Source organism: Schistocerca nitens, chromosome 3 (genome assembly GCF_023898315.1).
Source record: "Schistocerca nitens isolate TAMUIC-IGC-003100 chromosome 3, iqSchNite1.1, whole genome shotgun sequence".
Classification (NCBI taxonomy): domain Eukaryota; kingdom Metazoa; phylum Arthropoda; class Insecta; order Orthoptera; family Acrididae; genus Schistocerca; species Schistocerca nitens.
In genome coordinates this window covers 722,915,644-722,987,732 of record NC_064616.1, presented here as the reverse complement: position 1 = coordinate 722,987,732, position 72,089 = coordinate 722,915,644, and positions in this window count along the sequence as shown.

Genomic DNA, 72,089 nt, shown 5'->3' with positions numbered 1-72,089 from the left:
TATAATAGTCTCCACGGACTTGATCCATTATAATGTGCATTTGATGTTGGCCTATGATATGGCATTAGGTTTTTTTTTCATATTTCTTCTAAATGGTTTCCAGCGCATCCCTATTACAATTTTGCGGTTACAGCTATTGCTGCTGCAGTATGATCCACTTGTAGGGTAATACAGTAGTTTCGCCTTGAGAATGTACCGCCCTTCTGCTAGTAAAACACGTATATGTGGTGTCATCTCTCGCCTATATCTATCCATTAGTTACATTAAAACTCCTGCCACACATTCGGATTACCCCTGTGTCTAAAGCCTTTTTCTAAATATATGTGGGGTGTTATTCGTCTCTTACATGTACAGTGCTTATGGTGCAAAAATATATTATAAATACAGAATATCCTGTATTCCCTTTTTGGGTCCATATTTTTACCACTTTTTCCATATTTTCCAATACTTTTAGGATATATTTCACATTTTCGACATTTTTCCATATTTTCCATGTGTTAGAATTTTTTCATATGTTTCCCACGTTTTCCTTTTTTTCAATATTTTGATCCATAATCCATGGGTAAATGTACATAAGTATATTACGCTCTTCTTGTGTACCCCAACCAAGTTTCGTTAGCACAGAATAGTGATTCTGATTCTGATCCCTCCACCAAGCGAGAGAGATTCCACAAAGTGGCTACAAAATAACTTGTTTCTCTTCTTCCTCCAAATGACAACCCAGAAAGAAAACCTCCGTCAACACGCCCGACGCTAACTAGCAATTTTAACTCTACATTTGCTAAAACACTTCAGTTGTGCGACTGGAATCGTGATTTGTTGTAAGAAATGTCACAGTACGTAGTAAATGGTTCAAATGGCTGTGAGCACTATGGGACTTAACTTCTGATGTCATCAGTCAGTATGTAGTAACCAACGGAAAATGATCGGGTAAAACAGAAGCTCCTCAAGGAAGTGTTGCACCCCGCTGCTGTTCCTAATCTATGTAAACGATTTAGGAGACAATCTCGGCAGCCCACTTCAATTGTTTGAAGATTATAGTGTGATTTACTGTCTACTAAAATCACCAGAGGAGCAAAAACAATTGCAAAAATAATTAAGCAAACTATTTTCATGGTGCGAAAAGTGGCAGTGGACCATAAATAATGAAAATTGAGATCATCCAACTAAGTAACTAGGAATTACTATTACGACGACTTAAACTGGAACGATCATGTAGATAATGTTGTGGGGAAGACGAAGAAAGCCCGCGTTTGTTAGCATAACACTTAGAAAATTTAAATAGGTCTATTAAAGACACTGATTGCACTACGCTAGTCCGTCATTTGCTAGGCTATTGTTGTGCAGTGTGGGATCATTACCAGACAGGACTGTTGGAGGAGATCGAAAAGTTCAAAACAGAGCAGCTCGTTCTGTATTATCGCGAAATAGGTGAGAGAGTGTCAGGGATATGACAGTAGAGTTGGGTTGACAATCATTAAAGCACGGGTGTTTTTCATTGCGGCGAGATCTTTTCCCGAAATTTCCATCTTCAAAGTGCTCTTCCAAACACGAAAACATTTTGTCGACATCCACCTACATAGGGAGATACGATCATTGTAATAAAATAAGAGAAATCAGAGACTGCACGGAAAGAGTTAAGTGTTCGTTTCTCCCGCGCGCTCTTACAGAGTAGAGCGGCAGAGAAATAGTGAAAAATTGGTTCAGTGAACCCTCTGCAAAGCACTTAAGTGTGAATTGTAGAGTAGTCGTGTAGATGTAGATGCATAATGTACGAAAAAGTACAAATACATGTCATCGTTGTTAAGCGGTCATGGCGAGATATTTTTGTGACAATCAGTGAGCATTTTATTTTGAAAGTCAGCAATCCATATGCGAGCGCGCGCGCGCGCGTGTGTGTGTGTATGTGTGTGTGTGTGTGTGTGTGTGAGAGAGAGAGAGAGAGAGAGAGAGAGAGAGAGAGAGAGAGAGAGAGAGGGGGGGGGGGGAGAGAGTGAGAGAGAGAGAGAGAGAGAGGGGGGGGGGGGAGAGAGTGTTAGCATTGAGTGTGTTGACAGAGACTTTTTTTTTGGATTGTTATTTGGTGGAAGAAGTGCTCGCGCAGACGCTTTGCAGAATCTCTCTGGCTTGTTAGAGGGATGCAAATCACTACAGGATGCTAAAGAAACCTGGTACGGTACGCAATAAGAGCATAATATATTCTTCATATTTACTCGTAAAAATCGATAAACACATGTAAAAATGGGAAGTATGAGAAAAATTTGAAAAAATCTGGGAAATATTGCAACATTTGTAAAATATGGAAAAGAGGGGAAAAAATGGTTCAAATAGCTCTGAGCACTATAGGACTCAACATCTTAGGTCATAAGTCCCCTAGAACTTAGAACTACTTAAACCTAACTAACCTAAGGACATCACACACACCCATGCCCGAGGCAGGATTCGAACCTGCGACCGTAGCAGTCCCGCGGTTCCGGACTGCAGCGCCAGAACCGCACGGCCACCGCGGCCGGCGAAAAGAGGAAAAACAATTGAATTGCGCCTGAACGGTCTAATTGGCTGACTTCAAAGCTAAGTAATTCGGAAATGGCGCAACGTATAGAATTTTTTTATTAACAATTATTTCTTAGCACTACCTAGCTGCAACACCCTTACAAACTTTTCAGACTGTTTCTGATCACCCTATATGGGACTGTGAGTTCACGAGCATTGCGCTCTCATTTAAATATATGGCCGAAAGAATCAGGCTACAGGAATTGTGAAACGATCCCTGTCGTCCGGGCCGTGTGCCACAAAGGGCGCAGATTCACCACGAGATGGGGAAACTCACAGGCGTCTATTGTCTATTGAGGCCTAAGCGCTGTAGTGTGCGGGTGAGACAGACGAGAACCTACATCATAGGGAAACCCTGTAGAAGCTGTTTGTGGCCAAGGAGACGTAGCAGTGCTAAATATGGCGGACCTAAGATCGGCCTTAAAGGGAAACATTTATGGAAACTACATAATTCTGTAGCAATTCAGGGAATGAAGCCACAGTAATTTTAATCTACAATCCTTCATAAAATTTCATGGTAATCCCAATAAAACTTCAATATTGCTCATATCTAAAATAATTTAGGATTTACTGTTAAAGTGAAGTTAACAAGTTTTGTAACAAAGACCCGAATGCTGAACTCTGAACGCTTTGGTCGATCTTGACGATCGATATGTCATATATAAGCACATTATTAAAATGACAAAAGTTGTGAATATCAACTCTGTAACTTTGTTTGTTTAAATTATCAGTAATTTCAGTTAAGCATCAGATCATTAATTCCTCCACACAAAACACACTGAACAATGACAGCAGGACACCTTATTGAATCATTAGGTAATAGAATATTTGTTGTAAAGTATAGTGCATAATAGTTACTTTTGTTCTTTATTTCTTTATCAAAAAGCACATGGGTGCAAGGCTACTGGCCGTGGCATTCAAAGCTAAGAAGGAAACTGTATTGGTTATATGTAATAGAATTTAACGTTTATTATGTAATGGATATTATTATTTTAGTTAGATCGTGAAAGTGGTCAAGTTTTGATTATTTGAGTATGTTAAGATGTAAAATAATGTAGAATAAGCTGTACCCAAGGAGATGGACGGCTTCAGGAAAGGGAACTGCCCAGTCAGTTGAGCGATATTCGGCGCACGGGAAACGTGGACGGGGACGGGCAGAGGGACAGTTCGGCTGGAGACACCAAAGGGTACAGTTCGGATTGAGACGCGAAAGCAGACAGTCGGTCTTTAGGCGGTTAGGAAGTGAAACGACTTAGAAAATGTCGCGTTGTGTGGTATCGCGGGACTTAGTCTCTGAGCGGTGTGAACTCTAACCTTTCGTGTAAATGACGAGATGGAGTATCGGACTTTTGTTTTGCGATGAGATTGTGAATGATCGAACTGTGTCAAATGGACATGCGCTCGAGTGTAACAGTAACTCTTAATACGACCACTTTCGCTATTAGTATGCTTTCTGAATAAACATGATTCTAACCAAATCGCAACTGTATGGCCTACATTATTTATGGGTCGTTAATTTAGTTCCCATTATTATTATTTCTGTTGTTATATGTTATATTAACTTTGTATTTCGCAAACTTGCCATCAGCCAGACAATTTAACCTAAAGGTCACAAGTGTCTCATTTAGGGCGTGTAATTCGACACGTGCGGTTCAACCCCTAGACGAGTATGAGCGAAGACATTTCGATGAAGGGGAACCGCATGTGAGCCCGAACATCTTAGGGATGTTAGCTCGCAGGACACGAATAACATCGCCCGTGCACTTAGAAAAAATCATTATACAGATAGGGTAATCCGAATTTATGGTACTGCTTTTAACGTAACTACTATATAGATATAAGCTAGAGGTGACACATCAGACGGACGGTATATACCAGAAAGACATGGTCTCAAGACGAAACTAGCCAACATTAATGAGATACGATTTTTGCACTAAAGTGTAGAATTTGCAGGATCATACTGCAGCAACAGTAGATACGACGGAAAAATTTTAATAGGGAAGCGCTGGAAACCATTTCGAAAAAACATATTTAAAAAAAACTATGGCAGTATCATACACCACCGTTAAGTGAACGTTATAATGGATTCAGTGCATGCAGAAGATTATCACCTTATGGGTATGTATACAGGGTGTTCGGAAAGTCCCTCCCGCGTCCGGCCATCCTGATTTAGGTTTTCCGTGATTTCCCTAAATCGCTCCAGGCAAATGCCGGGATGGTTCCCTTGAAAGGCCGTCCTTCCCTAATCCGATTAGACCGATGACCTCGCTGTTCGTCTCTTCCCCCAAAAACAACCAACCAACCGGAAAGTCCCATTACAAACTTCTAGGACCCATTACAAACTTCTAGTATGCAGTATGGTTTTTACATTGTATTAGACATGGTATTGTGCGGTTAGCAAATAATATGCATAATTACACAAGAAGAAGAAAACATGCTGCACTTGGAAGTCGGCATACGATTCCTCATCCCAATTGGAGACAAAAATGTATGTAGCAAAACCTAGTCCTGACAACAGGTTTAATAGAAATACGATTTTAAAAAAACGAGGCTCCAGCAACTACGTAAATGCGTGCAGCGTGGACAAGAACAGGTAGCATGAACTCTGTGATCTGCAGGAGCTGTCCAATTAGCTCAGTGAAGCGAGGAAATTCTTCGGGGAATGGATATGCAGACCCCCCGATGTTCGAGTCGCATTCACGCCAAGCATTTCATTTTAGTTAAAGCATCAAATTTAATCCAATTTACACCTCCAGAACGCAATATCTTGAGTATATCTTTCTCTTACTGTTACCTTATTTAAACACTAAGACGTAATATCAACTTCTTACAGACAAAAAACGACCACTTTGTTTCGTCCATGACATGAACAAAGCCAATAGAAAATAATATTGGATACAGTAAAATCGTCTGTATCTAGTGAGGTGAAAAACCACAACCGGAAGGCAGCACTAGACTGCACATTATGCTATGCACGATATTTCTATTCTGTACGTTTGACGGTGAGGCTTAAATTCTCATCGGTACATACATGTAGGGGCAAAGTTCATTTTAGAGAAGATGTTCAAAGCGACCATGCACGCGAGCTATTAGGTCGCATATATCCATGGATATATTCCCACAAATAAAAATCTAGTGAATAAACTTCCGGTGAACGTGGAGGCCAGAACATTGGACCTGCATGGCTGTTCCATTTCCCTGGAAACACTTCACCCGGCCGGTGTGGCCGTGCGGTTCTAGGCGCTTCAGTCTGGAACCGCGTGACCGCTACGGTCGCAGGTTCGAATCCTGCCTCGGGCATGGATGTGTGTGCTGGCCTTAGGTTAGTTAGGTTTAAGTAGTTCTAAGTTCTAGGGGACTGATGACCCCAGATGTTAAGTCCCATAGTGCTCAGAGCCATTTTTTGAAACACTTCATTTAAATAGTTATTTACGTTAACTGCAAAGTGTGGCGGTGCAACAACATGCTGAAACCATAGCTGTGGAACGTTTTCTGATGCGCCAGGCAAAGCACTGCGTAGAAAAGTACGATTCAGGGGCGCATTCAACTAGTCCGGCAATAAGTAAGAGCCCAAAAGCACGCCTCCTAAGATTTCAGTTCAGAGGATTACATCAAATCGTGCCTGAGAGCTACGTTTATGGCTGACATGTTGGTTGTGTTCCGACCAATAGTGGCTGTTGTTGTGGTTGAAAATACCTTGAAGAGTGAAGCTACATTCGTCAGTCCATATCACGTTATTTGTAAAATGTTCTTTATATTCCACTCGGTGATAAAGCCATTGGCAAAAGTGTACTTGTCGAATGCGGTCTTCTGGCAGTTTCTATTGAGTTAACGTGCTTCGTCGTACAACAATTCAACAACCAGTCTTTAAGACAGCTGAAACTGCCTTGCAGTATCACGGGTACGTCGCCAAGGTGATTGGTGAACAGTTTCAAGATTCGAGTCCTGTGCTTGTGGAGTACTTCTAGTCCTTGGACGATCTACGTCCTTTACGCGTGGACGAATATTACCAGTTTCCCGAAGCCGTTGTTCCAGGCTACGAAACACATTTTTATCGGGATGGCATCTTTGATGCTATCGTGCAGCATAAGCACGAGCAGAAGTAGCAGCTGTGATATCGGATGCATCCAGCACCAAAAGCATATCGACGCATTCATCGTTTGTGCCGACCTACATGAACTCGACAGCACTGCACAGTTAATAGACAGATGCATGCAGTTTAATGGACCCCACTGTCAGGTAATAAGGTATTGTCATGTGACAAAATACCCTGCTTATAAACTACGAGAACCAGGGAACGGACGTCTGAAAAATAAAAATGGAAACTGACGAGGATGCGATTGATAGCTCCTTAGAGGATGTGGATTTAGCATTCCTGCATTGTACTGAATGAGCTACGACGGCTGGTAGGTGAAGTTTGGGGTGACACGTTCCTCTGTTCATTCCGATGCTCTGCACGATGTGACAGAGTTGCCAGCTCCTCGTTTTCACACACGTGTTTTCAAAATGTAACCAATGTGATTTTTCTAGAGAAATTTTGGTCTTGAATTTGGTCGAGGAATCGCACGCCGATGTCCAAGTGCGTCATTTTTTCTTCATCCTGTATATGTCCTAAGTATGTGACTGTTTTTGTTAATGGAAGACACCATACACATCAACATTCTGTAAATAGATATATATATAATACGTAGATAGGTTAATTCTTATTGCACATACATAGTAATCTTAACATTCCCTTCAAAGAAACTGGTCTACATTAATGAGTTATGGTTTTAGAACTAAAGTGTAGAATGTGATGACAATACCAAAGCTTTTGGCCTTGGATGTTATTTTATGAGGTTTAAAAGACATCATATTATTCCTCATATTCTCTGTAGAAAAATACTTTCGAATTTCGTCGGAGACGTTTAAAGCTGTGGTCTACCATTCATATCGCATCGATATGTGGCAGGGTAGGGATCCATTTGTATGTCAGCATTATCCACTTGGCAGTCAGCAAGTACCTGTCTGCCTGCATCTTACGGTTTAATGTTTTGCATTTACCATAGAGCATTATTATTTTTTCAAAATAACCAAATAAACTCTTGCTATATTGTGTAACTGGTGAGGTAAAACTGAGTGTTCTGATGCAGTATTGTAACAACTTCATTTAAACGACACACATATCCATAAGCGTTGTAATATTGTATGATGCAAAAGTTATCTCAGGCTCCGTGTTTACCACACCGTGGTTCGTAAAGCAATTGCTACATAGGACTAAGTTGTGTTTGACCGGTGGGGATCTAATGTAAAATATTATTTTTCTGTCTATAACTTTAATTTCTTAATGTGAAAATCGATTACACAAACTCGTACTGTTGGTGTACTCATATAAAATGATGTATTATGGGATGCTTACCGCAGGGGATGCATAAGTGTGGTTTGGGCAACAATGTCCGGCCAAATTGTAAATTGTCCATATTATTTTATCTAAATCCTCGTCTTATTTCCCCTTGAAACGATATCAAGGTAGTGAATACATTATGGCGATCCTTCGAGCTAGGGTAATTTCCAACGTTAGCATTACTTCGTATTTTTACTTATGTATTTCTATAGTTGCCAAGGTGGGATGTTTTCAAGAAGGGGCGTCGAACAGATGTGCAGAACTATAGACCTATATCTGTAACGTCGATCAGTTGTAGAATTTTGGAACACGTATTATGTTCGAGTATAATGACTTTTCTGGAAACTAGAAATCTACTCTGTAGGAATCAGCATGGGTTTCGAAAAAGACGGTCGTGTGAAACCCAGCTCGCGCTATTCGTCCACGAGACTCAGAGGGGCCGGCCGACGTGGCCGTGCGGTTAAAGGCGCTGCAGTCTGGAACCGCAAGACCGCTACGGTCGCAGGTTCGAATCCTGCCTCGGGCATGGATGTTTGTGATGTCCTTAGGTTAGTTAGGTTTAACTAGTTCTAAGTTCTAGGGGACTAATGACCTCAGCAGTTGAGTCCCATAGTGCTCAGAGCCATTTGAACCATTTGACTCAGAGGGCCATAGACACCGGCTCCCAGGTAGATGGCGTGTTTCTTGACTTTCGCAAGGCGTTCGATACAGTTCCACACAGTTGTTTAATGAACAAAGTAAGAGCATATGGACTATCAGACCAATTGTGTGATTGGATTGAAGAGTTGCTAGATAACAGAACGCAGCATGTCCTTCTCAATGGAGAGAAGTCTTCTGAAGTAAGAGTGATTTCAGGTGTGCCGCAGGGGAGTGTCATAGGACCGTTGCTATTCACAATATACATAAATGACCTTGTGGATGACATCGGAAGTTCACTGGGGCTTTTTGCAGATGATTCTGTGGTGTATCGAGAGGTTGTAACAATGGAAAATTGTGAAACTTCCTGGCAGATTAAAACTGTGTGCCCGACCGAGACTCGAACTCGGGACCTTTGCCTTTCGCGGGCAAGTGCTCTACCATCTGAGCTACCGAAGCACGACTCACGCCCGGTACTCACAGCTTTACTTCTGCCAGTATCTCGTCTCCTACCTTCCAAACTTTACCGGGCGTGAGTCGTGCTTCGGTAGCTCAGATGGTAGAGCACTTGCCCGCGAAAGGCAAAGGTCCCGAGTTCGAGTCTCGGTCGGGCACACAGTTTTAATCTGCCAGGAAGTTTCATATCAGCGCACACTCCGCTGCAGAGTGAAAATCTCATTCTGGAATGGAAAATTGTACTGAAATTCAGGAGGATCTGCAGCGAATTGACGCATGATGCAGGGAATGGCAATTGAATCTCAATGTAGACAAGTGTAATGTGCTGCGAATACATAGAAAGATAGATCCTTTATCATTTAGCTACAAAATAGCAGGTCAGCAACTGGAAGCAGTTAATTCCATAAATTATCTGGGAGTACGCATTAGGAGTGATTTAAAATGAAATGATCATATAAAGTTGATCGTCGGTAAAGCAGATGCCAGACTGAGATTCATTGGAAGAATCCCAAGGAAATGCAATCCGAAAACAAAGGAAGTAGGTTACAGTACGCTTGTTCGCCCACTGCTTGAATACTGCTCAGCAGTGTGGGATCCGTACCAGATAGGGTTGATAGAAGAGATAGAGAAGATCCAACGGAAAGCAGCGCGCTTCATTACAGGATCATTTAGTAATCGCGAAAGCGTTACGGAGATGATAGATAAACTCCAGTGGAAGACTCTGCAGGAGAGACGCTCAGTAGCTCGGTACGGGCTTTTGTTAAAGTTTCTAAAACATACCTTCACCGAAGAGTCAAGCAGTATATTGCTCCCTGCTACGTATATCTCGCGAAGAGACCATGAGAATAAAATCAGAGAGATTAGAGCCCACACAGAAGCATACCGACAATCCTTCTTTCCACGAACAATACGAGACTGGAATAGAAGGGAGAACCGATAGAGGTACTCAGGGTACCCTCCGCCACACACCGTCAGATGGCTTGCGGAGTATGGATGTAGATGTAAATGTACTTTTGTTTTGGGTTCCATTTTACATTTTAAAGACATCAGGGAGCCGGCCGAAGTGGCCGTGCGGTTAAAGGCGCTGCAGTCTGGAACCGCAAGACCGCTACGGTCGCAGGTTCGAATCCTGCCTCGGGCATGGATGTTTGTGATGTCCTTAGGTTAGTTAGGTTTAACTAGTTCTAAGTTCTAGGGGACTAATGACCTCAGCAGTTGAGTCCCATAGTGCTCAGAGCCATTTTTTTGACATCAGGGCTGAATAATAAATATGTGCCACTCAGCTTTCTCCCGTAGTATGCATTTTGGTGTGTAGAATAACACTATGCATAATAGAAACACATCCAATTTTCTTGTCGTTGCTGTTGGAACCACTCCCGTATCCCACTCCTGGTCTTGGTGTATTCATGTTGCAGCACATACGAAATAGTGTGATTGAGAATGGAGTTTATAAATGAGTGCAAGTGCAACCAGACTTAAAAGGTGGGACTGGAAGATTACGCCTTTACCCAGGGGTTTTTGCTACCGGTAAAAATAATTGTCATCAACAAAACGCATTTCCTGGTGGTAGATATTCTGATCATATTATTATGCTAAAATGCATTCCATGAATCAGAAGACGAGTGACTGCATAAAATAACAAACAGCGGTACTGACAGTCATATTGTAGACTCTCTCTTGGTGGAATGCCATGTTGCGCATCGGATTGTCTTGCTCTGCTAGATGAGTGTGATAAGCAAATTACATTTCAAGATCAGTATGAAATGTATGGACTTTGAAAGACTAGTTTTAACGGAACATTTGTGAACGGTAGGAGGGAACAGATGACTGGCTATTCGTCTTAATGGAAGTCGATTCGTCAGCGAAGTTTCTGGGGTGGTATACTTGCAGGTGGTGACAGTGGGAAATTTGTTTATTATTTACTGTAGTGCGCTCGCAACTACGGCTTGAAAAAGCTCCACCTTGTGACATGACAGACTATTACTTGCTCTGGAGGTTTGTGTCTGGTCGCGAGCGGTCTTTGAGACGCACACATTTCGCGATGTGGGTGAGCGGGCTCTTGCCCAGGGTGAGGCATGGGAGCGTCTCGGCTGCTGGGTAACGACTGTGCGTTGGCGGTTTCAGTGCCGCTCAGCAGTCCGGAGTGGCTGACCACTGGTCAGCCGGGACGTGTACAACTTCAAAACTTTTCAAACGTCAGGACCGCCACTGACGCACATAATCGCTTCTCACGTAATGTTCATGTTTGCATTCATACAGCGTAAACTATTACTAGTAGAGTTTTTTTTCTTCTTTACAAAGGTGGAGCCCCTCCACGCCCACACCGGCATGATGGCCAACACAAAAGGTCTACTGCCATTTCTGCATAAATGGTTAGTTTTCACTAAAGTGAGGTGCCGCAGGATGTGGGTACTGCGATGTATGCGTACGTCTGGTTAAGGTTAACCATTAATACGCGCTCATCTGGAGGTAGATTGGGTAGAAGTCGAACGAAGAGTAGCGGTTTGAAAGGTAGAGGAAAAAAAGGCCCAAGGCAAGATCCAAGGGAAAAAAACCTCTGCGATAGTTAAGTCGGGTGGTAAGAGCAGTAGCGGATGTCTTGCTGCCTGCAATAGGTCGTGCAAGGGTAGGCTTTGTTAGTAGTGGGTATCATGCATGTCGATACATTTGACGTTGTGCGGTGCTGTTGTTCGGCGGCTGCCGCTGGGTACCGGTTTTGAACTCTCGGTCAGCGTCAGCAACTTGTAACAGTTAGGTTTATCATCGTTTTTGTGTCCGACAGATCATATATCGGATGCACAGTGAAGGGTGATGTTGGCGAATTGTTTGTGCGTCAGTGGGCGAGCTCGTCGGTTTCCCTGCTGTGGCCTGTTGGTCGGCTCTTATAGCAGCTGGTAATTTCCAGTCAGTGTTGCTGATATGCAGGGGCTTGCCGACGTTTGTCGCTTGTTGGTGTATGTTAGCTTACCATAGGTGGCTATGCCCTAGCTATTAGTGTCTTTGTCCGTTTGTGCTTCCACCTACGGTTGTGATCGTAGTTTCCTAGAGTGAGGATGAAAGAACTGTTCGAGTATCTCTAGTTCTTGTATAGTCGAGTGGCGTGTTTTTTGAATACCTCCTTGAGCGTTTCAAGGCAGTATTCTTGGTGAAGATCCACGGTGTGTGTGTAGCGTGGAGCGTTGCTAATGATTCGTAGCACTTTGTTCTCTATGATCTGCAGGCGGCGCAGTCGTGTAGGAGCTGCATATCTCCAGACGGGAGCTGCGTACGTCATCAGAGGTCTAATCAGTGTCATGTATATGGACCTCGACACCCTCCTAGTCAGTATGCTTTCCCTGTTGCGAATTGGTAGAGTGATACGCCATATTAAAGAGAGGAGCACCACGATTCTGTCGGCGTGGAGACATTAAAATTATAATTGGAGTATGTAATTAGATACAGTACCTAGAAGGTTTATGTGGCCGTCAATGAGCAAATTTTTAAAAACTTTTTTATTACTTGTTGTGCAATGGCGATCGAGCTCTAAAACTATAGCTCTCAGTGACGCGCTTTGATTGATACATTCATATGATTTGTAGCATGATTAATTAAACCACAGTTTAATCGGACTGGATTTGAAAATTAGTATAAATTGTGACAAGACAAGTACACATCCAGTAAGGCAGTATGCATTTGCGGAGTGCGTTACACACAATATTCAACTTTTAGGTCTTAAGATTTAATTTTTTATTGTACGTCTTGCCTCAGGACAGTGTTAGACACGACCTGGTTGAGGCAGGGCCTGTGCTGGCCAAGAGTGTGTTCGGAACGAGTTGGTGAGAGTCCGAGTGGTGTCCCAGCAGCGATCGTTTAGGAAGATAGAAGTTTTTTCAGGTCGTCAGTAGGTTTAAGTTGGTACGCAGTTTTATTTTCATTGAACATGTAGCTGAGGACGCAGTCTGCGTCTTTTTTCAGTTGTTTTGATTTTTTAATTTTTATATAGCGAGTTAACTAACCGCTGTATTGGAGGGTCGAGTCACGTTGGTGTTGCCAAACTTCGAATCAAACAATATTTTGAAGACAGAAAAATCTCTTTAGTGAAAATTTAAATATTGACTTGCGGACCGTTATTTAACATGTTTTGCACCTAGATACAGCCTAATTACATTTGTCTTGCTGGTTAATAGCAGCAGTGACATATTTATTAATTTATTTTAAAATTAAAGCGCACTTAGACGGCTATATGACGAAGTACTATCCCCAGGAACAGACAACGAGAGCCGGTATAAGCGCATTCGTATTTACAGCCATCACTCTTCGAATGTCAAACTTTCCCAGAGGATTGAGCTAGCCTTAAGAACATGGAAAATTCTAGTAAGAAAAATTGTCTCCATGACAGTAAGTCTGAGACTGTAAAGAACAGCTATACATCTCGGCTAACAAAGAAGAGGCCTGACTGTCTTGTTGGCAAAGATAAAGAATAAATTTCGTCTTCCTGATGCCCAAAGGAATCAATATTTCCAAGAGATCTAAATTTACCTATTAAAGATTTCCTGTATAAATTGTAAACAGGGTGGATAGAAACAGTCTGAAAAGCTTGCAAGTGTGTTGCAGGGTAGGTTGTGCTGAGAAATAATGGTTAAGAAAAAAATTCGATGCGTCGGTCCGTTTCCGAGTTAATTAGTACTGAAGACATTCAGACAGGCTGTTGTGCACGCAAATTAAAGCGGCACACCAGATAACAGCTAGTGTCAGTCTTTCTCATAGCGTACATGATAGCTCAGTCTTTGGCTCGACCCTTACTACTATGCCACGTAATTTTTATATCGCTCTATTTTTTGGTACTAGGAAACCAAACGAGGGACAGGTTTGGCGACACCGTCTCTGGTTGGCTGCTTGAATCTGCACACGTAACAACCTGATTGGCTAACTTGAGTGCTCATTAACTCGGAAAAGCGCAACGTATCGAATTTTTTTTCTGAACAACCATTTCTCAGTACAACATACACTGCGACACTCTTACACGTTGTTCAGGATGTTTCTGACCACTCAGAATAAGTAGACTACTGTAGTTCTACAAATTTGTGTACTGGGAAGCAATATGAGCTTATAATTTTGTCACATGATCATAGCGTAACTTCCGGTTATGAGTGCTAAAACTAGAATATACAGTAGCACTACTGTAGTTCTACAAATTTGTGTACTGGGAAGCAATATGAGCTTATAATTTTGTCACATGATCACAACGTAACTTCCCGTTATGAGTGCTAAAACTAGAATATACAATCACACTACCAATAAAAATCACCTTAGTTGATTGGTTGGTTCTTAATATTTCCGATGTGTGTGTGTGTGTGTGTGTGTGTGTGTGTGTGTGTGTGTGTGTTAGGTGCTGCTAGCCTACTGCTCTAACACTACAAAAGATAACAGTATATGTGGACATTTGTAGCAGGCCCACCACGCTACACCAACTTCAGTATCCACAATTACCCTTCATGAGTGATCAAATCTGTAGTTTTGTTTATATGTGATGTCTGTTCTTTGAGACACGTCCTAAAGAACAGACACCACATATACACGGTGTATCATAATTAATGGCGTAAACGCATATAGTTTAAACTACACGATACTAGAATCAAAAAAACCTCAGTAAACATAGGGTCGAAAATGCATACCTTAAGAGTTATGAGCAATTTTTCATCTTCGATACTGTGAAACAAATCTCTTACTGCAAGTTCTTTGCTTTTCATATTTTGGGAAGTGGTGGTATGGACTAAAAGAAGAAAAAAATGTCTAGAAAACATGTGCCCTAAAACGCATACCTTATAAGTTACGAGCACTTGATCATTAGAAGAGTTGTGTTTCAAAGTAGCAGAGATGAACAAGTGCTCATAGCTCCTAAGGAATGTATTTTAGAGCACATGTTTACAAATTTTTTTCTTGTTTTGGTCCATTTGGCATTTTCGACCCTATGTTTACTGAGACATTTTTGCTTCTAGTATTGTGTACTTTCAACTGTATGCGTTTACGCCATTAATTATGATACACCCTGTATATATATAAAAAAAGTATATGCGCCTTGACAGAAAATAAAGTTACCTTCAATGCAGATGCACTCTTCCTTCGAGCTCTTGCAGCAATCATGTGAGGCTGCGAGCAATGTGGATAATGGACAGGAGACGCCATGTGTGTAGTGTGCGACATACGGGAATTTTGTTTGAACGGGAAGCGTGCCCGGATAGCTGAAGTGGTTAAGGTGACTACTCGCAGCAAATTGGAACTCTGGGTTCACGTCCCATTCTGGCACAAATTTTCACTTGCTGCATCGGATTTATTTCGGTGTATGTGGCTGCAGGTTTATGAATGGCGTCTGGTCTATCAGACATGTCCGAAAGAACAGATACCACATATTAAAATATATATGTACATGTGCCTTGACGGCAAATAATAATAGCTTCAATGAAGATGCACTCTTCGTTCGACGTCTTGTGGAAATCAGGTCAGGCTGTGGGCGATGAGGATAATGGACAGGGAACACTAGTGTGCGACATATGGGAATTTGGGTTGGATGAGAAGTGTACTCAAATAGCCGAAGTGCTTATGGCAACCGCTCGCGATAAGCAGGATATCCGTGTCCGAGTAACAGTCCGGCACAAATTTTCACTTTCGCCGCTGGATTTCTTTCATTGAGCGACCGCAGCTGATATCGGAATCTATCACTTGCATAACACGTTTGAGGAAATGATTCAGATTTTCAAGTGCGTTTTTTGTCGTATCTCACGTGGTCAGAAACAGCCTGAATACCTTGTATGGGTGTCGCGGGGTAGGTTGTGCAGAGAAATAATTATTAAGAAAAAGAATTCGATACTTTGCGCCGTTTCAGAGTTTATTATCATCGTGAAGTGTCTCTTTATAAATCATTTCACTGACTTATAGGATTGATCTCCAGTTTTACTATTCTTAACAGCATCGCTTATATGTCGATGCTCCTATAAACTGAAACTAAGAGAAAGATGATAAACTGGGTAATATATCTGGCAGCCATAGTGACATTACAGTACTTAATTACCGCATACTAAATGCATTTTCTATCTAAATTATTTTCCACATTAGTTATATCGTTATTAAGAGTGTAATTTGATACGGAAAAGGAATCACCATGTATTTGCAGTGTCTACCTATGTTTTCCATTGTCCCATCCCTCTCGTTGACTGCTTGGAAACGTGTTTGTCGTCTGCTGGACAGTCTGTATGTGCCTTTGGGGTAAGGTTTCATTGAATGCAGGGGCAATTTGGCCAACTTTTGTGTAAAGCAAAGGGGAAATTTTCTGGCTCAGAGAGACACCGTCGAACGATGATCCGTCGCTTTTGTTGAGGCTGGCACAGGTAAAACGTGCATATTGTCTGCCGGTTTCTGGTCTGCGGTAGGCACTCTGTGTGCGTAGCGAGCAGCCTCAGTGCCCTTAGTGTGGTGATTTTGTGTGTATGCAAGTTTAGTTTAGCTTAGTTCATTTCTTAGTAGGTTTTAGATATTATGGACTAGCTCGGGATACTTTGCATATGTAGGAATTGAGAGTAATTTCGTGAGTTTTGAATCCATAGCAGCGTTTCTTTGTGCTCTGTGACCTTGCGATTGAGGGGCATCAGCGTGATTGGTTTCCTGAATACATCGTGAAACTGGTTATGAGCAATGCATGTGGCTTTAACATTCGGCAGTTATTATTATTATTATTATTATTATTATTATTATTATTATAAGAGAGAGGGAGAGATTGTACTTTTAATATTCTATACTCATTTATGAACCAGTTTTCCTTTCTTAAATAAATTGTCGTGCACAAGAGTTTGATTTCGTTTCTCTCCTTGTCGTGATTTTCATATTTCATCGTAGTTCCCCTGTTGTGGGTTGGGTTGGGTTTTTTGCGGGAAGAGACCAAACAGCGAGATCATCGGTCTCATCGTATTAGGAAAGGGCGGGGAAGGAAGTCGGCCGTGCCATTCCAAAGGAACCATCGCGGCATTTGCCCGGAGCGAATTAGGAAAATCACAGAAAACCTAAATCAGGATGACCGGACGCGGGATTGAACCGTCGTCCTCCCGAATGCGAGTCCAGTGTGCTAACCACTGCGCCACCTCGCTCGGTACCTGTTGTGGAAAGCCACGTGGTTACTAGTGACATAAGTGGCTCACACCTTAGGAAGAATTGTTCGCGTGACGTAGTTCGTACTCTTTGTTTCTTAATTGATATTACACGTAAATTTTACTACAAAATTTGGAGTAATTTTGTGTTAAAATACACGACCATCGAGTCTAGTCTCTCTAACCCAATTTAGATCTTCTTTCATTAGTCTGAATGTCAGCGTGTGTAATCCATCTTTCCCACCGCACTTCTGATTTTCAAATGATCGTATTAGTCACGCATTTATTTCCGTCCGCTTTACCAGTAATATTTTAGTACCAACACAACGTCGCAAGTTAAGGCTTTTTTGTAAATAACGCGGTTGTTGTTGTGCACCCTGTTCAATATCTTAATCAAAAGACTAAATGTACAGTACAATGTATAATAACTCATCCGCTACTTATTCAGTTCCTATGCCTCTTCTAGCCAAACTTGTATCACATGTGCAATGATTATTAGTATATTTTAAGAGCATTTACTGAAAATTGATTCTCCTCCAGAAATAATCAACAGGTTATCTATGTATACGAAGATTTCATTATTTTTCCTGAATAGAGGCTTATTCAATAATCATCTTGAAGCAAATGTGCAGTGTAGTTAAGTGGTAGGTTCATTCAGGTGGCGACCCAAGGTTAAATTCACATAATAATGTACCAAATTAAATTCTCATAGTGATGTTCCAGAGATAAGTCTAGCAACTATTTTTCCAACTGGTACTTTAACAACTGAAGCTGGCCAGTCAGGCCACATTCAAGTGACTCACAAGAGACGGTGTCACCAGATATGTTCTTTGTCTGCCTTCCTAAAACGGAACAAGAGGGTGATACAAAATTTGGACATGGGATGGTAGTAAGCATCGAACCCCAGCCAAAGGCTGAGCAGTCTCGTGCGCTGTCATGTACGCTATGAGAACAATTGACACTAATTAAATGTGGAGGGCTGCTGGAATTTGTGCACGCAATGGCCAGAGTGGCTAACGTTGATGCTAATCATCGTGCAGCCTACTTCAAATACAGGGTGTTTCAAAAATGACCGGTATATTTGAAACGGCAATAAAAACTAAACGAGCAGCGATAGAAATACACCGTTTGTTGCAATATGCTTGGGACAACAGTACATTTTCAGGCGGACAAACTTTCGAAATTACAGTAGTCACAATTTTCAACAACAGATGGCGCTGCAAGTGATGTGAAAGATATAGAAGACAACGCAGTCTGTGGGTGCGCCATTCTGTACGTCGTCTTTCTGCTGTAAGCGTGTGCTGTTCACAACGTGCAAGTGTGCTGTAGACAACATGGTTTATTCCTTAGAACAGAGGATTTTTCTGATGTTGGAATTCCACCGCCTAGAACACAGTGTTGTTGCAACAAGACGAAGTTTTCAACGGAGGTTTAATGTAACCAAAGGACCGAAAAGCGATACAATAAAGGATCTGTTTGAAAAATTTCAACGGACTGGGAACGTGACGGATGAACGTGCTTGAAAGGAAGGGGCGACCGCGTACGGCAACCACAGAGGGCAACACGCAGCTAGTGCAGCAGGTGATCCAACAGCGGCCTCGGGTTTCCGTTCGCCGTGTTGCAGCTGCGGTCCAAATGACGCCAACGTCCACGTATCGTCTCATGCGCCAGAGTTTACACCTCTATCCATACAAAATTCAAACGCGGCAACCCCTCAGCGCCGCTACCATTGCTGCACGAGAGACATTCGCTAACGATATAGTGCACAGGATTGATGACGGCGATATGCATGTGAGCAGCATTTGGTTTACTGACGAAGCTTATTTTTACCTGGACGGCTTCGTCAATAAACAGAACTGGCGCATATGGGGAACCGAAAAGCCCCATGTTGCAGTCCCATCGTCCCTGCATCCTCAAAAAGTACTGGTCTGGGCCGCCATTTCTTCCAAAGGTATCATTGGCCCATTTTTCAGATCCGAAACGTTTACTGCATCACGCTATCTGGACATTCTTCGTGAATTTGTGGCGGTACAAACTGCCTTAGACGACACTGCGAACACCTCGTGGTTTATGCAAGATGGTGCCCGGCCACATCGCACGGCCGACGTCTTTAATTTCCTGAATGAATATTTCGATGATCGTGTGATTGCTTTGGGCTATCCGAAACATACAGGAGGCGGCGTGGATTGGCCTCCCTATTCGCCAGACATGAACCCCTGTGACTTCTTTCTGTGGGGACACTTGAAAGACCAGGTGTACCGCCAGAATCCAGAAACAATTGAACAGCTGAAGCCATTCCGCCAGACACGTTGTCAAATGTTTCGGGTAATTTCATTCAGAGACTACGCCATATTATTGCTACGCATGGTGGATATGTGGAAAATATCGTACTATAGAGTTTCCCAGACCGCAGCGCCAACTGTTGTTGACAATTGTAACTACTGTAATTTCGAAAGTTTGTCTGCCTGAAAATGTACTGTTGTCCCAAGCATATTGCAACAAACGGTGTATTTCTATCGCTGCTCGTTTAGTTTTTATTGCCGTTTCAAATATACCGGTCATTTTTGAAACACCCTGTATATGTTCCCTAAAATATTATCCAGCTGATTGTAGCGAGAACTCGTTGTTGCTCTCCCATGGAAGCCTATTTTACGGCGGTGGTGGCAAACGTCCACGGTTTTCATATTCACAGGTTCAAACAACTGTGAGACAGTACCACGCCCGCGCGGGGTAACCGCGCGGTCAAGGGCGTCTTGTCACGGTCCGCGCGGCTCCCCCCGTCGGAAGTTCGAGTCCTACCCCGGGCATGAGTGTGTGTGTGTGTGTTGTCCTTAGCGTAAGTTAGTTTAAGTTAGATTACATAGTACTTAAGCTTAGGGACCGATGACCTCAGCAGTTTGGTCCCATAAGAACTTACCACAAATTTCAATTTCAATTCAGAACCGTGACCGAGTGAGGTGGCGCAGTGGTTAGCACACTGAACTCGCATTTGGGAGGACGACAGTTCAAATCCGCCTCAGGCCATTCTGATTTAGGTTTTCCGTTATTTCCCCAAATCGCTTCAGGCAAATGCCGGGATGGTTCCTTTGAAAGGGTTACGGCCGACTTCCTTCTCTTTCCTTCCCTAATCCGATGCGACTAATGACCTCGCTGTTTGGTCCTCTCCCCCAAACCCACCGAACATCCAACTGAACCGTGAAACAGACAAATGTACGCTAATCGTGCACACATGTCGCAGATTCTTCGTATTTTCAATGTCCCTTTTAATGTAAGTGATACTGATCCAAACTCTACGTCGTTTTATGCGTATCAGTTATATCATTATGACGTCTCTCCCACCTATGACTTCTGAAATTTTAGAACATTTCTACCTCTACATTTATACTCCATAAGCCACGGTATGGTACATGGTGAGTGGATGCCTGAATGAGCCGTCACTTCTCTGTCTTCATAGTCCTTGAAATCTGCATTGGCAGTAGTAGAGTCGCGCTGCAGTCAGCCAAAAATACCAGTTTTATAGAATATCTCAACAGTTTTTTTTTTCACAAAAAGAATGTCGTCTTCTGTACAGGGATTTCATTTGAGTTCATGAAGCACCTCCGTAATATTCGCGTGTTGATCGAACCTCCTGGTAACAAATCTGACATAGCATTACGTGACTTACCGTACCGCTTAATGGTCACAGAGCGGGCCCTGGGTGTGTTCTCGACGTTGTTGCGACCGGAGATTCCCGTAGGTGGGTGCTACCCCACAGCTTCACAGCGCGTCGTGCCCTCTCCACCCAGCTACGAAGATAAGTCACGTGTGTACGATTTCATGCAGGACGGCAGGGCAGGGGTCCTAGATTTATCAGGGATGTGTAGGTCATTTTTCCGGCAGTTACCGGCAGCCAATGTGCGTGTGTTGTCCGCAAGCTGTATCTTGTCTGTTGCAGTTGTAAGTGTAGCGGCGCATATATGCGACATGCAAAGATGTTGGACTTAGAAAGGTTGTCGCTGTGGTGGACAGCACGCAACGTCCAGGAGATTGTGGCAGCTGCTCCTGGGTGCAGTGGCGGAGCATTGCACCAGCCCTTGGTAAGAGACATTAGTGTTGTTTCTTGCAGTGTGTTACTTGTTAAGTATTTACGTGTGTCTTCTTGAAAAAGTATGTAAATAGGTGTGGGTGTTTGTAGATTGGATTATTTTTAACTCTATAAATTCGCATATTAATAATGGAGGGATAATGTAGTCTTTGTACTTACTAACCGAATATTTATTGTTAAATAACGCAATGCTTAATTTGTCAAATATTCAGGTGTCTCGTATTTAAGTATGTGTTTTTGGGGTACTGGTAGAGAATCATTCTATATATGCTTTCAGAAAATGTAAGATATCATTAAATCATAGTACTCGTAATTCTGATGATAGGACAACACAGCCATGTTTAACACCTGCTACAATATTACACACACATTCATAATGTAGTAGTGACGTAGATTTGGTATGTAGCAAGAGTTCATGTTTTTAAGTATTGTGATACGTTAATTGTAAATATATACCTTATTACTGGTTTTATTCTGTACGACGACGCTGGATGATCCCTGCTGTTGGTGGTGCTACATGATAATCCTCTCTCTGTGGCGAACAGAACAAGAATAACACCGCCCATACATTTGTTCCAGTAATGGAAGTGGGAGAGAGGGAACCATGATTATTACACTACTGGCCATTAAAATTGCTACCCCACGAAGATGACGTGCTACAGACGCGAAATTTAACCGACAGGAAGAAGATGCTGTGGTATGGAAATGATTAGCTTTCCAGAGCATTCGCACAAGGTTGGCGCCGGTGGCGACACCTACAACGTGCTGACATGAGGAAAGTTTCCAACCGATTTCTCATACACAAACAACAGTTGACCGGCGTTGCCTGGTGAAACGTTGTTGTGATGCCTCAAGTAAGGAGGAGAAATGCGTACCATCATGTTTCCGACTTTGATAAAGGTCGGATTCTAGCCTATCTCGATTGCAGTTTATCGTTATCACGACATTGCTGCTCGCGTTGGTCAAGATCCAATGACTGTTAGCAGAATATGGAATCGGTGGGTTCAGGAGGGCAATACGGAACGCCGTGCTGGATCCCAACGGCCTCGTATCACTAGCAGTCGAGGTGACAGGCATCTTATCCGCATGGTTCAAATGGCTTTGAGCACTATGGGACTTAACATCTTAGGTCATCAGTCCCCTAGAACTTAGAACTACTTAAACCTAACTAACCTAAGGACATCACACACATCGATGCCCGAGGCAGGATTCGAACCTGCGATTGCAGCAGTCGCGCGGTTCCGGACTGCAGCGTCTAGAACCGCGTGGCCACCGCGGTCGGCACTCTTATCCGCATGGCTGTAACGGATCGTGCAGCCACGTCTCGATCCCCGAGTCTACATATGGGGACGTTTGCAAGACAACAACCATCTGCACGAACAGTTCGACGACGTTTGCAGCAGCATGGACTATCAACTCGGAGACTATGGCTGCGGTTACCCTTGACGCTGCATCACAGACAGGAACGCCTGCGATGGTGTACTCAACGACGAAGCTGGATGCACGAATGGCAAAACGTCATTTTTTCGGATGAATCCAGGTTCTGTTTACAGCATCATGATGGTCGCATCCGCGTTTGGCGACATCGCGGTGAACGCACATTGGAAGCATGTATTAGTCATCGGCATACTGGCGTATCACCCGGCGTGATGGTATGGGGTGCCATTGGTTACACGTCTCGGTCACCTCTTGTTCGCATTGACGGCACTTTGAACAGTGGACGTTACATTTCAGATGTGTTACGACCCGTGGCTCTACCCCTCATTCGGTCCCTGCGAAACCCTACATTTCAGCAGGATAATGCACGACCGCATGTTGCAGGTCCTGTACGGACCTTTCTGGATACAGAAAATGTTCGACTGCTGCCCTGTCCAGCACACTCTCCAGATCTCTCACCAAATGAAACGTCTGGTCAATGGTGACCGAGCAACTTGCTCGTGACAATATGCCAGTCACTACTCTTGATGAACTGTGGTATCGTGTTGAAGCTGCATGGGCAGCTGTACCTGTGCACGCCATCCAAGCTCTGTTTGACTCAATGCCCATACGTATCAAGGCCGGTATTACGACCAGAGGTGGTTGTTCTGGGTACTGATTTCTCAAATTGCGTGAAAATGTAATCACATGTCAGTGCTAGTATAATATATTTGTCCAATGAATACCCGTTTATCATCTGCATTTCTTCTTGGTGTAGCAATTTTAATGGCCAGTAGTGTATTTGTCGAGAGAGAAAGGGGAGAGGGGAGGATTCTTGTGGGCTGCAGGGACCTCCCAGTGTGTTTCAGATGATGGCAGTCTCTCATCAACCATCCACGATACGAGGAAGCAGTAATAGAGAGATGTGACCGTTAGTGAGTGTGCTTGCAGAAGGTATAAGCAGGGCTGTATTTGTCGTTAACTAAATGTAGAGCATTTCTCTACCATTCCGTCGTACGACGGGGCGATGGGCAGGTAGCTGCCGCATCGTCGGATGGACAGATGCACGTCCATCGTTGCAGACAGGCCGACGTCCATTGTTCGTGTCATGGCGTTGTCGGCGTCAGTGCGGACTACTGCCTACCCCACAGACATCTCAGCTGCACTCAGCTCCTAGCAGCAGTGCTTGCTGTGTCGTCATTGTGGCACGTGGATGTTGGGATGATCCTCCGCATTTTTCTTAGTTTGGTTTTGTCAGTGGTGATGGCTGTAATGGTTTAAAGTGTAAATTTACCAAAGCGGGTACATATTGGAATTTTTCCATGTTACCCTCCAATTCTACTCATAGTCTTTAGTGGTACACCTCCCTAAGACAATTGTATAGTAATGTCACACATTAATAATGCAGAGGTTAGTTCCCCATAATCTAGGTGTGTACTTGTAGCAATGTGGTGTTTATTAAATACTGCACTGTGCTTATAGGCCGCATTTAAGGGGAAGTTTACTATTTTTGGCCCAAAAAAAGCACGTTTTTTGAGAATTTTTTTCTCAGGATGTGTTACAGATATCTATGTCAAATTTGGACAAAATTTTTATTGATATTTCCTCTACAAACTGGAATTTTTTCGACCGGAAATGTCGAAGATCAAAGGCGGAAGTGCCGTCGGAACGAAACAAAATTTCGATGTAGACCTCCACGCGCGGTATGTCACAGGTCAGCCGGCTAGTCTGAAATCAAAATTGAGTTGACGTTAGCGAAGTATATAAAATTCTTTAGGAGTTGTACCTCGCTTAAGTTATTTGGACCATAGTAAACAAAATGGCGGCCATTTGAAAAAAATAGGGTTTCTTTAATAGATTTGGTGACTTCGTCGGCCAAGTAAAAATATTTATAGTTGATGGATCGGAATAAAAATGGTACAACTCCTAGACAATTTAGTTATCTTCGTCAGAAACAAAGAATCATGCCAATCGGTTCAGTAGATTTGCAGTTACCACACCGCGAGATAAAAAGAAAGTCATTTTGAGAAAAACGCGTTTGAAATTTTGACTACATATAAATGCAATATTACGCAACTTACGTTCAATCTGCTATTCCGGGTCCATAAATTAGTCCTTCCTCTTCTTCACAGATGGCGTTCTGCTCGATCTGGGCCATCCTGCGCTGATCCAGAGCCGCTCGTACGGCCAGTGACAAGCGGTTTTCTGCCGCTTGAATCCGGTGGTCGTCCAAATGCTTGGCGAACTGCGTCGAATAGAGTCCCAGGGTGACGCCCATCGTTGTCATGGTCTTCAGAATTGCTGAATACCCTTCGTCGAAGCTGCTCACCGCCAGGAAAATCGCAATCTCCACAGTCTTCGCACCAGAATGCAAATGCTTGGGAGCTAACGTCCAAACACACGTGTCAAACTTTGTTTTGAATTTTGTGTGTTTCCTTCCAAGCACCGGTACAATAACTCGTCCTCCGAAAGAAAAATAGTGGTGCGTGAAAAAGGCCGATTTCAGGGAGGTGCATTTTTTTATTCAACCTCGAATAACGAACATTTCCGTTCCGTACTCGGAAAAACCGTTTCAGGGGTGGATTCCAAACACTTTTATGGATCCAACAATGCAATTTAAAAAATCGATTTTTTGAACCAAAAGATAGTAAACCTCCCTTAAGTGCGTCATTGGTCGACAGTCAGGAAAAATGGAAGCTTATAAGACGATTACGTCTCTCTTTTTAAGACACGCTGATACCACTCACAATAAAAAGAAATGAGGCATGTGTATCCATCGCGGATTTTCACTCGGTGTTGTGTGGTGACATCAGTATTCACCTATTGGCGAAGTATTATTCTTAGTAGAGGATGTTTCACATATTTGATGTGACCGGCAGGCTTATAGTTGGTGTTGGTCATTGTGCAAAGAAAATGACTGTGTCCTTTCGTAAGGGCGGGGGGGTGTATGGATCTGATGCGGGAGATTGTGATTTCAGGGCACCAATAGTTTTAAGGGGGATGAAGTAGTCTGTTTGAAAAATTATGTCCAGTCATAAGAAGGACCTAGATATTGATATTTCCAGAGTCACAGCCATCAGGAGGCGATATTTCCGATACTTCGCTCATTGTCAATTGCTGCAATCGTAATACACTAGTGTGCAAAATTAAAGCAATAAAATCAAATTTTGCAAAGTTGCGTTTATTTTCTACAAAATAATATAATGGGGTGATAGAAAGCAGAGACAATAAAAAGAATACAGAACTGAGACATCTGGAACATGCATAATGGTAGACAAAAACGTTCTTGGTTTTTTCCATCTTAACAGATTTTCTCACACATACCGACAACTGGTTAATGTCCTCAGTAGGGGGTGTGACCACTTCTGGCAGCAATACAGGCCTGACAAATGACAGGGCATTTTCTGAATGATGTCATCAATCTCATGCTGAGGCAATAACGCCCATTCTTCCTGCAGTGCTGCTCGCAAGTCTTGGAGAGTGGTTGGTGGATGCTGACGTGATGCAACCCGTGTTTCCATTGCATCCCTGTCTCTAGTGCATCCCTGACGTGCTCTATGGGATTCAAATCGGGAGAGCGAGCAGCCACGCCATGTGCACAATATCTTCCGTCTCAGGTCGAGCATTATCATCCAGCAATTTGAAGTCTGGGCCCACAGCAGCTCGCAACAGCTGCTCATGAGGTCCCAACATCTCATCACGATACCTGACACCAGTTTAACTTGTTCTGATTTAACTGTACAATTTCATGAGGAGATGTTCCAGTCGTCAACATAATCCCTCCCATACAATTAGTGAATGTCCTTGATATTGCGAGGTGCCGGGGCTAGCAGTGTATTTAACACTAAATTCTTCTAGAATCTACATATGTAAATGATGCTCTAAGCCCCCCCTATTCTAACTCCGACTTTTGCTGTTGCACATGGATTAAAAAATATACGCGAACTGACTGCAATCAACCCTGCAAGTGGAGTAGAAAAGAGTTTGGCACCTGCAATAATTTAATTTGATAAATAAGTTAAATAAAGGAAGGTTTCATTAACGTAGTGAGAAATGATAGGGTTGCTCTACCGATTAACAGAATAAAAGTTCTGTCCAAACTAACAATATGATTTATTAAGACTAAACACAAAATAATAAACAAAAACACATGAAACATTTACAATACATCAAATTGACTCAAATTGGATACCCAAACAAACGCTGTGAAGGTGAAGTTGTCCCTAAACTAGATTGTGAAGTTTATGACGAAGTGGTATGTGGAGCCAATTCCTTGCTACTCAAATCTTATGAGAGACACACAGCTAACCCAACATTAGTTGCTGCTACATTAGTGAGAACTCAGACGATGAACACCCAAGATACAACAAAGTTAGAAAAAGACGAACAGCCGCGCTCTGCTTAGCTCTGATTATCACCTAGGAAAATCCCTATCTGCCGGTGCTGCGGACATAAATTACCAAACTGTCTTCTTAACTGCAAGAACACGATCTGGCGTACCGGAGGCGATGGCTGGTTGCTTCGACGGCCCGTCGTGGTGATGATAATGTCGCGAGTATAGCCCGAAACAAATTATCCTGGCCTGGTTGTTCCAGACTAAAGACTTCCTAGCAATACAAATGCGCCTCTGAGGGAGACGAAGAAAGCTCGCCACACAATCACTGATGGTACAGTGATTGATTTTAACAAGCGAAGTCACCCAGTAACTCCGATACAGTCAACATTAGCCAAAACTGCTCAAGACGGACAACATAGGCCTCTTGTACACAGAACGCTCAATTGCCAACTGTACTCGGAAAGTTACGTTGAAGTCGAAACTTCAGCAACTTCGTCAAACAGTTGCAATTAAATAAAAGTATATTAGACAGCCCACGGAAGGCAGGCTGACCCGAGCAGCGAGAGCTCAGTCTTGTAACCTACTTCCACCGAAAGGCGAGAGACGACTACCCAGAGCACCCGTACAGGCCGAACACAGAACATTCCCGCCCCCACGACAGTGGCCGTGGTTAAACGTTCCAATCAGCAACTCGCAAACCGGCGGAAAATTCCACTCTATTGCCGGAGCACTACCATTCCACCAATGGAGATTCTTGGCGCCAATTTCTGCACTGATTTTGCTACGTCACGGAGCTATGCCCTGAGCAAGCCAATCACAGTTACTATTTTGCAGAAAGCGCGGGAATTTTCCCGCCACAACTGTCTGGGTACACAAGTCATTCCCACGCCTCGCTGGTAGCCCGCCAGAAAGTGTTTTCGCTAAGTTTCTGCGAAGTAACGGAACCTCTAGCCCAGCCGCTACTTCAGGCCCCTGCGGGCGTGTCTCTTGACAATGTCGGCGTCTGGAAAGCATTCACTCGACTCCCTCACACCCGTCGGCTTAACGCTCTCAAGTTCAGCAGAGCCCGCCTGTCACCGGACCACCCGGGTGACGAGACACGCTGCGTGGGAAGTCCGCATGTGAAGGAATAGCAACTTTCCACCACATGCAATTAGAGAGGAGAATCGTAAGATAGAAATATGAGAGGGGGCTCATGCCACCTCTCAATATCACTTTCCACAATGGTTCGGTCCCAGAATTGTGTTGATTATCACTGGCCAGATAAAACCGGGACTCATCTGAAAAAGAACATTGACCCACTTTTCGACCGTCCAGGTAGCATGTTGACGGCTCCACTCTAGAGGTTCCCTTCTGTGAAGATGCATCAGAGGGACACACATAGCAGATCTCTGACAATAAAGGCTACTCTGATGAAGCCTTCTGTTCACCGTTTGCCTCACTAGAAGACGTCAAGTGGATGCTGCTAGGTCAGCTGCCAGTTGCCATGCAGTACTAAGGCTGTACCGTCGTGCCCTTACAGCCAAATAATGGTGCTCTCATTCTGATGTTACACGTGTTCAGCCCTGCCCTGGTCTTTGGGATACAGTTTAGATCCCTATAAACTATCACCACATCTGAAAAACGACAGAATAATTCACATTAAACCATTGGACCATATCACTTTGTGACTGTACTGCTCCAAGTCTTCCCATGCCCTCCACCGTAGAGCGCCTGGTAGGCGTCTTCTCTGTGCCATAATGCACCGTCTGTGACACTGTACGCAGAGATTTTGGATGAGGAACTACCCGGCAAACACTATCGCATTTGACAGGTGGCCCGACGTCATCGTTGGCGTGGTTTTCCATTGACCATAATGACATCTTCTGTGCAGGACACGATCGTACGCATATTTGTTGACAGTTTGTATGATTATATCATGAATTAGACACAGGACGGGAAAATTGTGGATTGTAGCTTTAATTTTGAACACCAGTATATTTAATTGTAATTACAGTGGTAAACATATGGCTTGTTTCCTATAACGACAACGTTTGTCATGTGGGCCATGTGATGAAGGTAGCCTGTGGCTGGAATGGATGGGCATTTCCGGCTTAAGGTTCTTGTGGGTGGCGGGTACATAGAAAAGTTCTAGCTGGCCGGCTAGTCAGTTCTTTCCCGTAGCAGCAGGGGCAAATTCTGGAGGTGGTGCCTTCTTGATACCAGAACAGTGAACTAATACTCAGTATGTGTTGGGCTGTCTCTGTCATCAAGTGTGCTGTATTTTTTTCTCCGTGGAAAAATGAGCAATTCAGTATTGATCACTAACAAGTGATGGCGCTGGACGTATTTATAACATCCGAATTCCTACCACTCAAATCATCCCAGATGCCCTCCATGGCGCTCTACCATACCTGCGCGTCGACGACTGCAGCAGTTTTCTCTGGCCTCTGAGCGTTGGCACTAGCGATGTATGATTGGACGGGCGTGGTGCGTATGGATATTTCGGAGGTGATCGCGCGGGATGTGTGAGTGTTTTCAGCCATCTCAGGCATCTAGCCATGACAGTTACTGCTATGGACAGGATTGTGGTTTAAGTGTGTCGTGTTTACTGCCGCTCAATACATCACAATGGACTCTGTCTTGCAGTGGTATTTGCTGTTCTCTCTATCCTATCACGCAGTCGATCATTCCTCTTCCTTCTGAATGTAGTGGAGAGAACGTCAAAATCCCGTCTTATAGCAGTGTCCGACATCTAGCCATGATAACAACTACAACAACAACAACAACAACAACTACTACTACTACTACTACTACTACTACGGATTGCGTTGTATTGTGGTTTAAGTGTGTCATGTTCAGTGCTTCTCAATACATCGCGGTGGATTCTGTCTTGCAGAGATATTTGTTGTTGTTGTCTCTATACTGTCACACAGTAGGCTCTTCCTCCTCCTTTCGAATGTTGTGGAGAGAACCAACATAGGGGTTATACAGTGCTTTAAAAACATTAGATTCCCGATTGATTAATTTAATTTTCCTGATAGTGATACTGCGAGCACACACACCATTAGAATCACTCTGCAGATTTTTCAAGAACATAGCACAGCATGTAACTGCACTGAAGTTTGAAATTTTCAGCTACCTCCACTGTAATGCACTTCCTATGAAATGACTTAACTGTGTCAATATCCACTGATAGGAGGCAAGGGAAAACAGATATAGTAAGGTTTGGAAACTGGGCAGTTGCAGCATCGAATCCTGTCAAATATTCCAACCCTAGTATTCACCAATAGGAAGCAAGGAGAAACTGTCGCACACAAAGAGTATTGATTTAATTAATTAGTCAATGAATCTGATAGAGTGAGAGCATATTTCTAAGACATCCAGAGCTGGGGGCTTTACCAGGTAAACACTGCCTTGTTTGTTGTTTGGTCGGAGTGTGACCGACGTCGCATGCAGGTCCAGCAGCGGCATGTAACACGGCATGGCTATTTGAGAGAGAGAGAGAGAGAGAGAGAGAGAGAGAGAGAGAGAGAGCACGTGTTTCGAAAGAATTTCTCAGGTCTCAATATCAAAGGGTTGCCACCACCTGCGGGCAGTGCAAGAGATTTTTAACAGTGTAATTACGTGGGCTGAGCTATGTTGACGGTATTCCTAACGCAACTGTCACAAAAAAGTGCCGCAACTGTTTAAACATTCCATACTCCCTTGTCACCCTCAAAATGGTTAAATAATCAGTATTCAATACAGTGCAGTCAATTTCCCAACAAATTCTTTAACTAAATAAATAAACTATTGTCCAAAAATTACCTTGTATGCCATAAATAGTTTAAATAAATGATATTCCACACATTGGCTTGTCTACCAGAAATTGTTTAGACAGTATTCCACACACTGCAATAGATTCCCCACCAAATGCCCAATCAAGTGAGTCTTTTTCCCGCCAGTTTACAGCTGGGTGAGGGGAGGTGTAGGGCTGGGGGTTTTACCACAGGGGGCGGGGTTAATTAATTGATCGATTTAATTAATTGGTGAATCAAACTGATAGAGTGGGGAGGTTATTCAAATAACTCAGGCTTGAAAGTGTACTTGTATCGGTGAAGGGGAAGTGGAGGGTTGGAAGTTTCCAGAGGGGTTGGGAGCAGGAGGGAGAGGGGGAGCAGTGGGTAAGGTTTCTCAGAAGGACGAATTATCCCCATAAGGTTATAGTCAGCTTATCAGAACAACAGGTTAAGGACTGTCAATCAAAATAGAACAATATGTTTGCACCTGAATGTATACTTGTCCCTTATGTAGGCAATAAGCACTAACAAAACGCTCTGATGCCCGTTTTACCCTACTACTTTCGACATACCAGTGTGTAGGCAGGCCGGTGGGCAGGGGGTGGGGAGGGATGAACTGGAAGTATGGCGTTTCCCTCGAGTGATCTTCAATATACCTATCCCAACGGCATCAGGTGTAACCTGATACCCTAGAAGTCTTGTCAGTTCCTGGAATTCGCCCCCCCCCCCCCCCCCATTATCAGTTTATCGAATTTAGTTCATTATCTTGTCCCCTACCCACTTTGATAACTACTGAGGACCACAAATAAAAGGTTTTTCTTTTCAGATGCACACACTTCCGCACAGACTTCAAATATTAGTTCACAGTAAACTTTAACGAATCATTGAGTTCGCCAAATTTAGTCACTTTCCCGTCAAGTAGAAATTATTAAGATATAAAAAGCCTGGCTATTCCTTATGCATGTGAGGTGGCTATTTGGTTAATGCACTGGACTCGCATCCAAGAGGTGTGGGACTCAAATATCTATCCAGCTGTTCCAGGTGTTGTTGTTACGAGATTCCCCCAAATTGGTTAAGATGATTACCAGACTTGTAACTTCACAAATGACGCAACCACTAATATTCCCTATCCTTGTAGTATCCTCTGTTGTGTCCCGAGTCAAATGATCTCGTTATCTTCGGGACGTTAAATTTTAATCTTTCTGATAGGCAAATGATGTTGTGACAGACAAATTCTTGCTTACCAACAGATTGGCAGCCAACATAATAGGGACAGGAAGGCAATCACCTACCGCACAAGGCAGTTGCCGTTATTGAGGCGGCTTGGTAAGCACGCAGAACTAATTAGATTCGTCACAGGGCAAACTCGATATAGTGGAACTACGACGGAATTATATTGGTAACAGAGATAAGTGACGGTGACAATTAACAGTAACTTATTAAAAGAACTTTGCAAATACGTAGCTATGGTAGGATAAGGTTTGGCAAGTTTGTTAACGTTCAGTAACTATAAACAGTGGACTACTTCCGAATCCAGTGAACGATGACTATTAAACTAGTAGAATGGTTAGTCTGTCTCTGCCTGCTGTGACAGGAGATACTCTCTCTCTCTCTCTCTCTCTCATCTCTGTCTCTCTGGTACTAGATGGATACTGCGACGCTGTGAGACTTTGGAAGCACTGACTGAGGTGTAGAGCTGTGTGACCGCTTAAATCCGCGGTTGGCGGATGATCTCAGCCGTGTTATGTACGCTTTCTGTGGTCTTGCTTTGTAGCGTCCTCTGAGTGTACGGCTGTGGACGGTATCCACTAGCGGGAACGATATAAATAATTTCAGAGTAAAGTTCCATCAGCAGTTCATCTAGAGTACCCGCAAAGTGCCCCTGCATCATTTGTCATCAAGCTGAGAGATGCGTCTGATTCGGAAACGCAGGTGGCCTGTACTCCCCACCCAATACCTACTACCACTGTGGGCATGCACCTCGGCCATAGTAGCCCCTGAGTCTTTTGTACCTCTAAAAATACTGCAAGCTCCTTGCTGTTAATCACCAACAAATAATTAATTCGGTAGCTAATCTTCTGACCTGTACGATCAGAGTGCGATATGTCCTCGGCAACTGGCACTCCCACTCAGCTGTTTATCAAGTTTCTGAGTAATGTCTTCCACTGTGAGTGAAGGCCACAGGTTTGATTCTCCGAGGGCGTGTCCATACTAATCAGCCTGTAGCTCCACGAAAAGGTTCTGTTAGATTCCTCACTAGCTTTTGCACTGTATGGTGTTTGATTCTTTTAAATTCCTGAACTTACGGAACATTAATGATTAAATGTAAAAAATGATCAGGTGCTCGTTTATGAATCTTTGTGCGTGGGTTGTTCTTTGCGTCTCCAGGCCTCACGAACTACACCGTAGATCTGTCTGTCACTTTGTTTTGGCCTGTGTAACGTAACGGACTGAGCAAGAATCAAGTGCACAAAATCAAAGCACATTAACATTCGACAACATTGAAAGAATATCACCAGACTGTCTGAAAGCAATATTAACAGATGCCAACTGGGGAACAAGGTTGACCAAAGAAGTAGTGGTCAAGAGCATGTTTTGGTTGTCGGTTTGTTCACCAGCCTGATGAATCGACTAGCATCATTTTGCGAACACAATACAGACCACTATAAACCAATCTACAATGATTTAATATAATCAGTGTTTATGGAATTCATTCGCAACTGTGGAGTATCTCTGACATTACCTGCATTAGGTGTGAAGATATTACCTATTGGTTACACACGAAAACTTGTGGCGGACCGGGACTCGCGCTCGAACTTTCCGCTTGTCGTAAGTGGTCAGCTTAACCTCTTCAGCTATCCGAGCATGCTTCCAGGACCAATTCAAACTTCCATATGTCATATATTCCACGACCCCATAGCTCGCATCTTTACGGGGATTTCTACCACAGGATTTCAAGGAGACATATGTACTTAACGTTAGTTTTACGATTGTTAATTTTCCTGTTGAGATTTATAATACCCGGTCCTGGAAGGTATCTCGAATAGGTGAAGTGGTTAAGGTGATCGCTTGCGACGGGCACGAAATCGGGTTCGAGTCCCGGCCCAGCACAAATTTTCGTGTGTCACCAGTAGGTAGCATCTTCATACACAATGCATCTAACGCAACTGCATATAGATTTCATAAATTTAGTATAGCTGCAAGACCTTCACCAATTTTTGTTTCTTCAGACATTGTTAAAAATAAGTATAATCATTATTGTTGCCTCAGCGGTAAGCATTATGTTGTGCTACAGTCCTGACTCACTTCTTACTGGCCACATATTTTACCATCGACGACTACATGAAAATTCCTATGTTCACTTTTCTTGGACGGTTCTTCACAGCTGAACGAGCCTGAGACACTCTAAACGAACTATCGCTCTTGTACAAGGTAAAGTTCAGAGCAGGACTGAGTTCCAATTACGCTGCTGGCTTCCTTGTCTCGCCGATATATGGAGGGGATTGATTTGTTCGCCAAATGCGTCGTGGCTGTCTCTCGCCAGCCTGTGGCGTTCGAAAACCTTTTCGTGCGGCAGTGCGTAGCCTCATCCAGCAGTGCAATTAATAAATGATTTGGACACTCGTACACCCCTCGGCTCCACTAAACTGCTGGCGCGTTCTCTGACTCTTCCTCTTGAAACCATCTCGTCGTCTGCTCACTCCACACTTAAATTGCGTCAGTTAATTGGCGTAATAGGCGTTCCCTCAGAATGGTCGACAGACAGACAGAATAAAGAAAAAACTGTCCCACTGTGTGTGCTTGCGAGGGTTTAGTATGGTAGGGGCTTGTCTCCGTTGCCGTAGCTGTTCTGTTGGGATGCTACGAATACATAGGCAGAAAAGTCATTTATTGAATGATGACACGATTGGAGAAAAATCATTGGAAGCAATTATTTACATTAAATATCTAAGAGTGTGCGTACGGAGCGATTTGAAGCGGAACGACCACGTAAAATTAACCGCAAGTAAGGCAGATGACAGATTAAGATTCACTGGAAGAAATCTCAGGAAATGTAGTCCTTCAGCAAAGGAAGTAGATTACAAAACTCATTAGACCAGTACCTGAATATTGCTCGTCAGTATGCGATCTGTACCAGATAGGACTGATAGAGAAAACAGAGAAGAGAGGAAGAAGAACAGCACGTTTCGTTACAGGTCCTTTTAGTTCACGTGAAAGCGTCACGGAGATGTGCAAACAACTCCAGTTGCAGACCCTGCAAGAGAGGGCTTCTACATCACGTTATGGTCTACTGCTGAAGTTCCGTCAACGTATATTCCTACAAGAGTCAGCCAATGTATTGCTTCTTCCTATGTATATCTCACTAAAAGACTGAAGATAAAATTAAAGAGATTCGAACCCAGACAAAGGCTTACCAGCAATCGTTCTTCCCGCGAACCATACGCGACTGGAACAGGAAAAGGCGGAAGTGACACTAGTACACAAAGCACTCTCCGCCACACACCGTAAGATGTCTTGCGGAATATGCATGTAGATGTAGATACTCCCCTGTGAAGTTTTAGATTCTGACGATACAAGTTCTCTGCCAATGCTTAGAGCATCTGTTCACCATGTTTCTGCATTTGTATACAGGGTGAAGCGAAATTCGCGCTCTCGGGCTTCGCAGCGCCACTCCTCACATGCTAGCGACAAGAAAACGTCTGTCAAAAAATTTCGTATGGCGAGTACATCTAGCAGAGAAAGGACGTTTAAGAGTGGAAATCTGTTAACACTGTAACCACATGTATGGCAACTACCTCTGTCAGCACATATTAGTTGCACTGTGCAGTTGGTGCAGTGGATAAAGTCTTGGGTTAGCACGTAGGAGGTCGAAGGTTCCATGTTGGGTTGGGGCACATGTTTTTATTTGATAATTTCATTCTGATATTTAATACTGTAATATACACTGTTCCTTAGGTCACACGTATCCTAAATTTACAACATTTTGTAACGTTGAACATAACAAATACGTAGTTAGATGAATAAGAAATAGTAAGTTGAAACAAATGACCTGTCATAGGACAGAATAACTACAAAAACAATATCAGTTTCGACGTGCTAAAGATGATAGCACAGTACAATAACACAACATCTACTTATCATTTATACTAAATGTAATATGAGCGCTCAGATGTCCGACATTAGCAACCAGTGACAATAATAATGTCCATATTAATGACAACATGACCTTCACAACAGAATACGTTGTCCTCAGAACAACAGATGCTCAAAGCGACCTCCCTGCAAGTCCACACATTGCGCACCCCGCCGGATCATACAGCTATGGATCCTATGCAGCAAATCTGCATCCACAGTAACAACAGTAGCATGAACACGCTCTACCAATTCTTCCACATTCGTCGGTGTAGTAGAGAACACGTGCTCTTTCAGGTGACCGCACAGAAAGAAATCCAGGGGATTTAAGTCAGGTGAACGCCTCCATGTGCAAGTCATTTCCCTGGAAATATTTTGTCCAAATACTGTCGCACATTAATTACAGAGAATGGAGGTGAACTATCATGTTGGAACCACATCCTGTGCCGAAAATGTAGTGGAACATCTTCCAGTGCATCAGGCAGGTAGTTTGATAGGAATGCCTGATACCTTCGTGCAGTCAACCGGTCAGGCAATATGTAGGGGCCCACACACCTGTTGCCCAATATTCCGGCCCAGACGTTGATATCAAAGCGAAGACGATATCCACGGTCGAAAGTGACGGGCGGGTTAAACTCACACCAATGGTGGGCATTGTGCATATTGAAGACACTATCACTAGTGATTGCTGCTTCATCCGACCGTATTACGGTGTTCACATAGTCATCGTTGCCTTCCTGTTGTTGTTGGAACCGTTCACAGACTTGCATCCGCTGATGGCAATCTGCAGGCTGCAGGTGTTGCATGAAAGCATTTTGATAGGGGTGCAGCCCATGCTCGTGCAGCACGTTAACGAGCGTGCGTTGCGAAACACGCAGCTGCCTTGCTACGCTACGTGTGCTTCACTGAGGTTCTTGGTGTATGACTTCCAGAATAACTTCCTCAGTAGCTGGACAACTTCTGTCACGCGATGGCGGGAGGAGAGAACCTGACTCCCGAAGGCGCAGCTCCAGTCGATGAACCACATTTTTATATGGATGGCATCGACGAGGATATCTAACAGCATATTCATGAGCGGCAACACCATCCCGGTTATCAGATGCGCCAAGGACCTGAAGCATATCCACATATTCATCGTGTGTGCATGCCATACGTCTGCCACACTGGTTTAGAGGTTTACAATGAGAAAATTCAATACATTGCAGTCTGTCATAGGCGCGTTCCTCTGCTCGCAACTAGTCGCTGTCTGGTGTACATTGCATACAGTATAAACACGCCGTCAGTCCTGCGCGCTCTTCCACCTAACGCGCATTACCCTTCTGACAGGTATTGTTCTGCATGGTTCATCCCGACACCGCTAATGGTGAAATGTTCGGTTTTGAATTACACTCTTTCCCTTACGGTAACAGACGTGATGTTTCTACAATCCCATCGCTAGAATAATAATAATAATAATAATAATAATGCATTGAGATACGTTCTAAACAGCATACGGTTACCAAATGGTTCAAATGTCTCTGAGCACTATGGGACTTAACGTCTGAGGTCATCAGTCCCCTAGAACTTAGAACTACTTAAACCTAACTAACCTAAGGACATCGCACACATCCATGCCCGAGGCAGGATTCGTACCTGCGACCGTAGCGGTCGCGCGGTTCCAGACTGAAGCGCCTAGAACCGCTCGACCACTGTGGCCGACCCTGCGGTTACCAGACTCAGTGTTAAAAGGCGTAATTAGCGGTGATTGTGATAACATATACAAATAGTAATCGAGTTTGGACGTTATTCGCAAAGCACATTGCTAGTCCTACGGGTAATGTAAAGCCCTAACGAAATGTAGTGGCCCTGAACACGCCAACAATAATAGTTGGTACTAATCTATGGGACTGTTGGAGGAGTGTACAAAGAAACAGGTTTCGCATCTAGTAGATGAAGTGGTGAGAATAAATTCACGCCCACCACGTGGAAAGGGCTTCTTTCAAAGTTGACCAATCTTCAATTTCTACGATTGTAGTACGTAAGTGCAAATGTTTTGTAGAGGATCCGTTGCAATCACTGTTGACGATTAAGATGCCAGAGGCAGTACTACCGGGACTACATTTACCAAAGAAAAAAACATGTGCCCCATCCTACGATTGAACCATCGACCTCCTGCATGCCAACCCCAAACCCTATCCACTGTACCAACTGTGCTTACAGAGGTAGTTACCATACATGTGGTTACAGTGTTGCCAGGCTGTCACTCTTTAACGTCCGTTTTCTGCCGCATGTACTAACTGGACGAAATTTTGGGAGAGACATTTTTTTATCGCTGGCGTGTGAGGAGTCGCGCTGCGAAGCCCGAGTGCGCGAATTTCGCTTCACCCTATATATCTTTTGGGAATGTATTATTATAGTACTTGTGTCGGTCGGTACCTTAAAAACCTCATACTGAGGATTCTGTTCTGCATGTATTAGCTGCTCTATGCATGTGTCCAGCACTGAACCGGGAAGTAATGTACATTCTGAACTCGACTTCTACCACCGCTACGTTGTTAAGCACGTCCTTTGGAACTGGTTGGCGTGATTTTGGGCGAATTAAGATACACGTATTAGAAAATGGACAGGGTAGGTCTTAGTGAGTCTTGTCTCGACGGCTTCAGATATGGTGTCGCAAATATCAGACCTCGGTGGCTTCAAGTCAGTCTAAATGCACGTTTGGGAAGAATGCAAGAATTGTGGACTGTTCTCCTGGACAAGATCAAGTGACCTGATTTGTCGTTGTCTTGCTGCGGCTTATTATGCAGCGTCAAGTGTGTATTTTTTCCTCTCGCTGGCCAAACACTGGTGACTGAAGTTTACTTCACTGCCAGAATTCCCATGAGCTACTTTCAGGAAGAGCGCTACAAAGGTTGGGCCTGATGCTCTAGGCCAGATTTGCTGCGGTTCATGTCTTGTGTGCGCCTGCCATTCATTCTCTCAGAACAAGTTTAAAAGCTCCGAGAAAATTATGACCATGTGGAAAGTTCGAGTTGTTCATTTACGACAATAGCTGTCTCCCTAGAGTGGAAATGAATTACATAAAAAATAGCTGCATTGTTTGTTTATTGTAACAATCGATCTCAGTCTGTATGCTGCGACGTACCAAGTGATATGCAATATGGGTAGATTTTCTAATCTGTTTCACTGAAGTGAAACGATATTTGCCAGAACTAAGGGATTGGTGGTCAGTTGTATTTGGGCTACACACCGTTCACTTCAGAAAATGTGGCTCGCCTTTGTTGTAGGGTCGAGCAGTGAAAGTCTGCTTTCATGACCATTAGCTAAGAAAGCGGAAGTAACAATTAGAAATTATAATCCTCCCAACAAATAACTAAAGCAATGGAAAATAAGCGGAATTTTAAATAAACACAAAACGCAATTAATTGAATAATAATAAATGCCAAGAAGTAGTTATCTGTTGATAATAAACTGATGTAGATGAAATCACATATCAGTGTAGAATAAAATGATAATTTATTCAGTCAATCAAATGACAGAATATCTAGAGCGCGAGTCGATAGTCGTTTGTTCGTTTATTTTGAAAGCTAGTGACTGCATGTTGGCGTTAGTCTGCTAGTCAGGCAGCAGCAGCCGGCTCAGACAGAGGCAGCAACAGGGAAGTAACCGATGTTATAACTTTTACGAGTTCCTAACCAGGGGCGAATTGTATAATTTCATCTGTGTGCTTTGATAGTTTAGCTACTTGAGTTTCTGCAAATTAATTTAATATTTAATAGACACAGTTCTAGCGTTTTCGTTTGCATCGGAAGGAGAACTGATTTTGTGACATATTACAAGTTTCTAATAAGGAGCGAATTATTCAGTCTCACCTGAAAGCTTCTGTAGTTTTGTTTTTGAATCTCTGGGTATTAATCTAATTTATTAGACACAGTTCTTGCATTTTCGTTAGGGTCTACAGTAGAGATCTGCTACACATGTCGATAATCCGTTGTCTTAGTTGTGTAGTTGTCCATGGTATTTGGTATGTATAGTGACTGTGACTGTTGTGTACAGATGCGAGCACACTTCACTCTCAGCTCCAGGCTGTGATGGCTTCAGTTACACAGCTTGAAGCTGCAGTGGATGGTTATCATTGTTGTGGGCTGGCTGTGGGGAACCAATGGACGTCTGTCCAGCACGTCCGAGTCCTCCAATCGGTCCTCACCGGTGGCCAGCCCAGTTACTGCTCGCACTGAGGTTGACCCCTCAACTGTGGTCAAGTGGGAGGTTGCCTCGGGGTGTGGGAGGTGGCGAAAGACTTCCCAAGGGGCAGCACATAAGTTCTCTCCGGTTAGTCTGACAAACAGGTTCCAGGTGCTGACACTGTGACTGACACTGTCGCTCAGCAATATGCAGTCGACTGTCCTGTTTCAGAGAAAAGCTCTCAGCCTGCAAGATCTGGGCAATCACAGAAGGTGGAATTATTGGTAGTTGGGAGCTCCAGTGGTAGGCGCTTTATGGGGCCACTTAGGGACATGGCTGCCAAGAAGGGGAAGAAAGCCGATGTGCACATTCGAGACGTGGAACAGGTCCTTCTGCGTGCCATGAAGAGCACAGGGTGCAGCCAACAGGAGGAGGTGGCTCACGTTGGTAAAAATTATGTGTGCCGCTTTAGATTTCAAGAGATTCTCTCTGGTTTCGAGCGGCCAACAGAAGTGGTAAAGGCTGCCAGTCTTCCTTGCGAGATGAAAGCAGCGCTCAGCATTTGCAGCATAGTCGACAGGACAGATTGCGGGCTTCTGGTACAGAGCCGAGTGGAGGGTGTGAATCAGAGGCTCAGGCGGTTCTGCGAATGTGTTAGCTGCAGATTCCTCGACTTGCGCCATAGCGTTGTTGGGTTTTGGGTTCTGCTGAATAGGTCAGGAGTCCACTGCACGCAGGAGGCGGCTACACGAGTAGCAGGGGCTGTGTGCCGTAGGCTGGGCGGTTTTTTATGTTAGAGGGTCTCGCGAAAACATAAAAAGGGCTTCAGTCTCAAAGTGTGCAGGCCGATCACAGGAACCATCGATATAACAGTTGTAAATTGTCGTGTTGGGAAAGTACCAGAGCTCCAAGCGCTAATAGAAAGCACTGATGCTCAAATCGTTGTAGGCACTGAAAGCTAGCTAAAGCCGGAGAAAAGTTCGGCCGAAATTTCTACGAAGAACCTAACGGTGTTCCCAAAGGATGGCGACACACTGTTGGCGGTAGTGTGTTTGTTGCTGTTAGAAGTAGTTCAGCTTGTCGCGAAATTGAAGTAAATAATTCCTGTGTGTTAGTATGTCCAGAGGTCATTCTTGGCAACCGAAATAAAGTAATAATTGGATCCTTTTACAGAACTCCCAATTCAGATGAAACAATTGCTGATTCAAAGAAAACTTGAGTTTCACCTCAAACATGTACCCGACTCATACAATGAATGATAGTTGGCGGTGACTTAAATTCACCTTCGATATGTTGGCGAAAATACTTGTTTAGCTCCGGAGGTGCGCATAAAACATCATCTGAAATGGTATGAGCCTGTAATTTAGTGGGTTACTCCTACTATCTTTCTTAAATATGCATTCTCTGAAAATTATTTCGAGCAGTTAGTTCGTGCTCCCACGCGAATAGTAAATGGTTTGAAAACACACTTGACCTCTTAGCAACAAATAATCCTGAGCTAATAAGAAGCATCAAAACGGATACAGGGATTAGTGAACACAGGGTTGTCGTAGAAAGACTGAATATGGTAACCCCCAAATCCTCCAAAAATAAATGAAAAATATACCTATGCAAAAAAGGAGATAAAAGTTCTCTAGACGCCTTCCTGAGAGACTATCTGCACTCCTTCTAAATTAACAGTGTAAGTGTAGACCAGATGTGGATTGAATTCAAATGAACAGTATCGGCAGCAATTTATACCAAATAAATTAACAAACGACGAAGCTGATCCTCCGTGGTACACAGAACGGAACAGAATACTGTTGCAGAAACAACGAAGAAAGTATGCCAAATTTATAAAGATGTGAAATCTTATGGGACTTAACTGCTAAGGCCATCAGTCCCTAAGCTTACACACTACTTAACCTAAATTATACTAAGGACAAACACACACACCCATGCCCGAGGGAGGACTCGAACCTCCGCCGGGATCAGCCGCACAGTCCACGACTGCAGCGCCCTAGACCGCTCGGCTAATCCCGCACGGCTATGCCAAATTTAAACGGACACAAAATCACCACGATTGGCGATATTTTACAGAAGCTCGAAATTTAGAGCGGACTTCAATGCGAGATGCTTGTCATGGTTTCCACAACGAAACTTAGTCTCTCAACCTGGTAGAAAATCCTGAGAGATTCTGGTCGTATGTGAAGTACATTAGCGGCAAGACCCAATCAATGCCACCTCTGCGCGACAGCAATGGAAATAATATCGACGACTGTACAGCCAAAGCAAAGCTACTAAACACAGACTTCCGAATTCCAGAATCCGAATCAAGAACAGCTGCCAACATAAGTAACTTAGGAGTAGATATTCTCGGAGTAGTGAAGCAACTTAAATCACTTAACAAAATAAAGTCTTCCGGTCCAGCCTGTATACCAGTTACGTTCCATTCACAATATGCTGATACAATAGCTCCATAATTAACAATCGTATACAACCGTTCGCTCGACGAAAGATCAGTATCCAAAGACTGGAAAGTTGCACAGGTCACACCAATATTTAAGAAAGATAGTAGGAGTAACCCACTAAATTACAGGCTCATACCATTAACGTCGATATCAGCAGGATTTTGGAACATAAAATTGTATTCGAACATTATGCATTACCTCGAAGAGGTTGACACACAGTCAACACGGATTTAGAAAACATCGGTTTTGTGAAACACAACTAGCTCTTTACTCGCACGAAGTGTTGAGTGCTATCGACAAAGGATTTCAAATTGATTCCGTATTTCTGGATTTCAGGAAGCCTTTTGACACTTTACCACACAAGCGGCTTGTAGTGAAATTCCGTGCTTATGGTATATCGTCTCAGTTATGTGAGTGGATTGGTCATTTCTTGTCAGAGAGGTCACAGTACGTAGTAATTGACGGAAAGTCATCGAGTAAAACAGAAGTGATTTCTGGCGTTCCTCAAGGTAGTATTTATATAAACGATTTAGGAGGCAATCTGAGCAGCCGTCTTAGGCTGTTTGCAGATGATGCTGTCGTTTGTCGACTAGTAAATTCGTCAGAAGATCAAAACAAATTGCAAAACGATTTAGAAAAGATATCTGTATGGTGCAAAACTTGGAAATTGACCGTAAATAGCGAAAAGTGTGAGGTCATCCACATGAGTGCTAAAAGGAATCCGTTAAACTTCGGCTACACGATAAATCAGTTAAATGTAAAGGCCGTAAATTCAACTAAATACCTACGAATTACAATTACGAACAACTTAAATTGGAAGGAACACACAGAAAATGTTGTGGGGAAGGCTAACCAAAGACTGCGTCTTACTGGCAGGACACTCAGAAAATGTAACAGATCTACTAAAGAGACTGTTTACACTAAGCTTGTCCGTCCTCTTTTAGAATACCGCTGCGCAGTGTGGGATCCTGACCAGATAGGACTGACGGAGTACATCGAGAAAGTTCAAAGAAGGGCAGCACGTTTCTTACCATAGCGAAATAGGGGAGAGTCTCACTGAAATGATACAGGATTTGGGGTGAACATCATTAAAAAAAAAGGCGATTTTCGTTGCGACGGAATCTTCTCACGAAATTTCAATCAACAACTTTCTTCTCCGAATGCGAAAATATTTTGTCGACGACGACCTACATAAGGAGAAATGATCATCACAATAAAATAAGGGAAATCAGAGCTCGCGCGGAAAGATATAGGTGTTCGTTTTATCCGCGCGCTGTACGGGATTGGAATAATAGAGAATTATTGTGAAGGCGGTTCGATGAACCTTATTCCAGGCACTTAAACGTGATTTGCAGAGTATCCATGTAGATGTAAGATGTAGATTTAAATGTAGAGATGGTGGTCCTACAATAATACAGTTCAAAAGGTACAAATTGATATATATCCAATTGCAGTTAAGGTTGCGTAAATCTCTGTAATTAGAATGGTAGTAGACTCCCCAGAAATCCATAATTATCAACGGTTTGCCAAAATATAAAATCCTATGGTTTTAACTAGGCACACACAATCCCAGAACAGCAAGAATTCACATCAAATTTTCTTGAAGCACAACTTACCATGATCGCTCACAGTTAAAGTTTATAATAACTCGCTGAGTCAAAAAAAAAAAGTCCCACTTGCTTCGGAATTTCACTAACTATGAGCAAATTTTAAAGTATTCGCTAGCGGTAGCAGCTCATATACTACAATTTAACCTCACTAACAGCTTTGCAAGAATACGTCTATCCTCTACCACGTCTCGACACGAAGTCTTCCCCTTTATCCCGTCTCTACACGAGGTGTTCCCTATCACATCTCGCACAAAGTTCAAAGTTCACGGTATCACCTTTCCACACCAAGCATTTCAACTCACTACCTCTCCCAGAAATCGGACCTTGCTCCCAAGAGCCACTTCACGAATGCGAATGTCCGAGACCGTCACCGCTCGCACCCATAAGAAAGATTCGCTTTCTCACCAAATAGCGTGAGTTCCTAAAATCTATAAAATGGACCACCATTTGTATAATAATAAGGTTGCAGAGTAGATATATTGCTTACATTATACAGACCAAACATGATATTGTACATATAAAAGCAGATACGTAATTAATTTAACATGATCTAGCACATAGGCGCTTGTAACAAATAATAAATAATACACGTTAGAACATAGGAATATACGTTTGGCCTGTTCAACTGATGCGTCTTGTCACGCTGTCTATTTACGTATTATATCTTACTCATTATTTATCGTTTTTGTTGTACAACGGTTTTAATACTGACCAAGTTAATTTTTAGTTATCATTCAGCAACGGTTAATTATTGAGATAAACATATCACGATTACGTATGGCTAGACCTGAGAATTGCAATACCGCTTTCATTTGCGGTGTGTCTAAGGAGGATACTATGCTCTGAAACATTTACATAATAGCAAGATATAAAATGTAATATTTCAATAAATAAAATATGTATCAATGTGTGATTTTTCAGGAATCGTACCTAGTCCTGAGGTATTCTCCAATACTTCGTTTATAAAGATCGCATGACGCGTTCAGATGTTATAAATTTGCAGCGACTATTGTTGGCACATCTACTAACTGCCATCAAATAACTTCCACACTTTTTATGGTATTTATGATACGAAAGTCTTCATAAATGTGCCTCAGTGGCGTAAGAAAGCTGATACGTTTGGATTTGTCGTACTGTGAAACATCGAATTATTATGGAATTATGAAGTATTTAAATATTGCCATATTTCACACTGTAGCAAAAGCTGCCATTGTACCAGGCTTGCACTGTAGCCCAGGCTGAGGGTCCACCGCTTTCTATCCAATAATGGGGAAATACCCCTGCTATTGTCCACGACTGACCAGGCCTTTGTCGACGCATGTGGACCATCCACGAAGTCGCTAAAGTCAGACTGTACTCTCATGATAATTTTTAAATATTCTCTCTGGCTGACTTCTCGATCATGTGAGCTAGGTTAGAATGTGGACCATCTTTGGATTATCATTCAGTCTCACATTTTGCATCAGGGTAATTTGAGTTCACAGTACACAAGTGACCACAGTATTCTTAAAACAGCAATCATCAACTGTGCATCCTCTAAATACAGTCCATCACCGTGATTTTGAAATATTTCATTTTAGCGAAAACTGCATGGCACCTAATCATTCAGCCCTGTCTTTAATACTCAGGCAGGAATACTAGTGGTACTGAATCATGTGGCCTGTGTACTACTTAAGTGTCCAAAGACCCCATGCCACAGGCCTCAGATATTACATACACTTTAAACGTCGATACATTTCGACTAACACTAAGCCAAAAATATCAAGTCCCTCAGTATTATAGACATCGTTCAAGATGCTAGACATGGCACTAATTGTTCTTTGCCACATCGATACACTTGGCCAAATCCATCTAGGGTGCAGTCAAATTATAAAAAGAATCTACATCTAGCTGAACTAACTTCATTGAAAAGCTAAACTATGAAAATACAGTTTGCTATGTTAGCATTTACATGATGTGAACAACATTTCACAGTTAAGAAACGATACTGAAAATTTGTTAATAATTTAGAATGAACAATATTACTCATACATGTGCAATCGCATATTATCGAGACCAACGTTTTAAATTGTCACTGAAGCCACTGTTATCAAATTAAGCTGTACTAAATATGTGACAAACCACTTATTCATACTTTAAACAATTACTTTATTTAGAAGCTTATAACAATATGAGTACCAATATAAGTTGTACAAAAACACACTTAAAATTCATAAAATGCAAATACAGTCTAATTATAAAACTAAACCATACATCTATACTCTGAGATTATAAATGTATGTATATGTGTTTACATAAGCTAACCAATAGGCCACAGTGAAGAAACGAAACTGAAAATTTTATAGTCTTGAATGAACACTATTACTCTAGTATATGTAAAATGTGTTAAACACTTATTCACACTTTACACAAAAAGCTGATGAAAACGTGCCTTCCAAAATGTATACAAAAGAACACGCTGCAGATAAATGATACATAACTTATACCGAGCGAGGTGGCGCAGTGGTAAGACACTGGACTCGCATTCGGGAGGACGACGGTTCAATCCCGCGTCCGGCCATCCTGATTTAGGTTTTCCGTGATTTCCCTAAATCGCTCCAGGCAAATGCCGGGATGGTTCCTCTGAAAGGGCACGGCCGACTTCCTTCCCCATCCTTCCCTACTCCGATGAGACCGATGACCACGCTGTCTGGTCTCCTTCCCCAAACCAACCAACCAACCAACATAACTTATCAGTGGAATAACTCAGAACTCAGAAAAATTATCTAAATATTTCGTCTGTGTGTTCATTTAATATCTTATTTGGATGAACGCTAAGGCCGGTATATATCTGAACTTCTTCAAAAGATTCGTATGCTTCTCATTATCTACCTCGGGTAACACTCATATTTTGCACTGTCACCTGTTGTGTGTTTCTATGCTTCCAGGTGGACACTCAAAGCTTACTTATGACTGGGATTACTGACCTCCCTAAACTAGTTTTCTTCCTGTCTCCTAACTCTAGGTATAGTTACGTTGACTGCAAGTAATGTTATACACCTCTGACTGCTCATATATAGATCTCTTCTCTACATTGTTCCTCACTTTTTTCCGAGTTTCATTGTTTGTCTGAAAATCAATTTTCACTTGCTGTTTCTAAAAACCTGTCCTTTTTTGGAGATTTTCCCTAAATATGGCAAACTTGAAAAGCTAGTTTTTTCATTGTCTGTAAGGTTTCGCAGTGTGTTTTCCTGTTGCCTTTTATTCTAACTGTATTCTTGCACAGTTCGTCCACTAGTGTAGTGTCGTACTTATAGCTGATAGCCACATGCTTCAAAATGTTAAACTCTCTATTAAATTTCACCTTAGATACAGATAATCTCATCAACCTATATGTAACGGCATTGAACTAGGGACGATTGTATCTTAATGGACGATATGCATATTTATGTAGTGGGATTCCAAAATATATGTATTTCAACTGTGAATTTCAGATTGCGGTGTAGTTCCTTATATTTAATATGCAGTTCTCGTACATCTTTTGCGTTACCTCTAAAAATATATGGTTATCACCTACATATATCTTTTAATAGACAATTCCGCTGTTCAGTTCTTGTTACCTTATTAAAAAAAATTTCCTACAAAAATTGATAAAGATATTTGCTAATGTTTCAGTCAGGCACATCCCCATTACCAAACATCTTTACTGTTTATTAAATCGCCCATTGAATGAAAAATAGTTCAGATATAAGACTAGACTGAGGAGGCCTACTATTTCTACACTCTGAGGATGGCCTTGCTTAGTATGTGTCAGCAAATTATTTTTAGTATGATGAATTTTTTCATCTACTAGGACATGTGTTTGTAGGTTAGTCACATTTACTGAAGGGAACTGAGCCAACTACTTGAAGTCGAAATAGTGACTCCAGTTGCTAGTTGCTACGTTCCTGTAACACTGAGTTTATTTCAGTCTGGGTACAGCGACGGATAAGTTTTATGCCAAGCGCATATGTATATTCAGGTTTATTATTATTATTATTTAAAATAGGTATCGTAACTTGAAGTTTGTCGTGATTCATTGCATAATTCTTTTGGATCTAACCTAATAATTGGAACACATGATCCTAGGCTCATTACCAAGCTACCACAAACGACTGCTCTTATGCACAGGTATCAAACGAGTGGGACCGTCCAAGCGAGTCTGTAGAGATCGTGGCTCTGCTAGGTAAGTCGAGAGGGCGTTGTGCTAACCCAATACTGCCCTCAAATATCTGCTCCAAAGTGCACAATTTGGGCAAGATCGTTTGTTTTCGAGGATTCGAATGTTGGCAGAGGAATGCTTTCCTAGTAGATACTGGTTTATATAGAAACTTCCGCCACTAGCATATATCTTTTACGACTTCGCACCATCCATTTTCATGAAAGATTACAGGAATACGATAACAGATTTAGACATTCGAACGAATTTTATATGTGTGTTTTGATGTGGGGTTTCGGTTTTGTTTTGTGGGAAACGCTGAGTTGGGTCATCGTCTGCTGGGAGGAGACGATGTTGCTTCTCGTTCGAAGGAGAGCACAGGATGACCAACTTAGGTTTCCAATACCGGAACAGAGAGGTTTATCCATCTTAGTCGAAGGTTGTGTCGAAGGCTGTTTTTGTGTGTGAGGTTGGTGACGGAGGGCTACCCCTCTGGTAGCTTCCGCTGCACGGGGAGCTAGGTAATCTCGAAGGAGAAAGCGGCACTCTTCGGTGAACGCTTTGTGAGTACGGATCGTAACTCTTAAGGGGGCTTTCAGGTGATACTAAGCAGGTTGAGTCAGGTCTTCGTCATGTTAACTGTTGAAATACTTAAGAACTTCAGCTTAACTGAAGCGTGTGAAGCGAGCTATTTTTCCGAATGTGCCATAATTATATTGCTTTAAATAGACGATTTTTGGGTGTTTCAGTTAAAAGTGTGGAAGTTACTTTGTTCATTTTGAACAACGATGAAGTAGAATTTCAAACGGTAAATCTGATCAGCAAAAGCTGGATAGGATCACTTCAACCGTGCGTGAGTCTAATACTGTGTCGAAGCAAGTAGGATTTTTAATGATTTTTAATCTTATATTTACTGGAAGTTGGTTTTGTCTTTGTGTGTCGATTTTGTGCCACGTGTTTGGTAATCAGTGACCCTTCTGGTCCACCACGGCACCGTAATAGGCTTTATTTTCAAAGTTTGCTTGTTTAATGAGCTATAATTTCTGACAGAATATCTGTTCTTTCGTGCGCTTTCTACAAAGCAGCACAACAGTTTGATTCGGAATGTACCACGTGCTCTAGTTCGGCCGTTTGCAAGCAGCAGACGCAGTTAGTATGTTGAATAATTATCGCACAACCTCGTGCATTGGTTAAACCTCTGTCCAGAATAGTGCATGCGTAGAATGGTAATGCAAATCTCACTGAGATATTTTTATGGTATGAATGCAAAGGAGATGATAGTATCATTATCTCCCACCCCTGTTTGCTGTGTTTCTTCTTGCTGTAGTTAAACTGTGCTCTGTTACATTCTCACGTAATTCTTACTTAAATATTTCTAGTCAGGCATCAGTTATGTGTAGTTAGGATGTGCAACCAAATAATTAGATACAATAAATAATCTACGTGAATGATAAATTCTGTGGTGTTGATCTTACCCACTTTCTCCGATTTCCAATCCTGAAGTAATCAAGTTACTTCATGCACCACATGGAGTGCTATTTATCTGGCTACTTAAAGAAATTTGCATACTTGCAATTAAATTATTAAAGTAATTAAATTAATAATTTTCCAGCTCCGTTTTTTTCTAAATGGTTAGGAAGGGCTTGGGCTGGTGGCGACCCTGAATTTCTGAATTTTTATCATTATTTGTGTGAGAGAAGCAGCTATAAATGCGAGATAACGTATATGGCTCGATGAGAAACGTCGTAAATATAGTAATACGTTACACATGTTCCTTACACAGACCCACAGCAAGACGTGCGGCAGCTGATGAGAACCTTTTGGAACAATAAGTGGCTCCTATCGTAAAAACAAAAAGAAGGCATGGTATCACATATCCCTGCACGACCGTGGTACTCCCTTGGTATGTACCACAGAAAGTTTCTAGACATATTCCGCCTCTGCTTTAACCGTGGACGGTTCCGACTGCACCTCAGTAGCTACGACTGGTTGATTCGTCGGTATGTGAATGCGGCTCGGAGGAGGATATCGACCTCACCATTTACGGCTGCACACTGCGATACTAAGCGATATCCGAACTGCCGCAGTGCATGTTGCTTAGTGGATAAGAGCTTCCTGCCAGTGCAAAGTCACTATTCGTATTGCATGTGTCATTGTATAGATACATATATAACTTTTTGACAGCTGAACGCCTTATGAAATAATTTTTTTGAATAATGACAAAACTCTACCATCTGGTGAGCAAGATGTATCAGACAGGCGAAATACCCTCAGACTTCAAGAAGAATATAATAATTCCAATCCCAAAGAAAGCAGGTGTTGACAGATGTGAAAATTACCGAACTATCAGTTTAATAAGTCACAGCTGCAAAATACTAACGCGAATTCTTTACAGACGAATGGAAAAACTAGTAGAAGCCAACCTTGGGGAAGATCAGTCTGGATTCCGTAGAAATATTGGAACACGTGAGGCAATACTGACCTTAAGACTTATCTTAGAAGAAAGATTAAGAAAAGGCAAACCTACGTTTCTAGCATTTGTAGACTTAGAGAAAGCTTTTGACAACGTTAACTGGAATACTCTCTTTCAAATTCTGAAGGTGGCAGGGGTAAAATACAGGGAGCGAAAGGCTATTTACAATTTGTACAGAAACCAGATGGCAGTTATAAGAGTCGAGGGACATCAAAGGTTCAAAAATGGTTCAAATGGCTCTGAGCACTATGGGACTCAACTGCTGTGGTCATCAGTCCCCTAGAACTTAGAACTAATTAAACCTAACTAACCTAAGGACATCACACACATCCATGCCCGAGGCAGGATTCGAACCTGCGACCGTAGCAGCAGCGCGGCTCCGGACTGGAGCGCCTAGAACCGCACGACCACCGCGGCCGGCGGACATCAAAGGGAAGCAGTGGTTGGGAAAGGAGTGAGACAGGGTTGTAGCCCCTCCCCAATGTTATTCAATCTGTATATTGAGCAAGCAGTAAAGGAAACAAAAGAAAAATTTGGAGTAGGAATTAAAATTCATGGAGAAGAAGTAAAAACTTTGAGGTTCGCCGATGACATTGTAATTCTGTCAGAGACAGCAAAGGACTTGGAAGAACAGTTGAACGGAATGGACAGTGTCTTGAAAGGAGGGTATAAGATGAACATCAACAAAAGCAAAACGAGGATAATGGAATGTAGTCAAATTAAATCGGGTGATGCTGATGGAATTAGATTAGGAAATGAGACACTTAAAGTAGTAAAGGAGTTTTGCTATTTAGGGAGTAAAATAACTGATGATGGTCGAAGTAGAGAGGATATAAAATGTAGACTGGCAATGGCAAGGAAAGCGTTTCTCAAGAAGAGAAATTTGTTAACATCGAGTATAGATTTAAGTGTCAGGAAGTCTTTTCTGAAAGTATTTGTATGGAGTGTAGCCATGTATGGAAGTGAAACATGGACGATAACTAGTTTGGACAAGAAGAGAATAGAAGCTTTCGAAATGTGGTGCTACAGAAGAATGCTGAAGATAAGGTGGGTAGATCACGTAACTAATGAGGAGGTATTGAATAGGATTGGGGAGAAGAGAAGTTTGTGGCACAACTTGACAGAAGAAGGGATCGGTTGGTAGGACATATTTTGAGGCATCAAGGAATCACAAATTTAGCATTGGAGGGCAGCGTGGAGGGTAAAAATCGTAGAGGGAGACCAAGAGATGAATACACTAAGCAGATTCAGAAGGATGTAGGTTGCAGTAAGTACGGGGAGATGAAGAAGCTTGCAGAGGATAGAGTAGCATGGAGAGCTGCATTAAACCAGTCTCAGGACTGAAGACCACAACAACAAACATTCTTTGCGCGTCTTCGGTGAATGTGTGATCAATGAGACTGGGTGTACCTTTTAAATTGCAACATATAATGTATTGGAGGCTGGCTGAGTGAAAAATGTCGGAAAGGCAAAATAAAAGAAAAAAAGAGCAGGCGATTAATGATTAGTCGATTATCATCTCACTGTTCTCTGGAACTGACGGTATAGTTAATTATACTTAGCTCATGATACTTGGTAGATTATGGAATCGTCTAATGTTTCGTGGCCATCGTAACAGGAAAGGGAACCACGGATGGTATTCATGCAGTAAGACTGGCGATGGAAAAATCTCTAAAAACAAGCAGAATCTTTGGATGGTCTCTACTGATCTAGGAAAGGCTTTTGATCGAGTACCAAGAACAATAAAATGGCAAGCTCTGCATAGAGTACGATACGTACCTTATCGTGTACATTTACAATAATATCCAATCTTGCCTCAAAAGTCCTGCAGATATATCAAATAGCTATGATGTTAACGTGGGTGTCCATTAGGGAAGTGCCCTAAGTGCCATGTTGTTTAATGTTGTAATTAATTATTTAATTGCAAAGAAACAGAAAAAACATCATGGAACTCATTATTTGTTGATGGTGTAGCCGTTATACACCCAGGAAATTTGAGAGCACCGTAAGGAGTAGAGGAAGGAACTTGAAAAAATTGTTTGCACATCAGTAGAACAAAGGTAGAATTCATGATGTGCAGCTTGAGCGCCGATGCCACAAAAACCACAGATGCCAAGTTTGAAGATGTCACTTTGAAGAGCTAAGACTTTGAAGTAACTGGGATTAGTAAACATCACAGGATGGACCATTTGAACCAACCATAACTCATAAAACAGCTAGTTAGAACAAGTGGCGTATGCTTTCAGCGGTTCTCTGCGATGCAAAAATGCCCATGAAAGCCAAAGGCAAAATTTATAAAACGACTGCAAGACCGGCGCTACTGTATGGCAGTCAAGTCTGGGCACCAAAAGACTCATGAACAGAAGCTCTATACAACACAAATGCGCATGTTACAAAGGAAGAAGTAACATTCAAAGACAGTGAGCAATTAATCATAAGAGATGATTTTAAACTCATCCCCGTAAACTAAAAACTGCCGGAATCCAGACTGAGATGATGCAGTCACGTAACACGAAGACCTGGTGGCTACGTAGTGAAAAACTGCATTTCCGAGGCAACAAAGAGGAGAAGCAGTAGAACTCAAACCAGCTGAATATCTAAAGCGATATGAGAAAGCTACGCCTTAGTGAATATGATCCATGTCAGCGGGATAGACAGTGCTGCATGGAAAGCCGACCCCGAGTAATGGTAAAAGGTGAGGACAACGTTGAAGAAATAAAGAAATACGGATTAATATTTTTAATTAGCATATTGACATTGTTAACCATCGCATCTACATTTGATACTGTTATCGTCGAACTATTTGATTAATTACATTTGCTAAGCAGGACAAGAATGGAGTAGGAAATCGAGTGTGGCCTAATCAAAAGAGCCAATCACCTGTTTCGACTCGAGAGTTTCACAGAAATTATGGAAAAACAAATTCTGTATGGGCAGAGGGTGACTTTAATTTCACTCTTCCCGAATGCAGTCTCAGTACCATAACCACTATGCTACTTCTCTGAATGGAATTTCACTTCACATCTCGATACTTTTTTTTTTTATTGTTGTTTCAAACCACTGCCCCATGTGGGCTGGGGTGGGCTGGCAGCGGCACAGTTCGCCGCTCTTCAGCCAAGATACTATATAAAATATCACAGGAGAATGGTACACACATAAAATATGGAGATAAAAGAAGAAGTTTACACATGAGATGGGGAAACAGTTGGAGTTAAAGTATACATAAAAAGGGGGTCATTTGACGAGGCACATTTACATAAAATACACATATAATTAATAATGACATTCAGTGGTGACATAACATGTAAACACTGGTGGTACGAAGAAAACAATTAAAAACGGCGTTCACAGTATGGGATGACGACACTGAACACACACGACACTTATGTAACATACATGGTGAGCAACAAAACACGACAGAGAATAACTACAATAAAATGGGAACGACTTGCCAAGGGAGGGGAGGTCACAGACGAGGGAGAGAGGAAAGAGAGAAGGGGGCAGGTGGAGGAGGGGGAAGGAAGGGGCAGAAGGGGGGAGCTGGTAGCACACCATGAGGCAGGAAATGGGGAGGGTGGAGAGGGAGCAGTCAAGAAAGGAATGCAAGGGCTGCAAGAGAAGAAGTAAGAAGGACAGGGTGGGTAAGAGGGAGGAAACAGCAGAGGGGCAGGGGAAGGAGAGGGAGCCCTAGGGAGGAGGGGGGGATGGAGGGTCAGATCTGGAAGGAAGGATAAATATTGGGGAGAAGAACATCAACCAGGATGGGGAGATGCTGGGAGTTAATTTGGGAGATGAGGTGGAGGGAGTGGAGATGGAGAGAGATTGGGACACATCGGTAGATGTGCGGCAGCAGTCGGGGAGTGGAGAAGAAAAGAGACACCAGGGAGTGAATGGGATTGAGGTGGCGGTTGGTGTAGAGGATATGGATGTGTTCAAGGAAATGGAGGTGGTATGGAGAGGGATGAGGTCATAGAGAATGCTCGTGGAAGACAGGATACAGATGCGGAAAGTGAGGCGGAGTGCATGTCGTTCAAAGATTTGGAGGGCTTTGTAGAAATTAGGAAGGGCCCCTCGAAACGTCACAGGACTGTGGCCATCCAATGATGAGTGCCTCAGGAACATTGGTCTGTTACTTTATATTAGCTGACTTCATATCAGTGCTAGTACGAGGGCGTGTTGAAAAGTAATGTTTCCGAATTTTCTATTCTGTTCCCAATATAGATTGACTTATTATACATCATTTATATTCATAATGAAATTTTCACTCTGCAGCGAAGTGTGCGCTGATATGAAACTTCCTGGCAGATTTAACTGCCAGGAAGTTTCATATCAGCACAAACTTCGCTGCAGACTAAAAATTTCACTCTGGAAACATCCCCCAGGCTGTGACAAAGCCATGTCTCCGCAGTATCCTTTCTTGCAGAAGTACTAGTTCTGCAAGTTTTGCAGGAGAGCTTCTGTGAAGTTTGGAAGGTAGGAGACGAGGTACTCGCGGAAGTAAAGCTGTGAGGACTGGGCGTGAGTTGTGCTTGGGTAGCTCAGATGGTAGTGCACTTGACTGCGAAAGGCAAACGTTCTGAGTTCGAGTCTCGGTTTTAATCTGCCAAGAAGTTTCATGATGCATATCTCCCGCTTCGATGACGCAAGTTGCAACCCTCTGCAGCTAGAGGACACCCAAATTATAGTGTGTAACATGGCGCTGTCTACGGTAACTAGATAGTGTGTTAGAAACAGTGTGCTGTAATCGAGTTTCGAATTAGAACACTTCGTTCACACAGGGAGCACCCTATCCTTCAGCATGACAATGCCAGACCACACAAGAGCTCTGCGACATCTGCAGCAATCTAACACCTTGGCCTCACTCTCATCGATCATCCTGCGTACAGTTCCGACTTGCTGCCATCCGATTTTCATCTGTTTCCAAAACTTAAATAACACCTTTTAGGACTTCACTTTGACAGTGACGTAGCGGTGCAAGCAGAGGTGACGTTATGGCTCCGCCATCAAAATCAAATAATCGACAGTGACGGAATCAATAAACAGGTCTCTCGTTAGGAGAAATGATTCTCCGCTATGGAGTCTATGTTGAGAGAAAAATATGTAAACATAAAGAAAAAATGTGTAGAACGTTAGTAAACTTTGTTTTATTCAAGAGTTTTCACACAAAATATTCGAAGGCATTACTTTTCAGCGTATCCTACAGTAGTCATATGAGAGTTGTGTAAGTAGTTCCAGTAGGATGGACAAGAAATGTGACTATGACATAGGTTCAGGTGGAAACAGCCCCAATTGTTTCCGATGACTAGCCTAGAATTGTTGCTTAGTACGCAGCGGTCGCTGAGCAACTGAATTGTCACCTGGTGCATGACGGAAACTGGGCCTGTGTCCTCACGGAAGGGTTATTGATGCATTGTTGGCTGCAAACGTAGCTCAAAGATGAAGACAGATTTGTGGGCTGGCCACGTGACTGCACCCATGTGCTTTAGGAACAGAGTACTAACCATTGTTGGAGCTGATACAACAGGGCCAGAACGATCTTCTTCATCCACATAGCTGTACAGCTACAACAACTCCAACAAGATAACAGGATATAGCAACGCGCGTGGCAACTCGTATAAGAAGAGAGGTGTATTAGGTTTTGGCCACTTTAGTACAACTGAGCCTCTTACGAACATAGCGATTATAGGCACAATGAAAATCAACGTTAACTTGGAATGAGGGCTGAACTAACACATGATGCGGCGTCCTTCTGGCGTCTACTCGATGTACAGGGCAACGGTGAATCGAAGCACACATTGGTAGCACTGGCAATTTGTTTCGTTTCAAATTTCTCTTCATCAGATGGCACATACGACGAAAACTGCTAACCTAACAGCAGGATGAAAATAGGGTTCCAGTTTTCCGTAATATTTCCATGTATTTTCGTCTTCTTATGCTTTGGAGCCTGGTGAAAGGTTTTAGCCAGAGTCTCTGTTGTTTCCGAAACTATATGAGTAGCTGATTTCTTGCTATTTGACGGACAGATATGTTTCTATATACATATACGTAGATGACTGCGGTATTGTATCATTGTACTGATGAATATTTGACTGACTGAGAAATAATTAGTACAAAAAGAAACATTCTATTTAGAAAATCTGTCAAAGCAAGTCGTAGACTACTTCAGAAGTTTGTTGAAAATATATATCCCAGGAGAAAAGATGTTTGGTAACTTCATCCTAAATTGAGGTGAAGTATCTCTATCTATGCTCTGCGATCGCTGTAGTGTTCGTGACAGAGGGTCTCTTGCGCTCCGACTAAAGTAGTAAGGTTTAATTACTATACAGCATGATTTAATATCAATATTATGACGGAGCTAGGAAAGATGCACTTCATGCTGAAAACAAGACATAAGATGCATGACGAACAGAAGTTAATTCAAACGACCGACAGGAGAAATATTCACGAAGACTTCGACGAATTAGACAGGAAAATTACTTCTTCAGAGCAGCCAAAGCTCATCTACAACTTCCGCTTAAAATACGAAATCAGAAAGATGAAATCGTGTATTTAGTGTGGTGTTGAAACGGATGTGTCACGTTTCGTTCCGAATCAGGTGGGCGCCTGTCACGCCAGGAACATACCAACACAGTAGGGGCGTGGTAAAATGGCTGTTAAGACAGTTATCACAATACGCTCGATAACGGGGACAGCGCGCAATCTCCGCATGTGCAGTCTGGAAGTACTGACAAAACTCGAGGCGCGAGTGAGAAGAATCTCCATAAAGATTCGGCAAGGTCCAGTTCTTTATCCAAAGAACCGCTCGAAACTTTGTGGCAGTAAAATATTTCACCATTGGGTAAAGCAAGGATTCTGGGCCTATACCACGCTGCGAAACTCGCGGAAAACATGCGAGCAGTTGTCACCTTAACAAACGAGACATCTGTAACGGCTACAAGATTGAAATGGTGGTGATGATCGTCGACACCACGGCAGATGACGCAGAGGGGAGAATCCGCCAGTCATATGGCATGGAGCAGCTGGTTCGGTGGATACTTCCCAAAAGTCACATAGTACGAAGTCGACCTAATACGCGCCGGACAGAAACTGTGATGAACGTGCCGCCAAATCACAGTCCGTCGCAACATTAGGAACTTACGTTCTACGGCGCTACATGCGACGCAACACAACCTTCGCCCGCGCCGTGCGCATTCGTGAGAGTTCGGCACGAGCATAACTGAGTTCCACAATGAATGCTGGGATGTGTACAAACGCAGGCGTGATTTTACCGACCGGGAACGACAGGGAGAGGGACATTGGCACAAGGACGGCAAGTAAATGATGCGTAACGGAGGCCTCGATACCGTACCATTGTTTATACATCGTGGCCAAGTAAAGTGCCACAGCACGACATCGTACGTTCGTAAGATAAAGCCCTCCTGCACACGGGGCGTGAAGGAGAGTAGCACAGCGTACTTTGATGATGGCCTCTGTCGTTAGAAAATATCATAATGCCGCTTGAGGACTATGTCCTATCGTAATCAGCATCGGTAGAATCTGCGTAGCATGAACTATTCTGTAAGCCAAATAGGCCTTCATGTAGGCAACACGCTGCAAAGGATCGAGGCGGCATAGAGAGTTATGACTGATCATCTTACGGGTAATTTTCAAAACTTGAAGAATGCTGGGCGCCGCTGTACGGCGCATTGACGACATAAAGGTGAACCCAAGACAGCGGAAACGTTGGACATAGGGCAGGGCCACTGGATTTTCCGAGGGTAGTCCGTGACCAACAGACAGCGCCGTGGATTTGCTTACATTTAGCACACTTCCAACCGTCCACCCATGAGCCGAAATGTTGCGACCTCCTCCCGAGGAAGAACCAACAGCAGGAGGTCATCTGCGTATGCTCGACATCGAAAGGTGTAACTGCGTAAGGAGAGTCCAGACAACTACACCGTCAGCAGGCCCCAGCGCCACCGCCTAAAGGTACATGGAAAGGGGGTAAGCCTTGGCGGACTGACCGTAATCTGACCCAGCACACGCCCATTGACGTGGACCAACGAAAGCGTGCTGCTAAAGAGTGGCCGAAGGAAGCCGATGAAACGGGCAGGGGAGCCCATCCGTTCTAAGATATATGTGGGGCACCCTGTCAAACGCGCTGTCATAATCTTCGGCTACGATCGCCCCACGAAATCTGAACGCCTCTGCTAGCGCAGTCTCCAGTGGCTGTCTAGACGTTAACTGTACCACCTGGCGTCGTTTTCTCGGTGGAAAGGACACGTGGTGAGAGGGGCCTGCACCGTGCCACCATTAACCGAGTAGAAATCTTGTAATCAGTATTTAATATGGCGATAGGGCAGTAGTGGGTCGTGGTAATACCAAGTATCGATTTAAGAACGGGATCAACAATGCCCTCAACGAAAGCTTGCGGAATCGCAGGTGCCGGCCGTTGTGACCGAGCGGTTCTAGGCGCTTCAGTCCGAAACCACGCGGCTGCTACAGTCGCAGGTTCGAATCCTGCCTCGGGCATGGATGTGTGTCATGTCCTTAGGTTAGTTAGGGTTAAGTAGTTCTCAGTCTAGGGGACTGATGACCTCGGATGTTAATTCCCGTAGTGCTTAGAGCCATTTGAACCATTTTTTGAATCGCAGCTGCAGATGTGATCAGATACATCTCCATCCATGATGTAGATATGACACCACAAACGTACGATAAAATTTGATAGGAAGTCCGTCTCTGTCTGGAGACTTGCACAGCGCACTAGTGAAGACACAAGACAGCGGTAGTGACCTCCTCGGAGGTGAAAGTTTCCGTTAACGTAACCCCCTCCTCAATCGCGAGGGCGCGTGCAACTTCCACGGCGACAGGATCGAAGTCCAGGACGGCCCCATCATCGGCACGGTAGACTCGGCAATAATGTTCGACAAAGCTGTCGACTATATCCGCTTGGAAGGTGACCCGCTACGAGCGGTGATCGACGAGTTCACTGATTAAGTTTTGTTTGCGGTGTCTACGATAGTGCACAAAATGATGCATGGAGGGATTCTCCCAACACACCACATCAGGTTTGCAGGCACGCAGTTTCCGGCGAGTAATTGCTAGTAGCTTCGCCTTAACTATGCTGTGTTCAGTTTGCACTTCCGGAGAGGGTGACTGCTCACCAAGGTCGTGGAGGGCGCTGAAGTAGAAACCTGTAGTGCCTGTGCCAAGCGGCCACCTCTCTGCTATAAGTCAGGACTGTGCGACGGAGCGTCGGTTTAGCATATTCCAGCCACCAGGCCACGACTGATGCGTCTGATCGGAGACGCCGTAGGCACGTCTCAGCTGGCAACAATCAGGATCCTATAGATGCTGAGTGTTGAGTTTCCATGGTGACCGACTCCTCTAAACCTCCTGGCGGGAAAGGAGCAGCGTACACATGTACGAAGAGTCAGAGAACGCCAAGGGCCAGTGCTACGCATAGAGCAATTGAGCACCGCATCAACCAGCCCACGGCAGGCATAAATGCGGTCTAAACAACTTGCCGAATGGCTCGTGTGAAACGTGAATCCCTGGGCACAGATATTACTGACACGCGTGGAATGAATCGTCAACGCCATACCCCTGGCAGACGGAAGATACACTGAAACGTCCCCTTAGAAAAATTATTAATTACTGAGCTGATAAACTTCTACGTTATTTGATACAAAGACAGCTGAGTAAAACTGAACGTACTCAGACAGTTCTCTCTTTACTTATTCTGATCGACACGAAACTGACACACAATTTTTTTTAGCGCAACGCAGTCATACTTTCAATGATCCCTACAAAAGAATGGCCCTGAATAACAATAACCTATACCTTTCATGAATCACTTACCTCACAAAAAACTTCGTTAGTTGAACTACTGCAATACTGCCAGCTAAATAAAAGATTCTAGCTACTGAAGGAACTAACTACAGATAGGCATAGTTAGCAAATGAAAGATTTTGATAGAGAGCAAACAATGTATTTACATTAATAGTGTTCAAAAGTCATCATATATATATATATATATATATATATATATATATATATATATATATATATATATATATATATATATATATATCTCAATTCATGACATCCATCTTTACAAATTTCCTTTTTCTGGAGGACACACTCCACCTATCAAAACTCTGGCATCTCTCTCTCCACATCCACCACTGCTGGCGGATCACCTCCAACTGCCCAACGCTAGGCGCTGTTCACATCCAACTGCCCAACACTACACAAGCGAATATTCCAACAATGAGTCCAACCAGCCATAGGCTGCACACAGCGCAGTCAGTGATTTTCATACAGAGCTCTACGTGGCGTTACCAACATAAAACTTAAACTACCTGCTTACAACATAATGTCGTCAATCAGGCTGCCTTCGCTTATTTACAACGCCACTCTGCGGCCAAGGTACCTATCCGAGGTAGCGCTCCTAAATGCACCTCCCATAACAACGTAATGTCTAATTCCGAAGCCCATATCATTTTTTTCAGGAGATGGATCTTGACGGAAGAAGTCCTTAACATTCAGTGTCGCGATACTGTATGCGTGGAGCTGCGCCACCGGGGTTGGGGCTACAGTTCGCTGTTGGGACGGTAAGGGGCACCCAGCGGCAGGCTCTGCCGGCCCTCCATATTTCGGTGCAGAAGACATCACTAGGTCGCCTCCTCTAACGGCGGAGACTCCTGAAAGGAATCTGTTTCTTCAGGCTCGTCACTCCAAGCCAGCGGTGACCCCATCGCCGTGTTATCCATATTTTCAACACCTGTTGACACCACTAGAGCAGCTGGTATCGTTCCTTTTCCGGTAGGGACTTCAGAGGCAGGAACATTCCGTCCCGTCGATGAGAGAGCCACTGAGGGTGGCCGTTCCACAGACGCACTGACGACGTCTTCGTACACGGTCTCAGACGCTGAAACGTATGATCTAGGCAGGGGAAAGTGTTTCGCCCCGACGTCGTCCGTCTTTTAGGGGAGTATTGTTTGCGCAATCGTTCTTCCGTGTTGGAAGATGGGAGGGATTAGCGCCTGTCAGGCAGGAAGACTACCGTCGGGACAGACAGAGAGTCACGTTCGACATCAACGTCGGCCACGGGCCCAGCCTGAGCAACCAGCGGAGTTGAGGACAGGGATGAAGTCACATCATCAGTCACCTCGTCCGCAATCAGCTCATGAAAGAAAGACACTATCCATCAGCTGTTCATGTGATTCCGAGAGCCGCCAGACGGCCGGCGGCGACTTAGGCGCCGTCACATATGCGATCAGAAGTATCGTAGACAACGAGGCAAGTACCACTCCTCCAGTGGCTGCATTATGCAGACATTCAAATCTGATGTGGCCTCCTTTTCCACACCCAGAACAAGTAAGCGGCTGTCCGTCGTACATGATTACGGCCAGACATCCGCTGATGGTCAGATAAGACGGAACACGGCTGCGTAGATCAATTGTGATGTAACGCATCCCGTTAAGAACAAGGTTTGAGCGGAAATGGACCCAGCGTTGTGCCTAATGATCACGTACAGCACCGTATGGCCGAAAAGCCGTTATGACGTCCTCTGCAGGTATCTCGAATGGCAGTTCGAATACGCAAATAATTTTAATACCTAATACCGCATATTCGACTTTGACCACACTGACGTTACCGTCACTACGACGGAAACAGTCTCTGTCTGGTCGCCTTTAAAACGCGCCCGCACGCAGCGTCATTGGTCATTGTAACGTAAATGGTGTCACTGAGAATCGAGAGGTGGATTCCCAGAAGTTCCGATGGCGGGATCTTCGCCTCTTCACGGAGAAAACGTTCCACGTCTAAGGCTTTCGGTCGAGCATATTTCGGACAAAAGTTGAAATGTAATGTCGATTTTCTGAACTTGTCCGCCGTGATCTCACAGCGCGAAGCCCGCGCGCAGGGCGAGTCGAAATGTAAACAAGCACGAGCTCACACGCTCCACAGATGGAAGTACGGCACGTCCTCTACGGGCGTCCGCTATAGCCTGTCTATACTGAGCTACCCAAACACGACTCGTGACTCGTCCTCACAGCTTTACTTCTGCCGTCGGTCCGGCATACAGTTTTAATCTTCCAGGAAATTTCTTATCATAGCACACTCCGTTGCTGAGTGAAAATGTCATTCTGGACCCCATATATGTCTGGAGGAAAAATTCTAACCTCCTTAGAAGCTGTGACGTTGACGTCGGAATTTGCTTCTTAAATACCCCCTTTTCTTAAAAAATAAAAAAAAGGAATAACAACTGAGAGCATATCGGACCCCCAACACCATGTTACAACGACATTCTTACAAACACACATAGAGGAAGTACTTTAGTCTTTGTGCACAGTTTTGAAATCGAAATCAGAGAAAAAATAATTTTGTTCATAAGATGGCTGGAAGGCTGACGTAGATATGGTCAATAATTTAGCATCCTGTAGCACTACATTTACATAACAATAATTTTACATATCAATAGAGAAATATTCATACGCACATTCATCCCAACTACATGAAGAATGCACAAAAATAATACTGTAAACAGCCTTAAAAGTACCGTGCAGATATCAAATATTTTGAGGAATAATTTGTGGAGTGAAATAAAATGAACTTAGCGCCAAATAACGTCACTGAAGAAAATATGTATTTCCATTTCAGAGTAATAACTAATGTTTTTCTTTCATTGTGGTGGGATAAGATAGAGTTGTGAAACTACTGTAGGCTGCGGTAGACTATTAAGTAACCGTAGAATACATAATTTTCATAGTAATTTTGGGCAGCTAAAATCACAACTGCATTACCAGGACGTCAGGTGTGTTGGATATCTGTCAGGTGTTACCTTATTTCGCCGGCCGGAGTGGCCGTGCGATTCTAGGCGCTACAGTCTGGAACCGAGCGACCGCTACGGTCGCAGGTTCGAATCCTGCCTCGGGCATGAATGTGTGTGATGTCCTTAGGTTAGTTAGGTTTAATTAGTTCTAAGTTCTAGGCGACTGATGACCTCAGAAGTTAAGTCGCATAGTGCTCAGAGCCATTTGAGCCATTTGTTACCTCATTTCGATCGCTTTTTTTGCATGTGCGCTCCTTGTCTTACTTAGAATTGTAAAACTATTCTAGGCTACTGTAGATTGTCGTAGTAAGCGTAGAATATGGTACTTTTCCTATTAGCTTTGGTCATATAAAACTGCAACAGCCGGCCGCAGTGGCCGAGCGGTTCTAGGCGCTACAGTCTGGAACCGCGCGACCGCTACGGTCGCAGGTTCGAATCATGCCTTGGACATGGATGTGTGTGATGTCCTTAGGTTAGTTAGGTTTAAGTAGTTCTAAGTGCTAGGGGACTGATGACCTCAGAAGTTAAGTCGCATAGTGCTCAGAGCCACTTGAACTACTGCAACTGCGTTACCACTACATTAGGTGTGGTGCATACCTATCGGGCGTTAGCTCATTTCGAACTACTTGTTTGCGTATGAAACTGGAAGCGGCGAACATTTAGAAACTGAGTGAGGATATATAAAGGGTCGTATAAATTGAGGAACATTTTTGTTCCACATAGTTATTTCGCTGTCTTTTACTTATAAATGATCAGTATTTATAGCAAAATTGAAATAGTCACAGTTTAATTCAGGTTTTATTGGAAAATTGTTGCTCTGTAACGTGAAACAGAGGCATGACGTAAAAATAAAAAATGTAGATTTATCATATAGCGCTAGAGAATGCAATTTCCTCAAAAAGGAGAACATTAAAAGAAAAAACACAAAACAAAAACATATCAAACATCGCGTCCATTGTGGTGTCGATAGTTAACGATGCCACAACATAGGTGCACGCTCTCGTAAGTTGGCACTACGAAAGAAGACTAACTACGCCGACCACAGCGCCCCCTGGCCGACGCTGTTGAGCTGAGATAGGGCCGTCTTGATTTCGCCCATTTTCATCTAGAGCAGACGGCCTGGAAATATCGCTTCTACTACCTAGTGGACTAGCTTGCTATTGAGACTTTGTATTAGTTAGGTTCAGTTAAAGTTTGGACAGTAACGAGTATTTGTTAGTTTTGAGATTATACAGAAGAGTCATCCTAACTTCACACGATTAGACATGGACTACGGCTTCACACCTACGTGCTCATCCTAGCCAAAAGCTCTGTATGCATTTGACATTTACTTGTGTTTTTGACTCTATTAAAAGTGTTAAAGTTACATGCAGTACCGAAGTGCTTCATCTCTCTTGCTCCTACTCGCTTCCTTCACTCTCGGCCTATATTGCAGAAGCAGTTCACAGGAGCAGACCCACGCACCGCCTATCCAGGCGGGATACAAAATCAATACTTCGTCGAGCTTAAATAAAACGTGATTCTGTAATTGCTAAACAATTTTCGCACTTATCTTTAATAACAGGAAACTATTGCCTTTGATCGTGAAGAAGGAGGTTCTATTAAGTACAAAATAAGAATAAGAATATAGATTTTTTATGTTTGTACATATAAACTGTACGTGCATCAAAAGTAATTGCTTTGGTTACATAAAAGCGCAGAAGGTACGCGAGCAGCTAATTTTTATTACTTATAAAATTCAATTTACATTTTGTAAGTATATAAAATTGAAACGTCCCCTTTAAACAATAATACAGGACTGTGCTTAAACTGACGCACAATATTTTTAGCGCAACGCAATCTGACTTTCAATAATCTTTACAAGAGAATGGCCCTGACTAACATTAACCTGTACTTTTCACAAATCACTTACCTCACAAAAATCTTGGTTACTTCCACTACTGCAATACAGCAAGCGCTACTACTGCTAGCTAAATAAAAGATTCAAACTATGGAAGGACTAACTACTGATAGGGATAGTTAGCAAATGAAAGATATTAATAGAGAACAAACAATGTATTTACCTTGATATCATCATATATAAATATAGCAGTTCATGACAAATTTCAAAACTCCGCCATCTCTCTCCCCACATCCACCACTGCTGGCGGCTCACCTCCAACTGCGCAACGCTACGCGCTGTTCACAGCCAGCTGCCTAACACTACAATGGCGAGTATTACAACAATGCAAAGCAGCCACAGACTGCACACAGCACAGCCAGTGATTTTCATATAGAGGTGGCGTTACCAATAAAAAAACCTAAACAGCCTACTTACATAGCCCCCCCCCCCCCCATGCTCCCCACAAAAAATTTTACAAATTGTGTTGGACAGTGACCAATACAGATTTGAAGAAATTTTTCATAATTACAATAACAAAGATATCAAATGCACACACTTATTGATACAATGTTGGTCAAAAGCTAAAATTTTCTCACAGTCCACAAAGATAGTTCTGATCATTCATCATAATAGTAATTACAGTTTTTTTTCACAAAGTCTCATTAGTAAAAGAAATTGCACACAGAAGTAGTGGATTTCCATGCAGTCTTGAAGAAGTCGTGTCCTTCCAACGGAAAGACAGTGCTGACTCTTGAAATGCAGACAAGTAATGGGCCACAACAGAGTAAACCCACCGCACAGTCAGTCGAAGTTTTGAAGAGTATTGGTAGGTAGGTCATCACAGAGCAGACCCACTGTAGTCCTGGTAGAGATTACGGTATTGGTGGGCCACCAGAGGTGCAGACCCACTGCAGTCCTTGTAGAAATAATGGTACTGGTGAGTCAGCAAAGACGCAGACCCACTGTAGTCCGTGTAGAGATAATGGTACTGGTGGGCCACCAGAGGTGCAGACCCACTGCAGTCCTTGTAGAGATGGCCAGCAGCCATCTGTTGTGACTGTGCAGGTGCACAATCACCATTGAAGAGTCTTGCGGATAATATAGCAAGTCCATAACCACCACTTGTTGCACTCACAAAGTTTTTGGAATTGTCCTTAGAACCAGCAATGCTGTTAACCAGTCCCTTGCTGAATTATTAACACACGTGCAAACACTAACAGTCCCTACTTCTCACATATTGTCCATATACTATGACCAACAGAAACGTGTGCAGTGAAATGTAACTTACAAGTTACTTAATTTGATGACCTGGTGTCAATTACAATTTTATAACAGAAGAATACAATTACAAAGGTACAAAATACATCATTAAAGAACATAACAATACAGATAACATTTGTAGTACAGGTTTTACAATAGAATAGAAATAAACATATACATCAGTGTTACAAAAATAATGACATAAGTACATACATAAAGATCAGAATAAATTTTGAAACATCAACTTCACACATGAGCATTAAAACAAAACAGAATAAATAATGTCTAAGCATATTTACAAGTTAAATAACATATTATTAAAACCAATTATATTTGAGGATAACAGTATTCTTCATCATAGTGAATAGTATTAGAAAAAAAATTCTATGAAACTACACAGAGACAGGAAGAAAACAAATACACAAGGGTACACAAACGCATAGGGGGATAAACTGTGCGTCTTGTCGCAAGATAATCTCTGTGGAAGTGTCGCAGTTATTGTCCTCCGAAAGCTAAGTTCTGCAGAAGTCAATGTACTTACCTCATGATAAACAAAAGTGAAATGCTTTGTGTATAGATATCGTAGTTATTACGCTTATTGTTGTGATGAAGAAAGTCCTGTACAGTAACGTATTGTTGTGCCACGAAAAAGGCTGTCTCATTGTTGCTATACCACAAAAGTTACTACTAAAACATGTTTTACTTTCCAGAAGAATTCAGAAAAACTGTGCATATATAAAACAGATACAGCGCAAAAGCAACAAGGTAAATTGTGTCACACATTAGTAGCGTCGTGATACAGTCGTGTAGCTGTCAAATAAACTAACCACTGTGTCACCTGGTATCTCTCAGAAAGCACCTTAAATCCATAATGTATTTGCAAGTAAACCAAAATGTTGCATTAAAATCTCATTAGCAGTACTGGTAAATGTTCTAAGTATGTGAGCCTTATAGTCGTTACATAATCGTGCAACTAACAAGCAAGAATGTACAAATACAACAGTGTGTCGCCTGTTCACAATAACAATGCATTCTTAATTTCTGTTTAAATAAGTTCTCTTGGTTCATAACTGGATATTTAACTTCAAACATTGTTGCTTGTTAACAGTTTCTTAAGTCTTACAAAGCATACTAGTAATGTAAAGTGAAAAGTTATATGGCAAAGACAAAGTTAAAAAGCAGATTATTTTTCAATAAACGGTTTTACATGTGAAATGCGGTGCAATTCTTTACTCTTCATAGTACACAGAGTTTGAACTTGAATGCAATTATCATGCGGTATACGTCGGTAAAGAATACTGGAATTTTTCTCAAGGTTATCGTCTATGTTATTTTTGTCTGAGCCAGCCGGCGCACGCCGTTGCCTGCGGTGCGAGTCATTGTCTGTCCCTTTGTTGGCGCGCGTCGTTATTGGGATTAGGAGACCTAACATCTAGAAATTCACCTTGGCGAGAAGGCCCTGCCCTGTTTAAATCCCGCCAGTTCTGATGCAATTCAGGTCTGTCGTTACGAATATATCGTCTGTCGTCATGTCGGTAGGTTCCGTAGTTTCTTCCTTGTCCGTCACGTGGTGGAGAATTTCTCCCTGAATCGTAACTGTGCGCCGAACTGTTGCGTCTGAAGTTATTCTGTCTCCCTTGATAATAATAGTTCTGATTACCATATTGTCTGTTTCTATGGTTATCTCTGTCATATTCATTACTACGGAAATGCGATCTTTCTCTGTAACTATTATTCTGCCAGCGGTTGTCATAAGGGTGGTGTCTGTTTTGGTCACGATTTGTGTTGTGAGAATAGCCTTGTCGTGTCCATTTATTATTTCTGTCATCACGGAAATGTGGCGGATGTGACCTGTAATTGTTGTTTTCATGTTTTCGCGTTCCGCAATTGTCAGTGTCAATTTCTAATTCTTGTAAGAGTCCCTGAAAAGCTTCAATGTCGTCTTTGCAACGTCCTGCCAAAATAATATGTCGTAAATGTTCAGGCAGTTTGATTAAGCAAATTCGGATGAGTTCTGAGCGGCTGTATGGGTTTGAAAGATACTGATTCTTATGCAACATGTCTTCAAAATATTTCATAATACTGGAAAATTCAGATTGTTCGAAACGTTTCATCATTATGATGCTATGTTTTACTCGGTCTTGTGTGGCTTGAGACCAATATGCTGAGAGGAAGGCATGGTAAAATTCTCCTTCACTGTGGCAATCGTGAATGACCGATCGCATTCTTACAGCTGGTTCATTCTCTAAATAGCCACACATAAATTCTAATCTGTGTTCTAATGACCAGTTGGGAGGAAAACAATGAGAGAATTGATGGAGCCATGCTTGTGGATGAATGTCGTTCTCAGAATTCTTAAATGTTTTAAATTTGCGTGTAGTAATGAACAGCTTATAGTCAAAATCATCGTGTCGGCGAGTCGCATGTCGGTCATTGTTACGTCGTGTCGGCGGTTCAATCTCAAAATTCGGTGCACATTGCCAATTTCTTTCATAATTTCCGAAATGCGCTGTGTTATTATTTTGTGGCTGTTCCGTATTTCTATGTCCCTCTTCCCGTATTGGGGCGCGAGTGTCCTCTGAAATACGTAATTCTTGTACTACTTGTGCCAACTGATCTTGCACTTCCCGGATTTCTCTTTTGTACTGTGTATTGATTTGATTTTGATTTTGTTTCAGTTTCCTAATTTGTTCGCTCTCTTCTGTGTCATTAAAGACTACCGGTTTTGTGTCATTCAGATTATCATCTACCTTCGTAGATAAGTTAGTGAACTGATCTGAAAGTTCGGCTACTTTCTCCGATAGTGAACACATTTCCTCAGTGTGTTTTTCTGAACCAAGTTTCAGAGTATCTACTGTGTCCTTTAAGTTTTCCTGAGTTTTTGCAAGTTGCGTAACCGAATCGGTAGATGCAACTGAGTCAAATTTAGCTTGCAAGGTCTCATGATTTTCGTGAACAGTAGTTTGGCAGTTCTTTTATGGCTGCTTCGTGATTCTGTAGTGCATTTTCATGCCGCGAAAAAATAGGTTGGAAATGCTCACAAATTTGTGTTTTTACCTCATTACAGACTTTTTGACATTTCGATTCAATGTTATGTAACTCAGTAGTTAAATCTTCACGTGTTTGTTCAAGAGTTTGTTCCCATGAGTCTAACTTTTGAAGCTTTTGCTGTGTTTGTCTCTGATTTTGTTCCATTTGTTGCATTAATTGCAATAATAATGTATTAGTGTCTGGAATCTGTTTCTCTATGCTTTTTGGCAGTGCATTTTCACCGGCAACATTCACATTTTGACAAGCAGAAAATGTGTCTTGACTCATTTGAGAAAACGGTGATGACCCAGAACCTGAATCTACAGTATTTGCGAAATTGTGTCCTGTCATTTCGGATTCCTGAGGCGAGCTGTTGCCGACCGACCGATCGATAATGCTTCCCTGCTCACTAATTGTTTCACTGTCTACGCCATTGTTTGCCGCCCGCTCCATTTCCCTATGCACAATTACCAAATTATTACTTTGAACATCAGTTAATTCATTACTCGGTAGCGCTAACACACTGCTTTCGTCTTCGCTGTCATTTCTCAGTTTACTTTGGGGCCTAGTGTTACGTTTTTCACACGCCATTATTGTCACAATATTTCACACGATAACACAGAAAAGCACTATTTGAAGAGCAAAAATAAGAGAACACATTAACATAGCACTGAAAATAATATGTAGTTAATTGCAGCTGCGAAATACTTGGTGCAAATCTACATGCATGCCACAACTGTTTTACTGTACAACAATGAAAGACTGCAACTACAAAGGAGATTTTCTCTACAATTACGCGCTAGCAATAAACAAAAGCCACACTAATTACACAAACTACAAGAAAAAAAAATCAGAAGATTCCAGTGAGGTATCCTCGGCTAAGGGTCGACATATGAAACGTCCCCTTTTTGAACAATTATACACGACTGTCCTTAAACTGACGCACAATATTTTTAGCGCAACGCAATCTGACTTTCAATAATCTCTACAAGAGAATGGCCCTGACTAACATTAACCTGTACTTTTCACAAATCACTTACCTCACAAAAATCTTGGTTACTCCCACTACTGCAATACAGCAAGCGCCACTACTGCTAGCTAAATAAAAGATTCAAACTATGGAAGGCACTAACTACTGATAGGGATAGTTAGCAAATGAAAGATATTAATAGAGAACAAACAATGTATTTACCTTGATATCATCATATATAAATATAGCAGTTCATGACAAATTTCAAAACTCCGCCATCTCTCTCCCCACATCTACCACTGCTGGCGGCTGACCTCCAACTGCGCAACGCTACGCGCTGTTCACAGCCAGCTGCCTAACACTACAATGGCGAGTATTACAACAATGCAAAGCAGCCACAGACTGCACACAGCACAGCCAGTGATTTTCATATAGAGGTGGCGTTACCAATAAAAAAACCTAAACAGCCTACTTACAAAATGCACAGTGGGCTAACACTGAATAATGTGCTGTTTCAATTATGTGCAAAACAAACACAAAACAAAGAGAAGTCGTCGGCTCTCAGTTTCTATCCCACAAATTCATTTATGTGTCTTTTCCTACCAATACTACTACTGGTAATCGTATCATTCACTACGTCATTTATTTACTGTAACAAAACTATTGAACCGTAGTTTTGGGAGAGCGCGACTCTAGATAAAAATGATTAAAAAATTTAACCTTACTGATTACTTTTCACTGATCGAAATCGTGGGTGAAAGAAAGTGTTCTTGAGAGCTCCACTCTACAAATTCTGTTGATAGACTTCCTTTGTAGATGCGTTGTTGGAGCGAGTGTCATGACTTGAGTGGTACACTGGCATATCTCTCTCTCTCTCTCTCTCTCTCTCAGCGCCTCCGTGGCGATTTTATGTTAAATAACCCATGGCGGTAAAGATCTTGCTCTACCATCTCAATATATCACCACATGTTTGTTTCCGGACGTACACTGTTACATCCAAAGAACATTGACTCATTGCTAACAACAGACTGCAACTTTAAGACTCTCTTTCAACAACAAGAGGGGCCCCCTCACACGTTCAGTACTACTCTCAATATATTGACAATGCACTAATATTTTGACCGTCTGAGGGTGAGTATTGAAGTATTATCAATACTGGAAATATTGTATTGATGTGCCCAAAAATATTCTCTGGCTTGACAATATTTGCTGTTCGGTTGTTTACTGTGTCTCGCTCAAAAAAATGGTTCAAATGGCTCTGTGCACTAAGCGACTTAACTTCTGTGGTCATCAGTCGCCTAGAACTTAGAACTACTTAAACCTAACTAACCTAAGGACATCACACACATCCATGCCCGAGGCAGGATTCGAACCTGCGACC